The 71,221-nt window shown below is 42.5% G+C and overlaps 2 protein-coding genes across 5 annotated transcripts in view; one reads left to right on the top strand and one right to left on the bottom strand.

Annotated features, from left to right (window-relative positions):
* Positions 1-3,310: 3,310 nt before the first annotated feature.
* On the top strand, positions 3,311-52,227 carry FAM3C (FAM3 metabolism regulating signaling molecule C). 3 transcript variants are annotated; one of them, XM_084787702.1, is made up of 11 exons: positions 3,314-3,483; positions 15,867-15,998; positions 17,802-17,854; positions 21,835-21,939; positions 29,688-29,717; positions 30,900-31,023; positions 37,727-37,785; positions 38,864-38,914; positions 41,144-41,228; positions 49,963-50,089; positions 50,649-52,227. In XM_084787702.1, exons 3-11 carry the CDS (start codon positions 17,842-17,844, stop codon positions 50,736-50,738), a joined length of 684 nt encoding a protein of 227 aa, XP_084643828.1. In that variant the 5' UTR covers positions 3,314-3,483; positions 15,867-15,998; positions 17,802-17,841; the 3' UTR covers positions 50,739-52,227. The 3 variants fall into 3 exon arrangements, with proteins under 3 accessions (XP_084643829.1, XP_084643828.1, XP_084643827.1); XM_084787701.1 differs by lacking the exon at positions 15,867-15,998 and having other exon boundaries at positions 3,315-3,483; XM_084787703.1 differs by lacking the exons at positions 15,867-15,998; positions 38,864-38,914 and having other exon boundaries at positions 3,311-3,483.
* Positions 52,228-58,062: 5,835 nt separating this feature from the next.
* Positions 58,063-71,221, bottom strand: part of WNT16 (Wnt family member 16) — a 13,302-nt gene continuing 143 nt past the window's right edge. For both annotated transcript variants that reach the window (XM_084785410.1, XM_084785411.1), the window contains exons 2-5: positions 70,919-71,126; positions 70,495-70,742; positions 68,416-68,702; positions 58,063-61,774 (exon numbers count right to left, since the gene is read on the bottom strand). In XM_084785410.1, coding sequence (XP_084641536.1) covers positions 61,310-61,774; positions 68,416-68,702; positions 70,495-70,742; positions 70,919-71,013 — 1,095 coding nt within the window. In that variant the 5' untranslated portion in view covers positions 71,014-71,126 and the 3' untranslated portion in view covers positions 58,063-61,309. The remainder of the gene's footprint in view (positions 61,775-68,415; positions 68,703-70,494; positions 70,743-70,918; positions 71,127-71,221) is intronic.

Raw genomic sequence — 71,221 nt, forward strand, 5'->3', positions numbered from 1 at the left:
GACCCTTAGTAACCTTACTTCTTCTCCTAGATCTTACTTCTTACAGAGCCAGCAGTATGACACGTTGGCAACCAAGACGTCATCACATGGCTGGGGACACGCACACAAACCATAACAGGTTGGGCCATGCAGCACGCCCACACCAGTCCCTTCCTGTGGGCTACCGGTATGATTTGGAGACACTTCTCCCCTCCTACATGGTACCCTCCCCATCACTCGGTATCCTGGTCTGAGTTCCTTCACATTTAAAATAATGTGATGGACTCTGCAGTTACAGACTGTAGTTTTGTCTCAAAACCCACAAGCATTGAAGAGAGGATGAATCTTCCGCCTCTTCTTCCTTCTCCTCTTCTTGTTCTTCTCCTCCTTGTTGTTCTTCTTCATTAGGTTTGTTTGTTTGTTTGTTTGTGTTTTGTCTTTTGAGACATAATCTCTCTAGGCAGTCTTGGCTGTCCTGGAGCTCACTATGCCCTCTGCTTCCTCCCTCAGGGCGTTCAGGCGCCACTATATGTCTGCCTGAGAAAGATAAGGAGTAAGTGAGTCCACGGCATCCGGTCTGGAGGAGAGTGCTGTGGGGAGAAGTCCTTTCCGGTAGTTTTCAGTGTTAACAGCTGTTGTGGGCAGCAGTAACCAGGGGTCGCTTCCTCTCTTCCGAATGTCCAGTCACCAGAGGAAGAAATAAAGTCTAGTCGGGCAGCGGGTCCAAGGGTCCGGGTCTAGCCGTGAATGCCTGGAGCGAGAAAGCCCTCTCTGAGGCAGCTCTCCAAGAGTTGCAGCCTTTTAGCCCCCATCGCAGCAACTCTTAGATGATAGTAGCTCAAACAGCATGTGCCAGTTTATTGGGGGTGAACAAGGTTCATGTAAACCTTGGGGAACTGGAAAGAAAGTCCAGGGTTGGCACATACTATTGGTCGGGACTGGAATGCCGACAATGCTTTATTTGCATAGAGAGGAATTCCAGGTGACAGGCTCCACTACTCCGGGAATTGCAAACATGGGGTTGAGACTACTTTCTCAGGGGCATGCTGGCACAAAACAGAGAGCGAGATCCTTACTCCTGCCGACCTCCAGGAGATTTCCAGGATTAGGCTACAGCTGCCCCTTGCTCTAGCTTCATGCCAGATTCCCTGGTGGTACATACAGTCCACGGGCCCCACAAACCAGGCTGGCCTTGAACTCACAGAAATCCCCCTCGCTCTTCTTCTCATGTGCTGAGACTAAAAGCATGTGCCACCGTGCCTCGCCCGTGAATATAGTTTGCAACTTGGCTCTGTGAGGTCCCAGCAGTTTGACTCTGGGTGTGGTTTCCTTGCACTCCTTCCTTTCCTCCTTTGTATTTACAGGATTAAATGAGAAAGCTGAAGTGTCAGTCTTAGACATGCGCGCTGGCACACAGTGAGTATACAAGCAATGCTAGCTTTAGACCTAAGAGATCATGGCCTGTCATTAGAACACACAGTAACACCAGGTTGGTTAGTACCTCCCCAGTGGTAAAGATATAAATATATATATATATTATATATATATATATATATTCATTCTACAGTTTAACAAAAACCTACTACATAGGCACACAGATTCTTACACACTGCATGCAGAACATGTTTTCGGAATGGTTTAGCTCTATTCTAATGAATCAAAACTAAACAATGTTGGTTGTGAATCATTTATTAATGTCATTGTTGACCCTTTACCCCTCACCCCTGCCCAAAAAAAAAAAAAAAAAGAATTCTGAGCTGTATGTATCTTATTGTATGATAGGAATAGGAGATAAAACAGGCTTTAGGAACAGGATTGCTGCAGGGGTGATGTTGTCAGAATGTGACAAATAGAGTTTCCTTACTAGTCTACTAAGTTAAAGAGGGAAAAGGTCTTTTCTAAACAGGAACTTATCTTCCTTTCCAAGAGGATATAAGAGTCAGAGGGGAGGCTCATGTACATTAAGTGTTATGGCTTTTTGGTACTGTAAAAACCAAATGCTTTCTTGTTTGCATCAGATGAAAGCCCATATTCAGAACTTAAGTTTTCAGCAAGCGATTTAAAAATAATTTTTAAGTCTTGGTTCATCGATTCATTAGAGTAATATATAGACTCCTGCTTTGGGTACACAGGAGAGCATATACATTAAGAATGTGGTAGTTTGAATGAAAATGCCCCTCTCCCTCATGGCCTTTTTTATTTTTCTTATTTTTTAAGTGTTTAGTTACTAGTTAGTGGAACTGTTTACGATGGATTGGGGGTTTGGTTTTCTTGGAGGAGACAAGTCACTCGAGGTGGGCTTTGAAGTTTTAAAAGCCAAAGCCAGGCCTGTTTTCTGTCTGTTGCCTGTGGATCAGGATGTAAAGCTCTCAGCACCATGCCTGTCTGCTTCCCACTATGAAGATAATGGACTGACCCTCTGATACTGTAAAAAAGGCCTCAATTAAATGGCCCCTTAAAACAACAACAAAAAGAGTTGCCTTGGTCATAGTGTTTCTTCACAGTGTCAACCAAGTAACTAAGACAAAAGCCTAGAAAAGTGTTGGACACTGAGAAGGTGCTCAGCTGTTTGCTCTTTCTTTCCCTTTCCTGGGTCACAAACATCAGAATTCATAGTTCTTTTTTAGGTTGTGTGTTTTATGTTTTTTGAGGAAAGCTGAAATTTGGTAACATAATTGCTATAGTCATACCCTATTACTTTGTTGTAATTTAATTTTTCCTACCATTAATTATCCCGATTTCTAAAGAAATAAGTTAATGGCTGCTAATTATGCAGGTTTGGACTTGAAACTAGAAATAATATTGCATTCTTAGATTGTGTATACTACAATTTGTGTCATTTTCCCAGTTACCCCTTACAGTCTTGCAAAAGGTGAGAAAAATATTTGTCATACTGCTAGTAATTTGAGAAAAGAACTGCACGCAGCAGCATGAAAACAGCAATCTTCTCCTTGAATAGATCATTTAGTTTCCAGGAGTCAAGTGAAGATTTTCTATGGTCCAAGTGTGATCCAAGCCTCTAAGGTTGGAGGGGTTCTCTCTCTCTCTCTCTCTCTCTCTCTCTCTCTCTCTCTCTCTCTCTCTCTCTCTCTCTCTCTCTCTCTCTCTCTCTCTCTCTCTGTCTGAACGGCGGAGGCGCTGACACATTTTTTCCTCCTCCCCGGGGTGCCACTCAGCTGAGGACGCGGTTAGCTCCCACGTGGCAAGTCCAGATTGAGCGACTCGACGCGGGGCTGGAGTCACAGACCCTGGAGGTGGGAGGCTGAGGTCCTTCTTCCCGGAGCCCCCGCGTCTGCTCGGTCCTCCACCGCCAGGGGGCGTGCGCGGCTCCGCGGCGGCCCGGCCCATTGGCCGCGGCGGGAAGCGTGGGGAGGAGGCCTGGGGCGAGCTGGCTTCCTCCACGGCGCGGACCGGCGGGTGGACCGGCGCGATCGGCGCGATCGGGAGGTGGCGGCGGCTCCCGTCGGCCTCCGGCAGGACTGACCGCGGAGGCGCCGCAGACGGGTGAGGCTCGGGCGAGCGGGCGGCGGGGCTGGGCGCGGCTGGGCGCGCGGAGGCGGGAGCGGAGCACCGCGCATGCCGGCTGCCTGCATGCCCACAGCAGCGGTCGCGCCTGCAGAGGGGCCGAGTGGTGCGGGGCAGCATCGCCGCCAGCTGGGTCGGTGGCGTCTGCACCTGGCGCTGGGTCGCGGCCGTCACCGGGCTCCAGCTGCACTGGAAGCCGGGGTTCGCCCCTAGCGGTCGGAATCCCGCAGCTTGAGCGTTCCCCGAGAACTGGGTGGCGTGGACTTGCGTACTGGACTTGAACTCCGTGCACGGCCGTCTTGACTCACCCGTAAAGTTTCCGTCTCCGCCAGACTGGAGCTGCTTTCTCCTGTGGTTTAACACAGGTGGCCTGTGTCTTGGATGAGCGCTGTTAATCTTATTTTGTTTTTTATTTTCTGCTGTGTTCACAGCTGTCATATGAATGATGGTCAATGCTCTTATACCTAAATCATGAGTGACAGATGGACGATTCGAGATCTATGTGTCTAGCTGTATCTTGCCGGAAGCCATCAGCTTCAATTTACATAATTACTTCTTCCTATAATATAGAACTGTTTTCTCTCTTAGAAGTTTTGCCTTGTTTCTTCTTAGGAAGAAATACATGGATACAAAGTCACTAATTTGCATCTTTACTATCTTAGATACAGTTAATATTTTCAAGTGCTTATTTTTCACAACTCCTCACACGGATTCTATAACTGTTCTCATATTTTACGGATTAGAATGCGAATTTTGTGAGAGATTAAGTTAAACTGGATGGTAATGGCAGGATCCTGGGCCTTGTGCGACAGTGATAGGCTGTTGTATTTTCCAAGTCTTTGGAAACATTGTTTCGCATACATCTTTGGGAGTACAGAAAGATTTCCATTTAATGCAAAAAATTCAGTTACTAACTTCGCCCATGCCACTAAACAGGAAAGTGGCAAAATGTTAGCCTCGCTTTCCCAGCTTCTCTCTCTTTCTCTCTCTCTCTCTCTCCCCCTCCTTTTCTTTTTTCGAGACAAAGTTTCTCTGTGTAGCCTTGGCTGTCCTGAACTCACTTTGTAGACCAGGCTGGCCTCGAACTCACAGAGATCCTCCTACCTCTGCCTCCCTGAGTGCTGGGATTTGAGGCGTGCGCCACCATCGCCCGGCCTGCCCAGCTTTTCTTGACTCTTGTCTAGTCGGATGGGTCACCACCGTCCAGCAGTTTCATAGATTCTTAAAATGTGTTCCTTTACTTATTAAAAACAAGCAGCTGATGACTTCCCTCAAGTTACAGCTAGACACATCGATCCCAAATCGTCCATATGTCACTCATGATTGAGGTATAAGAGCACTGACTACCATGCAGACGCAACTGTGAAACTACAGCAGGAAAAAACAAGAACAAAAAAAATTTCTTCTTTTTTTTTTGTAGGAAGAAATAATATAAAAGGTCAGGATAAAATTCCTCAAGTCCATGGCGATCTGTGTCTCCGTGGCTGTGGAGAAGGAAGCCCCATAGAGAGGAGATGATGTAGATCAGAGTGCAGGGCGCAGACTCTCAGAGTCACATTCTGTTTTGGTCCCTCCCTTGGTCGGGCAGGCTGTTGAGCATCTAGTTAGACTGTTGCAGGAGCATGCTCAGCACTGAGTTCCTCCAGGCTTGTTAAGGCAGTGCTGTGGGGATCAGCTGTGCTAACTATTGGCACCAAGTGTTACCTGCAATTAGTGGTCTTGGAATGAGTTTTGAAGGGCACTAGAATAAATAAAAAATAGGAGCTTGGAAAATGGTTTCATTAGATAAAACTTTAGTGGCTTCTTTCTATTCTGTGCCTCAGGCTACTGACCAGCCTTCCCGTTTGGGCGGATGGACTCACTCTGTTCAGGGACTTTTTCTCAGGGGTGGTTTGGCTGCTGGATTCTGTGACCCTTGGTGTGCTTCAGTTTTACATTTGTCTAAAGCATAAATGAAATGCCTGCAGGTGCAGGAGAAACCTGCAACATGAGGTGAAGAAGCTATAAATCCTTATCAAGTGTAATGTAGTTATGGGAAAGGAAGAGCCCACCGCACTGGGTGTAGGTTTATGCCTTACTTTCTTCCTTGTTTTCTTTTTTTCAAAACAAAACCCCAACAGTGCATAAGCTGAAATGTGAGTGCTCTCCTTTGTTCCTTATTTAGTTAAAATATGTATTTTTTAAATTTTTGTTATTCTTTTAAAAAGAAGTTTATTTTTATTTTTCTTATGTAGGAGATGGGGCTAATGTCCATTCTATAGCTCATGTGTGGAAATCAGTCAACAACTTGTAGGACTTTCTTTCGGGACTTGAACCCAGGATGTTAGGCTTGTCAGCACACTTACCTGTTGCGCCATCGTGTTGCCCTTTGCCATTTTACTTGATAGTATTTGTCTATCTGTCCGTCTTTCCCCTAATGGCATAGGGTAGGATCAAGATATTTATAAACAGCTGTAGAATTCTAAAAAAGCAAGCAAAACTAAATGCTATTTTGTAGGTCTCTGCACTGTTTTTGTTTGTGTTTTGGGTTCCAGAAAGCTAATCATCGTTTCAGTTTTTCAGGTGGCTATCCAGTTTTTAAATGGGATTCTGCTTTGTGGAAGAGAAGAACTGTGAGAAGGCTTGTGGACAGTTTGGGTTAGAGGAGTCTGTTTTCACCATTGCAGGCAGGAGCTCTTTCTTCCTTTCCTCACCCAGTCCCGCCTGCCTCTCCCTCTTCCACCTGGCAGAGGCGGCCTGGGACAGCCAGCCCTGTTTCGATTGTTGTTCAGAAAGAAGGAAAATTTCCATCATATGAATTATACTTTGGGATTTTTGTCTTAGCTCTGCCCAGGTTTTCATTTTCATTTTATTTTTTTCCTTTCTTAACTTTTTCTCTGTGTGAGTTGATGTGCCGCAATCCTGGAGCTCTCAGCTCTAAGCCTAAGAGAGTGTCACCCCTCCCTGCCCCCCAGAGCTTGTGTGTCACCCCCCAGAGCTTGTGAGGCATGCAGGGTTTTAATGCTCGGATCTCACAGGTTTGCAGTAGCAGGGAGATTTGTTTGTTAAAAGGTACATTATTGATTCTGACCTCCTTGGTGTGGTTAACACTTCCGCGAGGCCTTCAGAGAACTTGATAGGACATGCCACTGAATCCTTGGTCCTATTTTACTAAAATACATGTGTTTGGAAGCCTCTCTATTTAGACTGTTAATGAGAATTAATAATACAGGTTTTTAGGTGTCTAGAGTTTTAGGGCTTCTCTTGTACTGTAACTTGGGGTTATTGTACGGGATGTGATTTAAAAAAAAACAGTTATATTGAAGGCTGGGGAGGTCACTCAGTCAGTGAAGTGCTTGCCAGAGGATCTCTCAGGACTCCCTGCCTGGTCAATCAAGCCTAATGAGTAATCTCCGGTTACCATGAGAGACCACCTAGAGAGTAACTGAAGAAGCCACCTGACAGTGATGTCTGGTTACACACACACACACACACACACACACACACACACACACACACACACACACACACACACGCATACCCTCCTACACAACATATGCACATGCCCACACAAACATGTACACACATAAGCACCACACACACAGAATAATTCTATTTATTTCTTCAGATGTGCCACCATGTAAGCAGTCTGTTTGTACTGAAGATTGTATTGGTGGCTGAGGCTTTTTAAGCGTGCCTCTGGCATGTCTTGAGGTACCATGCACTCTAGTGTGGCTACTCCTTTCTATTTCTGCGTCAGTGACTTAATAGGAAGTCTTGTAGTTCGCTGAGACCTTTACGTCATGTAGTATTTGCAGTAGCTGTGGCAGGTCCATGTGACCTACAGCTTTTCAGTCCATTCCTTTTGGTTCTTTTGTAGCCCTCACTCACTCCTGCTCACCGACCAAGCACCTCCTGTGTCGGATGGTTTTTAGGTGTAGGTAATTAGGTTAACAGTAGTCTGTGTCAGGAGAGACCTGAACTCTGCCTGTCAGCCCGGAGAATGAAAAGGTGGGATGGCATGTGGGGCCCTGGTGGCGTGTCTGTAGGTTAGGATCCTTCTTTCTGGACTGCTGAGAGGTCAGTGGATAATACCCCGCCTGCTGACCTTTATAGACGAGAAAGTAGCTTAGCTATGTTATTAGGTTAAAGGAAGAACACAAGGCTTTTTTTTTTTAAATCCTTTTAAGTGTTTTCTTGGAAAACATTGCTAAATGTATGCGGGTCCACTGCCATATTTCGGTCACTCACATGGCTGGACAGGAAGAAAGAATTCTAGGTTTCTCTCTGGTTTCTCCAGTCTCCAGCATTCTGCTATGACATTGCCCTGAGCTGTCTGGTGTGACAGTGCTGCTCTCAGAATGTCTGTGAGGCTTGATCATCTGCTGTTCCATTAAGTCTTTGGGGCAAAGTTTGTAATAAAGGCTGGGCACCTTCCCTAACCTGTTTTGAGCAGAGACAGTGGGGATTAGCGCTGCGTTGGCCAGTGTGGGAGAATGGAGCTTTAATCCGGCTGCTGTGGGTCAGCTAACAGGTTTCTGAAGTCTCTCCTGTTGCCAACCAGGAAGAACAGTTGAGAAGTAAGAAAAGGACAGTTTATGGTGGACCATGGAGGCAGCTGAAGTTTCACTCCTGCAATCCTGTTCTGCCTCATCTTTTCCATTGCGTAGGGCAAAGTAAGGAACACTCTGGATTTGAGTGGTACCACCTTCCCACATTTAGATGTCAATCTTCCTTTAAATGAATCTCCACTTTGTGCTACCAAAGGCAAACAAGAAAAGCCATAAGATGTTGATTCAGATAACTGAACAATTCAGAGACAGGCGTGGTGGCGTATGCTAGTGATGGAGAGTGGGAACTGAGGCAGGAACCAAAATTTTGACTCAGACAAATAAGAGTATCCAGGCGTAGGTCATCTGTATCCCACTATTCCCAAGATTTTTCAGTAGAACAGCATTCTGAAAGAATTATTCTACTAACTCATTATGTAGAGTTTTTGGTCCATCCGTGGCTTTGTGTTCTCCCATTTGGAGTACCACTTTACAGGAGTCGGATTTTTTTCTTGTTGTTGTGCTTATTTTTTTAAATATATTTTATATATTTATATATTTTATATTTTTTTTCTCCCTCTACTTAAAATACAAGATAGGTTTCTTTCCTTAAAACTTGTAAGACTTTTTAATTGTTAGGTAACGATTTTTCCTTCTTTTTGTAGGGCTTTGTTTTGTGTTTTGGAAGAGTCCCATATAACCCTGTCTGTCCTTGAGCTCACTGAGCAAGGATAACTTTGAACTCTGTCCTTCTCCTTCTTTACAACCTTAGCAGTGCTAGGATTCAGAAGTGTGTGCTTTACAGTTATTTTTCTTTTCCTCCCTCCCATTCACAACCTCCTCACAATAGATTATATTTTAAAAACCTGTATCTTCTAGTGTTCAGTACCAAAATGTCCCACCAATATTAAATCCGTTTTTCAAGTTAGTATTTCTAGTAAGCATTTGGTGTTAAAAATCTTTAAAATCACTTGATGTTAAAGTCTTTAAAAATAATTTATTTTATTTACATTGGTTTTTATTTTTTTATTTTTTGCCTGCATGTATGTCTGTGAGAGGGTGTCAGGTCCTCTGGAGCTGGAGTTAAAGAGAGTTGTGAGCTGCCATGTGGGTGTCGGGAATTGAACTCAAGACCTCTGAAAGAGCAGCCCGTGTTCTTAGCTGCTGAACCATCTCTAGCTCCTTGATGTTAAAATCTGTTAAATTTACAGTAACACAGTAGTAGCAGCTTATGTTGCATGTGGAGTTATTGTTTGTTCTTGGTTTGCAGTGTTGGGGAGCCAACTCAAGGCCTTTTCATGTACTGCTGACCTAAAGCCCTTTGCTCTGTTGTTTTGTTTCGTACAGGGTTTTAGGTAGCCCAGGCTGGCCCCCTACTCATTTTGTAGAGAAGGATGATTTTTGAAATTTTGACCTTCTCATCTGTCTTAGTCACTATTCTGTTGCTGTGAAGAGACACCATGACCCTGGCAACTTTTAGAAAGGCAAATGTTTAATTGGGCTGGCTCTCAGTTTCAGAGGTCTAGTCCGTTGTCATCATGGCAGGGAGCGTGGTGACTCGCAGGCACTAGAGCAGTGGCCCAGAGCTGCATCCTAGTCCTCACGCTGAGAAAGAGTGTGAGCCTAGCGTGGGCTTTTGACACCTCAAAGCCCACCTCCAGTAACACTGCCTCCAGCAAGGCCTCCAAATCCTCCTCGTACAGTGCTGGTGACCTATCATTCACACATATGAGCCTGTGGGGGCCATTCCTGTTCAACCCTCAGCCCACGACTCCATCTCTACCATGTATCAGGACATCTGATTTTTATGGTACTTGTATTTCTTCTTCTTCTTCTTCTTCTTCTTCTTCTTCTTCTTCTTCTTCTTCTTCCTCCTCCTCCTCCTCCTCCTCCTCCTCCTCCTCCTCCTCCTCCTCCTCTTCTTCGTCGTCGTCTTCTTCTTCTTCTTTTTCTTCTTCTTCTTCTTCTTCTTCTTCTTCTTCTTCTTCTTCTTCTTCTTCTTCTTCTTCTTCTTCTTCTTCTTCTCTTCCTCCTCCTCCTCCTCTTCTTCTTCTTCTTCTTTTGGAGAGGGTTTCTCTGTGTAACTTTGGCTGTCCTGGTCTGGCTTTGTCGACCATGCTGACCTCAGAGCTCACAGTGATCCAACTGCCTTTGCCTCCCCGAGTGCTGGGATTACAGGTCTGCACTACCATGCCTGCTTTCCTACTGGATTTTTAAATGTTAATGTTCTTTTTCATGGATGCAGCCTTCTTACCTGCCTTTTGTTTGTTTGTTTGTTTGTTTCAAAAATGTGTCTGGCCTGGCAGAGTTCAGTCTGGCTGTCTGTCCTTGGGTCCTGGGATCCAGACTCTGGCTGCATGCCTGTGCAGCAAGTTCTTTATCTGCCGACCCATCTCCCCAGCCTAGGAAATAGATTCAAGAGCTGAATCATTAAAGTTGGTCAAGCATCAGGTATATGGGTAGCTATTCTTTTAAAAATCCTGTCCCAGCCGCAATCCCGTGACATCACCCACGGAAGAAGAGTGCTGCCCCCTTCTTCCTGTGAGCACGATCTTGTCATCCGTGAAGCAGAGCTTAGGGACTACTCGTGTTTGTGACTGTCTGTCTCCAGGTGTGGGTTTGGAAACAGGACCGAGTCCAGCCTCACTCCTGCCTTCGCTGCGAGCAAGCTGCTCCAGCGCTAGGAAGGGAAAGGAGTTTCTGATAGAATTAGATCCATTCTGCTCCTCACGGAGTACAGGCTGCTTTCCACGGACAGTACGTGCTGATGAAATGCCTGACCAAGCACAGAACTTGCGTGTTTGGTCAACACTCTTTCTGCAGCAGTGCCTACCTTCTAAGATGGCCCACAGAAGCCATCTGCAGTCTCCAAATAACCCATCAGAAATGTTCAAATACTAAGGTGTCATCAGGGAAGTCTTCAGTCTTTTTTTTTCTAGTTAAAAACAAAACAAACAAACAACCTTTTCCTTGAAGCTCAGCTCATTCTGTATTGAAGCCTGTACAGTTTTGAGGCAGAATCATTTTTCAGAGTAGGCTGGCAAATAAAAATTGAATTTGTGAAACATGAAAATGGTATGAAACCCATTTGTTCTCCATAAATAAAGCTTTATTAAAAGGTGGCGCGTACCTTTACTTCCAGCACTCAGGAGGCAGAGGCAGGCAGATTTCTGAGTTCGAGGCCAGCCTGGTCTATGAAGTGGGTTCCAGGACAACCAAGGCTACACAAAAAAACCTGTCTCAAAAAACCCAAAAGGGTGAAGAAAAAAACCCCAAACCAAAACAAAACCCACAGTTGAGCCAGACCTGGTGGTGCAGTTGGGAGGTACTTGGAAGATAGAGATAGGCAGATCTCTTGAATTCCAGGCCAGCCTGGTCTGTTTAGTGAGTTTTAGACCAGCTAGGACTTACCTGGTAAGACCCTGTCCCAACAGCAACAGGAACAAAATCTAAAAACCGCCGTGTTGTTGGACTGTCCATCTTTGTTCCATCCAGCTGTGGGTGTGCAGCTGGGGCAGAAACTGTGGTCCTTGAAGCTAGAGCATATTTTTGGTTTGGCCGTTTTATACAGAAAGTTTCTGGGCCTTTGCCCAGCAGTAGTCACATGTACAGTGGTGTATGGCATTATAGCTTGGCTTTTTGTGTTTTTTCTCCCTGTTTGTCTTTCTTTTACTCTTTTTGAGACATGATCTCACTATTTAGCCCTAGCTGTCCTGAAACTATGGAGACCAGGCTGACCTTGAATTCAGAGAGCTGCCTGCTTCTGCCTTCCCAGCATTGGGCTCAAAAGCGTGCACCACCGCACCTGCTGCTTACGGCTTGTGTTCAGCCCTGCACTTTTGTTTGCAGATCTGGCAGAGTAGATTCTTCTAGATTTAACTTCTTTTGTTCTCAGTGCCAACTCATTTTCCTCTTTTACATTAAATGCCCAGAGAATGAAGATTCATTTTACCTTCTAACTTTGACAATACTTTTATCAGTCCAAGTTTGCCTGAAAAAAATAAATGATGTGTGTGTGTGTGTGTGTGTGTGTGTGTGTGTGTGTGTGAGAGAGAGAGAGAGAGAGAGAGAGAGAGAGAGAGAGAGAGAGAGAGAGAGAGAGAGAGATACAGAGATACAGAGACAGAGAGGTTCTGTGTAATAAGCTATATACATTTCTGTAGTTATATATATATTTGATATATATTGCAGTTTATTGGAAGAAATGGGCTTACACAGCTGGAGGCTAAGAGATCCAGGATTTGCCGCTCAGCACTCTCCCAGCCTAAAGACAGCCAGAACAGAGTCTCTCTATTAAAAAAGCCAGTGTTTCCTCCTCTTCTCAGACACCTGGATAAATGCTAAAGATGTGTCCTCGAAGGGTGATGGGAATTCTCCCAACCAGAAAACCACAGCCTTTAGCAGCAGATTCCAGATGGGCATCCTCTGATCTGCTTGGAGACAGTGTTGGTGGGTTGAGACTACCTCTCTCACTTTAGATGCCCCTCACAAGTCCAGGCTGCTTTTGATGTGGATGGAGTCTACTGGATGAGCTATGTACAGGGTGGGCGTGGGGGGGGGGGGGTGGGGCACACAGAAGCTCCCCCTGAGGCTCAAGCAATTTGAGTGGTTTATGCTTAATGTTTGCTCACTGCATTCTAATCACAAAGATGTTGAGTGCGCATATGGATGCAGAGGTTGTGGGGTGGGAAGGGGGACAGAGCCCCCCTGCCCTTCCTAGGTGTGGACCACTCCCTAGGAACCTTAGCTTTCTGGCCCTGGAAGCCTTCTGGGGCCTGTCCTCTGGGCCTTTATGAGACTTCGCTACATAGGCATGACTGAGGCATGGGCAGCTGTGTTGAAATGTGGTTGGACAAAAAGGAAATGAACTAATGCTAGCAGACTGAGTGTGGGGGGGAACCCCAGCAATTCATCCTGCCTCTGCAGCAGTCCTCCAGGAGGAGAGTCTTGTGACCCGTCAGGCAAAGCCACACCGGAAGGTTATTCATGGCTGACAGCAACACAGCAAGGTAGAGTCAGTTTCTATGTGGTATGCAAGCAGGAAGAGGAATTGTCACCTAGAAGAATAGATAACAAGGTCATTCGTACATCCGGCCTTGTGGGAAGGAACTGTGGGTGGGAACTCACGTGTGTGAGGGGGAGACTTATGTCAGCGCACCGTACTCCCTTACGCAGCCTTGTTGTGAGGTCGGGATTGGTGCCCCATTCAGGAAGACACTTTGCTTCCGTCAGTCTAGAGTCATAGGCTTATCACCCGGAAATGTCCTTCCAGGCACACCCAGAACGGCGAGCAGTTATAGATGGCTGGTGACCCTGGCTGGTTTGCATATGGAATTCCCTGTCGCCGAGAGAGCTTAAGTGCAGTCCGCGTCTAGTGTTTTGTAGTTAACACATTCTAAAGTGGTGTCTTGAAAATCTCTAGGTCCCTGGGGGCTGGAAGGATGGGCCAGAGGTTAAGAGCACTTGTTCTTGTAGGGGACCCGGGTTCAATTCCCAGCACCCACATGGCAGCCTCACAGTCTTCGGGAGCTCCTGTTCCAAGGCATCTCGTGCCCTCTTCTGAACTCCTTGGGCCCTGTATGCACCAGGTGCGCAGATGCACTCACAGAGCATCCGTACACATAAAATAAGAAGGAAGTAACAAAAGCCCCCACCCACTTGAATATTGGAGTTGTCTGAATTTAGTTATTTGGTTAAAATTATTTGGCCAGTGCTGGATTAAAATGAATGGTGGTTCTCTGGCTTGTGAAATATAATTCATAATATTTTTCTTTTGGCTGGCTTCATTTTTTCTCCTAGTATTACGTTACTGTATTTATTTGTATGCACATTTTCTTGCGTCATTTTGCCATGAGGTGGTAGTGGGGTTTCTAACACTCAAGCTTACATCCGTTTGACAACTGTCATATCTGTGGAGTGGCTGGTTTGCAGCAGAGATTAGCAGTTCCCCGAGCAGTTGGCAAAGGGCAAATTGATTGGCATGGTATGTTGCCAACAAGATCTTATACTTGAGAACATCAGTGTGAATGGGGGGGGGGATGGAGCAGCGTTTGCTTGTGTGGCCATCCTCCCTGCTCTTCCCAGGACTCCCTTGTCCTCATCTGTAAGGCCATCACACCACCCAGGACAGACAGCTAGAGGGCTGGTGGGATGATTACCTGGCAAGACAGCACTCTCCTGGGTCTTGTTTTTATGGCTTATTTCTTTGATACAGAACTGTGTTGTAATTTGGACTTGAGTTCTCCAGGAGGGAGTAGAGTCCATCGGACCTGTGCTTTTATTACTGTTGCTCCTTAATACATTCTAGGCAGGTCCTCCTGTAGTGCAGCCTAATTCTGAGTAACAAAATTGTATTAAACGGGACCAGTCTAGGTAGTTGGGCTAAAGGAAATGTTTAAGTTAAAACATCCAGAAAACTGGGCTTGGTCCCTCTGAGGTCTTGCTTTAGGCTCCCTACTGTATCCTAGGTCACAGACTGAGTGTGCATACAATCCAGGCCAGAGCCCCTTCACCCAGCGGGCAGCGCCCTTCCTGCTTTTACTTTCATGTGGCGTTGGCTCTTCCTTTAGCTTTCTTACTATAGAAGACAGCGTGCTTTGGTCTGTCCCTTCACTGTTGGACTAGTGAATTCCTTAAGTAACCTGTCTCGAATATTTACTTTTTTTTTTTTTTCTCTTTAGGGAGGGCATGCTTTTTGAGAGACAGGGTTTCTCTGGGTAGCATTGGCTGTCCTGGAACTTGCTACAGACCAGGCTGACCTCGAACTCAGAGATCCGCCTGACTACACACTGGGGAATATTTGCATTTTTATCTGTTCAAAGGGTACTACTGTCTTAATTGCTAAAGTTCTGGGTTTGGAAACTAGTTCTAATTTCTGTATCTCTACTTTTCACTGAGAACATAGAAACTTTATGTACTTTGACTTGCTGCCTGGAGTTTTAGCCAGGGCCTTTTCATTGTGTCAGAGCCCTGCTAACTGTCTCTGGACCTACCTCTCCTTGATGGCCTGAAGGCTTCACGAGCTGTTTCTTCCACTACCTCAGATTGTTATGTGCCTTCCAATGCTCTTTAAAGAGCCAGGCATGGCTTGGAGTTAGCACATCATAAACACTCGCCATACTTTGCTCTTAAATCTATTTCAATACTCCTGTGGATTTACACTCGTGCATCATTAAAGATGCAAGAAAGTTAATTAAGGAAATTAATTAAAGATGTGTTAATGGCTGAGGCACTTTGATGAGATCTTAATATAGAAATTCTTCTAAATGTCAGTTCCCTAAGATATTTTAATGGAAAACAATTGTATTCACAAATGTAGTTGCTTACAGAGCAGCTTGTGGCAAGTTTAGAAGCAGAATTGCCAGAGCAAGCCAGAGGCTGGTGGTGTTATTACACAGACGGTCTCATGGTCCCCTGTCCCTCCCTGATGGCAAGGGAAGCCGAAATACAACAGCCCGATGTCTGGTACCCAGCCACTTAGCACATTTTCAAGGAAAATTTTCTAGGCCACACTCGAGTGAAATTATTTTGGCATGTGAGAGGGGAGGTAAGGCCATGTGTGTTGGAATGCAGAGTTCAGTTTCACTGGAGGCCAAAAGGGTATTTATCACCTGTTGGAGTTCTCTTTTGATACGGCTTTTTTTTTTTTAAATGTAAAGTCTTGTGGCTACTCCAGTATCCTCTTCTTTCCTTCTAGAATTCTGGCTGTTGGCTAAGGACTTCAGATAGCATTGACTTTGGCTATTGTGTAGGAGGTATTCACATAGATAACAAAGGAAAAAAAATACCAACAGTCCACAACTCAGTTAAGTGTTGATTTTTTTTTTCCTTCAGGTTAGATTTGCAGAAGAAAGGGAGCCCGCTGACAACCTGCAGGCTGGGAGCCAGGCAGGGTTCCACCCTGTTGCTTTTTCCAGTGAATAAGAAAAACTGGATAATATTCTTCTCAGTGTCCTTCAGGAAAAGGTCTTTGTGTGTGTGTGTGTGTGTGTGTGTGTGTGTGTGTGTGTGTGTGTGTGTGTGTGTTTGTGTGAATTATTAAATCAGTTTTGTGTGCACGCTTGCGCTTGGGGACCTGTGTGCCACAGTGCATGTGCGAGGGATCAGAGATATTATATTTCTGATGTTCCGATCCACTACTCAAAGCTTCCCTTTTGAATTCTGCTCCTTTTCAAAATTCTGCTTCAGCTGTCTGGCCGAATGTGGGTGTGCCTTCGGCATAAAAATCTTATTTGCAGTTCCATTTAAAATAAAAGTTTCATGTACTTTGTGTCATTTTATAGGAAGGAGAAGTGTGTAAACATATGTGCATGCACACACTTTTTTTTCAATATTTGCTGCCCGTTCATAAAATAATATCTAATAGTTTCTTTGTTTGATGTATATCATTCTGTCAGTAATGATAATTGCTGGGGTACTTAAAATGATAATTTTAAACCTCTGGATATATTATTTTGCCTATGGGAATTGAAAAGCGCGAAGTAGATCACACATTAAATCCAGTGTTTGCTGTGAATGCTGACATCAGTGATACCCAAAATATGTCATGAAAAATGAAGTAGCTTCTATTAGTCTCACTGGTGAGGATAAGACCACTACCACAATTTTGAGGCAGATTTGAAGCAAGGTTTATTAAATACTGGCCAGCAGGGTAGGTCCACTCCTGGGCTCCCAGAAAATGGCCACATTTTCCAGATGCTTAAAAAGGTGAAACTAGCCAGGTGGTCATGGCGCAGGCCTTGCATCTCAGCACTAGGGAGGCAGAGGCAGGTGGATCTCTGTGATTTCAAGGCCAGCCTGGTCGACAAAGCAAGTCCAGGACAGCCAAGGCTACACAGAGAAATCTTGTCTGGGGACGGGGGGAGGGGGCAGAAGAAAAAGAAAAAGAAAAAAAGAAAGTCAGAACTACAAGGCCACCATATTTCCTATCAGGTCGAATCAAGGGCAAACATGCATCCTGTCGTTTCCTGTCTGTGTTGCCATCCGCCCTGCCCCCCACCATCCAATCAAGCATATCCAGTGCAAACAAATTTGTTTAGGGGTGCAAAAACATGTGGCTTATTATTTCCCAAGAGCCCCATAGCCCACAGCATTTCAGGAAATTATCTGTCCTTGTACAAGTGGGGCTGCCAGGGTAAACTTGGCTCTTACGCATCCTGTACTGGCATGAACTGGTCTATCTAAACCCCATTTCCTTTTTCTTTATTCCTGTTTCTTTTTTCCTTTTTCCTTTTTTTTGGGGGGGGGACTCTTGTTTTGTTTTTGTTTTTTCTTTTGAAATAGGGTTTCTCTGTGTAACAGAGCCCTGGGTTTCTTGGACTTACTATGTGGACCAGGCTGGCTTCGAACTCACAGAGATCCACCTGCCTCTGTCTCTTGCGTGCTGGGAATAAAGGCGAGCGCCACCATGCTGAGCTCTCTAACCTCCATTTCTACAAATGGCGTCCCTAATGGATGCTTAATCACGGGGGTGATGGGGATAGTCATTCTCTGTAGGCACAGGTGTGATCGCACATGACCTTGCTTATTTATGTGAAGGAACCAAGGACACAGCCAGTGGCAGACACATGGAGGGCAACTGTTGACTTTTGTCTTTTTTTTTTTTTAATGGCCCAGTGGAAAGAGTGGACAGTGATAAAAAGTTTTCATTAACCATTGCTATCCATAGAAAACTCAATTGGTCTTATGTATATATTCTGAAATAAATTCAATCCAAGGAGGAATATTAATTGTATAATTTGTGGTTGTTCGTCTTTCTTTTGATTTTAGGACCTTGTTTCTGGGAGGTGCCATAGACTGAAAAGCAACAATGAGGGTAGCAGGTAAGATATTTATTTAATCCAGTGAAAATATTTTTTTATTTTGTAATTTATTTTATAACCTGTTTTCTCAATAATAGCTACAGGAAAGGCTGCACAATTAGTTCTTCTTCATCTTCATCTTCCTTCCTCAGCATCCTAGTCCAAGTGGTTTCAAGCTATCTTCTGGCCTCAGAGGTTATATACAGGTGCCATCATACCTGTAATGTTTCTGAAGGTTAAGTACCAGGCTAAAACAAATTAGGAAATACTTAGCCTTTTCATTTTATGTATTTAGCAAATCACCACTTGTTTATTTAGTAAGTACTACACAGGTTTTTATAGATAAACCATAATTGAAGTTATGGCAAATATTAATGTTTATTTCTTATGGCATAATCATATTTGCCTAATAGTACATATACCCAAACAATAATTTGGAAAATGCAGAGACTGGCTTTTTCTTGCTAAGTTCTAGCAGCCAAGTGAAAAGGAATTATAAAATATTGCTTTCTCCTATATGCAGTTCAATGTAACACACATGAAGAATTTACTAAAATGTGGTTTTGCTTTCAATTATTAGTCTAGGTATAAATCCAGACCGTTAGCAGCAATCTGAAGTAGCATGTTACATACATTGGAAATCCTTGCTAGGTGTCCATAGTATTAACATAGGCGTTGGTAAGCGTCATTAAAGGGTAGACTCATGAATACCCAGTTGGCTATTCCCCACGTGAAAGTTAAAATAAATGTGTTTTTGCTATACTGCCTCCAGCCACAGCCTTCCCACACCACCAAAGGCACATTGCTCTGAGGAATTCTAAGTCTGTATGGCAGAGAAAACAAGTTGTTTTTCCAAACTGAAGATAATTAGTCTTATCCTTGCAAGCAAACCAAGTGTTTTCCTAGAGTTGTCGCTCAGAGATGCCAGAAGCTGAGGCGGGCGGACGAGCAACTCTTCTCACTCTGCTTATAGTTGCATAGAATGAAGCAGAGTTGACCAAACACCGGGATTACTAAACCAAGGTAGCGGAAGGCGGCGGCTGCTGCACATGATTCTGTAGAAATCTGAGAAAGTGGGCTCTCTCTGCTGTGAATTTACAAAGCACCATTTTCAAGTCATCATGCACTTTCGGAGGAAAAAAGATTCCAGAAACCAAGAGCTTGTTTGTGCTTTGAAGACATGTAGCACTCTTGTCCTGTGTGGCTTGCTTTGCTGTTTGTTTCTGTATGTTCTCGCGCTCCGCAGGGTGGTCTATAGCTGCAGTCTCCTGAGGGTTTATAAATACGCTGTTCAAGTGTGATGACCAAAGCATGTTCTTGTCTTGCACGTAATTCTAAATTCATTCTCTGTACAGGTAACTTCATCATCTAGTTTTTACGATTGTACTTTTCTTGGCACAGGTCTTGGGGGTCCTGCCTTTGATAGACAAATAGTGATGGTTAGTTCTGCGGACTGCTTTGAACTAATTACCATCTTCTAAATAAAAACAGTATCTGGTCGCTTTGAAATGCTTGTACAGCCTGAACTGTAGCGATCTTTGGTTTATAAGTGTGAGAGCAGACTGAGAACAGTGCTGTCAGTGGCTAGAAGGGAGCGACAATGACTAACCAAGTAGGGAATGACAGTTGTGGGTATTGTAAACCCCTTCCGCGCTCAGCTTTACACTTTGAGACCAATCTTAGAGACCGTGTTCTGTAGCAAGCCCCTGGACTCCACCACTGTGGAGACTGCAAGTGTCCCTGCTACTAACTTTCCTGTCTCTTGGAGCATTTGATTCTTCCTTGTTCCAGACCAGTGTAAGTGAACACGTCTTGGTTTAAGGCTCAGTGCTGAGGCTGAAGAGAGGCCCCAGAGGGTAAGAGCACTTGATGCTCTTTCAGTAGAGGACCAAGGCTCAGTTCCCAGGGCCTACACAGTGTCTTTTAACCATCTGATGCCCACTTCTGCCTTCCATGGGCACCAGGCATACGCATTCACATTTGTACATGCAGGCAAAAACACTTAACATGTAAAGTAAATTAAGTATATCTTTTATTTTTTTTTAATTTTATGTGCACTGGTGTTTTGTCTGCATGCACATCTGTATGAGGGTGTCAGATTTGCTGGAACTGGGGTTACAGACAGTTGTGAGCTGGCATGTAGGTTCTGGGAATTGAACTTGGGTCCTCTGGAAGAGCAGGCAGTGCTCTTAACCACGGAGTGATCTTTCCAGCCCCATTTATAAATCTTAAAAAGGAGAAGAATCTGTGCCACCATTGATGTGAGTCTAAGCAAGTTCAGCCTTGGACACTGCAAGCTCCTTTCACCTGCTTTAGGAGGCAGCCAGGGCTTATCCCCTATTACGTGTGTCCATGATGCTAGAAAATAAAGCAGAAGACTAGCATGTGACCTGTCTGTCACCTTCCTGCCACTGGTCTCACTCTTGATTAAAAACAGTGTGTGCCGCCTGCTGTCATTCACCTATTGAGCATATATGTGCTGCTAGCATGCTTTGCATGAGATCCTGGGAGAAGGCGGTCCAAACCAGATGGAATTTTGCTCTTTAATATGGTAAAATGTAGGCAGCTAGTAGTCTTCCGAGGGGAGAAGGATTAGGCGGTTGGGCTAATAGAATTTTTAAGGCTTTGTTTTTTAGGGAAGTTTTAGATTCACAGCCAAATCAGGAGGAAGGTACATAGATGTTTCCTGTATCCCCCTCATCAGTAGCTATGAATAGAACATCTCTAAATAGCACTGAGGAGGCTCTGGATGTGGCTGGCTTTCAGCATCAGCCCCTTTCCAAACATCTTCAATTCCTTCCTGCCCCTCCCCTCGAAGGACATAGACTATTCATTTGGGTCTGTGAAATTAGAGATTAGATGAACTTTATTTTAAAGTTAGCCCTTACCTATTACGTTGAGTTTGGCAGGAGAAGAAAGTATCTTTTAGTATTAGAGGGGGGTACTGTGCAGATCACTAGGTTTTTTGGGGGGGCAGGAGGAGCATCTTGAGTTCTGGTCACACGCAGCCACTGACTTATCAGTAATCTTAGGGCATTGCTTCATCTCTGGATTTTTCTTTTCCTTTTTTTTTTTTCCTCTTTAATGTTAGATAACCATAGATTCTGTCTACCTCTTTCCAGTCAGTAGAGATTAAACCTGGCAGGTGCAATTGTGTAGACACAAACAAGCTAATACTGTTTTTGAATAAACACACCATGTGTCTGACATCCTGAGGCCCAGGGAGAAGCTGCTGCTCTGCCATTGGCACTCTCCTGTTCTTACCATGCACTTTGTGACATGCTTCCTAGATTGCCGCAGCTAGGAGTAAGAGATGAGTCATACTAAGCAGGTGTGGCAGTGCCAGCTGTTGTAAGGTACCACAAAGATAAAAAATCTAAAGTCTAAAGTTGAGGAGTGTGCCTTCTTGGAGCTTATCACACAGCCAGTGACTGACGTCCAAGCCTGTCGCTAGGGGAAATGCCTGTCTTGAACTAGGGATTAAGCAGGAGGAAAAAGGTAGTGGTTGCAGATCTCTGGGGATTCAGGTAGCTCCAGGTGATGGGTTGCTGTTAGGGCACTAAGCTGACTATATTTCACTTCAACTCCGTACTTCCTAGATGTCCTGGCCTTGACGGCTCCAGAAGGGTATTAGGGTTTTGTATTATCCCTGGAGCGCATTGCCCTTTAGGATCGGAAAGGATCTGAAATATGTAGTCTTGCAGGCAGGGTGGTGCTCCGGGAGCACCACAACACCTGTAGTCAGCCAGCAGATGCTGCCAGGTAACTCCCCAGCCTCCCCAAATCACTCTAGACAAGGGTCTCTCTAATCTGAGAGTTCTTTGATTGTGAAAGCTTCCTTAGCTTCATGGGTGGGCATCAGTGCAGCCATTGCGACTCCAGTGGCATCAGGTCTGGTAGATATTAGTCCTAATGTTTTCGTAAAAGTGCAGTCTCTGGGTAGCAGAAGGTCTGTTGGCTTGTACAGCCATGCTGAGTTACTTCTGCCTCTTTTTTTCCAGGAGCTGCAAAGTTGGTGGTGGCTGTGGCAGTATTTTTACTGACATTCTATGTTATTTCTCAAGTGTTTGAAATTAAAATGGATGCAAGCTTAGGAAATCTATTTGGTAAGTTATATTCCCTATGCACTTTTATAACTTTATCCATTTTGCTGTTTTTTTTTTTTAGTATAAACATTGTGCTTCAAGATTTTGTTTTGCAATGTCACATGTGAAAATGCATTTCGACTGTGTACACTCTGTTATGATCCCTCCCACTCCCACTGTCATTGAGTCCACAACCTCCTAGTTTCATGTCTATTTTTTATTTTATTTATTTATTTATTTATTTATTTATTTAGCAACATATTCAGTTTAGGCTCGCTCATATGAGCATGTGCGTTTGGGGTAGTTTACCAGAGCATGGGCCTTGTCAGTGCCTACACCACTGAAGAAAATGGCTCCTCTCTACACCCCCCCAACACCACCACTCCCTTCCCTCTAAGTTCCAATGGCTGCTCAGGGAGGGCTGTTATCTCACAATTTGCTCCCCAACCATGATGGGACGCTGCCAGGTCCAGTCTCGTGCAGGTGATCACAGTTGATGGGATTTCTTCAGTGCTACAGCCGTGCTACGTCCCAGGACACAGCACTTTCCAGGCCCTGCCATCTTTCCATTCTTTCCCTGAGCATTTAGAGAGGACGGGGCTGGTGGGGCAGGCGTCCTGTAGCGGGCTGAGCGCTCAGCAGCCATATTCTTATAGCACTTTGACTAGTGAGGAGTTCTTTGAATTAGCTGTCACCTACTGTGGAAGAGCTTTGCCATCTCCAAAAATGTTTATTTTGTTATTTTATACATATGGGTATTTTGCCTGCACGCATGTCTGTGCAGCACATACATGCCTGGTCCCCTTAGAGGCCAGAAGAGGTCATACAGTGCCCTTGACCCTAAGTTCCAGACAGTTGTGAGCGTGTGGGTGCTGGGAACTGAACCAGGGTTAACTGAAGGTCGGTGCTTTTAATCACAGAGCCATCTCACCAGCCCCAGAATCCTGCTCTTAACACGGCTGCCCGAAGCCTAAGTTCTCAGCACGGGCCTCACTGCTGCTCTGTCTGTCTAGAAAAACAAATATTATGTGAGCAAATGTCATTCATTACTATATTCTGAAAGAATATAATGTGTGAGAGCAAAGCTGGTATGAAGCAACCGATGTTCTGTTTGACCTTTCAAGCATATTTAATGAATGGTAATGAGAATTGCTCTTAAGTGCTGTTCACTCTAGAAAACACAGCACTAGTTTGCTTAAACTTTGAGTTGGCTGCCAGAAAATGGACCCTAATCTAGTTTGTGTAAGAGTCAGAGAAATGCATTGTAGGTGTTGGTCCTTAATATTTTTCTTTTCTCTCTTGTGACCTTCATTTTTGCTCATTTATTTAGTATTTTTTTTCTGTTGCAAATGGACCTATATAAGGTACTTTACTCAAATGACACTTTCAAGGCTCGGAACCCATCCCCACACCTGTGCATGCTAGGCAAAGGCCCACCATTGTGCTATATTCTTTTTGGGGGGTGAGGATCTCTCTGTGTAGCCTTGGCTGTCCTAGACTCGCTTTGTAGACCAGGCTGGCCTCACAGCGATCCACCTGCCTCTGCCTCCCAAGCGCTGGGATTAAATGCGTGCGCCACCACTGCCCAGCCTGTGCTACATTTTTAACTCAGATGTTAACAAAACCCTCAAGTTAATAAAATGGACCCAGTTATATTTACTATTTTAGATAGTTCCATATCTTCTTGACTTTCAGACATTTCTATTCTAGAAGTGTGCCCTGGGTTTCCTATGATACAGCTGTTTCAGAATTTACTGCGGAGCCTTGATTCTGTCCTTCCACGTGTGATCCCCCACCTCTCCCTACTCCTCAGGTGCCAGGATTACAGCTGTGCACCACTGCAGTGCGCACCCTACAATTTCTCTCTCTTCTGAGACATTATTAGCCAAACCCAGGGCTTTGTGTGTACCATACAAGTGCTAGACCGCTGACCTACCGACATCCACTCTTAACACTTAAGTCACTTCCTCTTGCATCTGAACATGAGATTCTCCTATACCCCAGCATGTAACCTTTTGTGTCAGAATACTCTTCAGAGACCCTTGATGAATCGGTGCCTGGGTTACGGCAGGAGATCCTGCCTTTCCAGGTACTATGAGGCCGTGTCTAGTACTTTAACTAGGTACTATGAAGCCATGTCTAGTACTTTAACTAGGTACTACGAGGCCATGTCTAGTACTTTAACTAGGTACTACGAGGCCATGTCTAGTACTTTAACTAGGTACTATGAGGCCATGTCTAGTACTTTAACTAGGTACTATGAGGCCATGTCTAGTACTTTAACTAGGTACTATGAGGCCATGTCTAGTACTTTAACTAGGTACTATGAGGCCATGTCTAGTACTTTAACTAGAATACTGTCTCTCCTAGTTGCCATTTAGTGGTTCATATTGCTAGAAACCTTTTTACTGTGTGTGTTTTACCTGTTTGGTTTAGGCACCTTTTAGGGCAGGTGTTTTGTTTTAATCTTGTAACTGCATTGCATTTTCTCTATTAAATGTCATTTATTGGATTTCAGTCTGATTGAACTAATGCAAATATTAGTTGTGGGGTTTGTTTTATTTCTTGTTTACAATATGTTAGTTCTTTTACCCATTTATTTAGCATCCAACTTAATTTAGCAAAGGCCGTCAGATTGAATTCACATAGGTTGGTTTCGGGAAACTGGTTTCTAGTTACTCATAGGGTTAACTACAGTTCATTCAATCGTGACTTTACTTTTAATTTTCCTTTGTAAGAATTTTTTAGCTTGGGGGATGGAGCGATAGCTCAGTGATTAAGAGCAGTGACTGCTCTTCCCAAGAACCTGGGTTCAATCTCCAGCACCCACATGGCAGCTCACAACTATCTGTAACTCCAAGATCTGACACCCTCACACAGACAGGAAGGTAAAACACTAATGCACATAAAATAATAATAATAATAATAATAATAATAATAATAATAATAATAATGACAGTAATAATAATAAATTTTGTAGCTTGAACATATAGTTTTTTCCCTTTTTATTGAAAATAGATTCTTTTCGCATACAGTATCTCCTGACTGCAGTGTCTCCGTCCTCTCCTCCTCACCGTTCCTCCCTCCCACTCCTCCTGTCCGATCCTCCCACCCCTTCTGTCTGTCAGTAGAAAAGAACAAGTTTCTAAGAAATAGCAACCAAACATTACAAAATAAAATACAGTAAGATAAAGCAAAAACTGTCACATTGGAGTTAGACAAGACAAACCAAGAGAAGGAAAAGAGCTCAAGAGAAGTCACACAAATCAGAGATCCACTCGTTGGCCAAGGTCATTTTGACTCAGGCTTTTTGTTGTTGTTGTTGTTGTTGTTTGGCATTTTTAAAGACAGGGTTTCTCTTTGTAGTTCTGGCTGTTCTGGAACTCACTCTTATCACCTAGAATCAGAGGTCTGCCTTCGTCTGTCTCCCAGGTGCTGGGATTAAAGGCATGCACCACTAAACAGCTCAGTGACTCAGGCTTTTTACATCGTATTGTTTTAGAAAAATCAAAAAGACATTTCCTGGCAGGAAGGATGAAAAATCTGTCCACAGGTAATACCGGAATTACCAAGATAGGGTGTGATTTAAAAGAATGGAATAAAATTTAAGAGGCAGAAACCAAAGAACTGCAACAGCTAGGCCTAAACCCCTAAACACAGTACCTTGGCGTAAGGATGGAGGAGCTCAGCGGGAGGACGGATGCTGGGCATACCTGGCTTAACGTAAGGATGGAGGAGCTCAGCGGGAGGACGGATGCTGGCTTACCTGGCTTAACGTACCCAGATTCAGAGCCCAGCGCATCCCATTCCCAAACGCACAACGGCAGTTTTTAAAAAGACTCGAAGCTGAAGGAATTATAAGTCACACTCCATTTGTAACAAGTAGGACCCCGGCTACTCTTGGCTTAGTTCCACCCATTTGTAACATCTCAGGAACTATACAGTGGCACAGGCAGGGCATGCTCTTGCACACAGTCTGCCAGCCGGGCTCGTGGCTGTGTCTTTGATGTGTTGTCTAAAAGAAATTAAATATTAGGGTTATTAAGTAGAGTCAGAAGCAAAACCTGAGGTGAGGAGGGGACTGTAGTGTTTCCAGGTTGGGCTTGCGCCTGATACTTTGGCAATACCCTGTTTAATGAAAAACAGTTCATCTGCTCGCCGCCAGGTTCTCACGTGTTTGTAATTGCACGCCTAGGGGGAAATCCTTCTGTTTTGATGGGTGTTGGATAAAAATAACATTCCTTTGTTAACAGTGCTTCAAGACAGTTTCTTTACCTTCAAACATCTAACACAAGTCCCATGGAGGTATATTTACCCAAAAGCCTAATGACTAACAAACCGACTTCCATGAAATTTTTTTTTAAATCAAATAGCAGATACAGGTTTGACATCTAAAAGTCAACAAGCCAACTGATTTGACCTTTTCCAATTTTTTTACATTTATTTTTTACTGTTTTATGTATATGAGCATTTTGCCTGCATATGCACATCTGTGCACCACATTTGCGCTTGGTGCCCAAGGAGCAGGTGATCCTCCATGTGCATGCTGGGAGTTGAACCTGGGTCCTTTGTTACAATAACAACTGCTCTTAAACTCTCCAGCCCTGATTTGATCATTTTACAGTCATTCACCCTTTCCTGCTTCTCTGTTCATTACTCCAGGCGCCCAAGTTTCTTCTGCTTTGGTCATCACCACCTAGGTGGTATCCTAGGATTCTGTCCTCTCTGGATGTCCCTATCAGTTCGCTTATTTTCCTGTTTCTATCTTACTCCCAGGTCTTGTTTATCTAGCTAGCTTCCATATTGTTCCTCTTAGGTCGTCAGCGCATATCCTAAAACATGGTGGACAGAACCTATCACACACATACACACACACACACACACACACACACACACACACACACACACTTACATAGTTACATAGGTCTTGAGTGTAGAGAAAATGTTTTGTTTTGTTTTTGTTTTTGTTGTTTTTTTGAGGCAGGATTTCTCTATGTTATCTTGGCTGTCCTGGACTCGCTTTGTAGACCAGGCTGGCCTCTAACTCACAGCGATCTGCCTGCCTCTGCCTCCCGAGTGCTGGGATTTTGATCACTTCCTTGTGTGAATGAAGGCAGAAGCACTTTCAGGGCCAAGCCAGTGTTCCCTCCTTCTTTTTCATCACCCTGGCAGCGGGTCCGTTTCTGAGTCTAAGCCTCTGTTCTTACCTTAGTATCTCCGAGTCTGTCTACTTTAAAAACAAAACCAAAACAAAACACCTCTCATATTTTCTTCCCCCAGAACTGGCTTTTTTTTTTTCCTTTTCTTTTTAACCTATATTCTGTCAGCAGGGTCTTTGTAAATCGTCTTAGACTGGGGCCATCTATAGTTATTCTAAGAGGTCCCTAGCGTGACTTTCGGCTCCAGGAGTGACTGGTGCTTTTGGTTTACATAGTCACCCTTTAGAAGGGGTACATGGGCCTGGGTGCTGCCTGAGATGGCTTTAAGAGCCAGCTCTGGACTGGCAGTATGGCTCAGCAGGTAAAGCTGCTTGTCACCAAGCCTGGCTACCCGAGTTCAGTCTCTAGGACCCACATGGTAGAAGGAGAGAGCTGAGTTCTGTAAGCTGTCCTCTGAGATCTCTACGTGTGTCTCTTGGCATGCGTGTACCCGCACATGCACACACAGAAAAAACGAAAGATTAAAAATAAACTGAAAAAAGCTAGCTCCGCTAAATACAATTATGACCTAAAACAAATACACCAGTTACAGGCTCTGTCCTTATCTCTGAAACAGTGATGAACTTGTTGGTAACCATGCAGAAGTACTTACAAGGCCAGCATGTAGGAGTGAATTCAACTCCTACTGTTTCCCCACAGCTCACTACCATAGCTCAGATAACTTGCCATCTAATCAGACGGCACAGGTCAGGGAGACTAGAATTCCTCATTTTAACAGTGTTCCTTTCTAGAAATTTTAACACCTGAGTCTGATGAGACACTCGTTTCTTTAATTAATTAATTAATTAATTAATTCTGGTTTTTTTGTTTTCCAAGAGAAGGTCTCTGGGTGTAGCCCTGGCTATGCTGGAACTTGATCTGTAGATCAGGCTGGCCTCAAACTCAGAGGTCTGCCTGTTTCTACCTCTTGAGTGCTGGGATTAAAGATGCGTGCCACCATCAAGTAAATAATTGTTGTTTCTTTCTTTCTTTCTTTCTTTTTTTTTGGTTTTACTAGACAGGGTTTCTCTGTGTAGCTTTGGTTGACCTGGACTCACTTTTTAGACCAGGCTGGCTTCAAACTCACAGAGATCCTCCTGACTCTGCCTCCCCTAGTACTGGGATTATAGGCATGTACCACCACGCCTGGCTAATTGTTTCTTAATGCATTTATTAATGTGTGTGTGTGCTGTATATGTATTCGTATATGAGTGTATGTACACATGTGCGTGGCACATGAATGGAGGTCAGAGGACAACCTGTGAGGGTCAGCTCTTTCCTTGCAGCTTATGAATCCTGAGAATCACCAGCCTTGATGCTAAGTCCCCTACCCACTGTGCTATCTTGTTGAAGTTGAGAATTCCTAGTCTTCATATTGCTGATTCTTCTCGGGGCTTTATTTTTCTCATTTAAAAAAAGTGAAAGCTTTGGATGAAATCTCTGTAATTATATAAGGAAAGGGGAAGAGCGAGCTGAGGAAGCCCCAGCTCTTGAACTTAACCTCTGCTGCTCCTTGCTCCCCTCTCCCTTTCTGTTTTGTTATTGGTTCACATCTGTCCTTCCATAGAAACCGTCTCTGTGTTTAGGTCCTGGAGCGGGGGAGGCTGTTCTGCTGTGCCCTCTGCATTACTCTTTCGCTGCATTACAGCTGCGTGACTTTAATGGGGTATAATAACATTCTACTGAGTGTTCCGCCGAGTGCCGAAACTGCTCACTTGGTCTCTTCTCTTTAAACAGTTACATGCTCTCTCTCATTTACTTTCTGTTCCATAATTTGAATAGTGGTCTTACAGGAAATTCACTGTTAGCAAAAAATAGTACAGAAATAAAAACCGAGCGACTATTTATAGTTAGACAGCTGGGCAACACTTATCATACTGTGTACTTATTAGCCAAATCAGGAACCGGCTGTCCACAATACTTTGATGATCTGTGTTAAGATTTCTTGGCCTGGGATCAGACACTGGGCGCTTTACAGAGTACCAAGTGTAATTGTGATGGAGGACATTTGAGACCCACTGTGGGGTTAAGAGTTGACCTTTGCCCTTCCTTGAACTGATGAAATAAGACTCAGCAGCAGAATTCATTTGATTATGCCTAATACACCTCTGTTCTGGAGAAATTAAGGTTTCCCCAACACTCACCCTCCCCTTCTTCTTCTACTCCCAATCCTCCCAATCCCCTCCCCCGCCCCCAGACAGTCCTGTGCCTTCTGCAGGACTGCGTGGTTACCCAGCACTGCCCAGCAGCAGGAGCAGCATTTAAATTCACCAACATGCACCATCAAATGTCTGTAGACTTTGAAAGGGATCTTTGTAGACTGACTTTCTGGGTAGGATTTACATTTGTGGTAACTAATTAAACAAAATATAAAGTTTAAAATGATGTTTCAGGAATAAAACATCACTCCCCGTGATTTCAGCTTCTCAGCAATGGTATTGCTGTTTATTGTATGTGAGCAGTCACCAAAACACACATTTCCTGGGCTCCTTGGAAGTTTTAATCTGTTTAAAGTCGGCAGTTGCCAGTAGGCCTGTGCTTTCTAGTAACGTTAGCTGTTTGTCTCCTTAGCTCGATCAGCGCTGGACTCAGCCACTCGTGGTAAGATCCTCTGCTTAATGTTTTATAAGTGCTTGAGCCTGTGTGTGGCCTTGTGAGAGCTTATATCCAAGCAGTGTGAGCAGTTGTGAACAGACCCAGGAGGAGAGAAGTTGGGTTGGACGGGCTAGTCTCAGAGGCTCTTCCTTCTCAGTGGGCATTCGCACCACTTTTGGGTTTCGGCCCGTGGTGTAAGCACAGACAGGCGAATAGGGGAGTCGGCTGCAGCCTCTGCCTGGGTGGATGGGAGGACCAAGCATTTACTGACTAGTCATGACTGGACATGCAAAGGAACAGTTAAAAAGCCTCAGGTGCCCTGAACCATAAAGATAATTTTAAGAATAATTAAGTAACATTAGCCTTGCTTGGCAAGATCCTATGGCTGACCCATTTCTGTCAGTGGTTAGCTGTTTTACCCGGATGGTTTGACTTATGTTCTGGAGCCTTTTTATTTTGGGGGGCTTTGCCTGCCTTCTTTACTTCCTCAGCTCTTTGATACCCTTAGAGAAAAAAGTTCTGGCAGATTTTAAAAGGTTTTATTATATATATTATATTTTATTTATTTTATAAATATATAAATTTATAATATATATATAAAATTTTAAAAGCTTTTTTCGAGATAGGGTTTCTCTGTGTAGCCTTGGCTGTCCTGGACTCATGTTGTAGACCAGGCTGACCTCAAACTCAGAGTCCCGGCTGCCTCTGCCTCCCCGAGTCCACCTGCCTCTGTCTCCCTGAGTGCTGGGATTACAGATGTGCACCACCATACTTGACTTTATGGCATTATTTATATTTTTTAAAGTGTGTGTGTCTTTCCTTTTTAATTAATTTTTTTTATACGTATGATGTTTTGCCTGTATGTATGTTTGTACACCACATGTGTTCCTGGTATCCAAGGAGGCTGGAAGAGGGCATCTGATTCCTTAGAACTAAAGTTACAGATGATTAAGTGGGTGCTGGGAATTGATCCTGGGTCCTCTGGAAAAGCAGCCAGTGCTCCTAATCTCTGAGCTGTCCCTCCAACCCTCAACTAGGTACACCTTAATGGCATATAAATGTGTGTATATGTATACATATATGCATACATTTTTGTGTATATGGTTTGAGATCTAAAATAAACTGATTACCAAAATGTATTAATTTGCTTTCTAAAGAGTCTCAAACCTACTTCTATTTTCCCCAAAGCTACAAAGCCTCCCAGGTACAAATGTGGGATCTCAAAAGCGTGCCCAGAGAAGCATTTTGCTTTTAAAATGGCTAGTGGAGCAGCCAATGTGGTGGGACCCAAGATCTGCCTGGAAGACAATGTGTAAGTATTGGATGGCTTGGAACTTGCAGATAGTCTTATACTGAGTGACAGCTGGTGGGCTGGAGGCTGATGGCGCTTCAGAAATGCTTTTACTAATAGCCTGTAATTTCAGTTAGCACTGCGTGAGTTTTCTTTCCCGTGTATATTAAGACAGTGACCAAGAGACCTGAACTTATTTGGCTTTGTGTAAGGATTCAGGTGGCTGTTCCATTTCATTCATAAATACTAGAAAAAATTAATTCATTTAAATTCACGAAAATAAAAACATTTCTCCAACCATGGTTGGCATATTTCAAGTGCTGAATGTCTCCACAGGGCTCTTGACCACAAATCTCATCTAAAAAGCAACTTTGTCAGAGCAAAGTTCCGCTGACAACTTTTCCCAGAGCAATGAATGCTTCACAGTAGCTCTCATCTTTGATACTTGGGATGCTGCTTGCTGAGTTGTGGAGTGACCTGGTGGTCACGACAGGCCTGTTGCATGCACACTGCTCAGGGCTGAGCTGAGTGGCTCCTGGGTTGCAGTGTTCCACACAGGATGCTTGTAGCTGCCGTCCTGCCTCGTCAGCTGTCACAGGTTCCTGCCTCTGACATTGCAAACTCTGCTTTTAGTTGCTTTTCATCCGATTGCCTAGAAAGCTAGATACATGTGCTCACTTAGAGTTCATGTAAAATAATGGTTAGTTGAACAGCACAGACCGGGCTGTTTCTCCCTGCTCTCTATGAATTTCAGAGAGAGCTTTAAGTTAATTTTTCAGTGAACTAGGAAAGGGTTGGCCTTGTGGGACAGCACTTTGTTGAAAAATTGATGCTTGTTAAGTTCTATTCATTTTCTTTCTTTTCCCTCTAAGTTCTAATGGGCAAGCCACTGTCAACCTTGTGACTTCAGTACCCCAGGTCTGTGTAATGACACAGCCCAGCCCATGGGTTTCAGGAGTCTCTAGGCCTTTAGAGACAGCCCCCTTTGTCTCACTAAAGAGTCCGAGTTTGAGTTTAAATAATAGGATGAAACTTCTTTTGGAATACCTCACGCACGGATAATCTTCTGACGCCTACTCCACCTCTTTGAAGCCTGGAGTTTAGTGCAAGGAAGAGGTTAAGCCCTTTTTCCAAAGCTGCCTTTCCAACCGCAGCTACACAGGTCAGAAGACAAATGTTTGCTGGCAGGAAGCCTTAGGAGAACTATACCGGGCTTGCGGCCAGCTCCTTTGCTTCCACCGTGGTGGGCATGCCGTTTAGGATTTGTGCTGTGTTGTAGACTGTTTGACCAGAAAAAGTTGAGGCCGCCCACCAATCAACTGCATTGCAAGACCCATTCTGCCATTCCCATGAGAAATTAATAATTGATGAAATTTTATAGCTAGGCCTCAGGTCATGAAACTGGTCTCTGCAGAAGAGCTTCGTAATTGGCCAGAGATCTCTAGTGGGGATACTGCAGGGAGCAGTTCCTAGTCTGGAGCTTATCCCTGTATATTTATTTCATGTATTGAAAACTTACGAGGTTTTTAAACAATGCTGACGTTAAGAGACTGCTTGCCTAGGCATCTGTATGTCTAAGCATTTATTGAGTGTGGTTTCCCCTGCCATGGAATGTAGGCCAGTGTCTCTCAGTTTTGATACTTGGATGCTGCTTGCCGAGGTGTGAAGTGATCTGGTAGTCATGGCAGGCCTGTTGCACTCACACTGCTCAGGGCTGAGCTGAACCGCTCCTGGGTTACAGTGTTCCTGTCCTGCCTCGTCAGCTGTCACAGGTTCCTGCCTCTGACATTGCAAACCCTGCTTTTAGTTGCTTTTCACCCAGTTGCCCAGAACACTAGAATGTCATGGAATATGCAGATACCTAAAAAGTAAATGCAAGTAGGTGACCTTCAGACAGGACACCGGCTGTGCAGGCAGTGGGCGTCAGTGAGGCGGAGTCCAGCTCGGGAGTGTAAGTGAGGGGAAGGGGTCTAGCTTTAGACGGAGTGTTGAGGAGCTGAGTGTCCTGTGAGAACCTAGGGATCAGGAGACAACCAGAGGCAGACCAGAAATTTCTGAACATCCCAGACAGGAGGTGTATGCTCACAGGCTATAAGGAAGGAAAATTCTGGAAATGAGTGGGCCCAGGTCACACAGGAACTTCTGAGCGATGCAGGTAAAGGACTGAGATAATTTCCTAAGTGTGCTGAGAAAGTTTCCAGACTCTTACTGTGTTATGATCTCATTTGTGTTGAAAAACTAATTTATAGCTATGGAAATGACTCACGCAGTAGGATAAAGAATAACGGGAAAGCCAGGGTTAATTGAATCAGCTGTTTGACATGGTGCCTTTACTCAACAGTTTTTTTTTTTTTTTGCCTGTCTACCCTACAAAATGAGCATGTACATAGTAAAAATACATATATCCATGCATCTGCTCTGAGTACCAGGAACTCACTGTTGAGACGGCTACTCTGGATTTCTATGTCTGGGCAGAGCTTAGTTCGCCCTACTGTATATATGCTATCTGTCACAGCTGTAGAGGTTCCACCCACAGAACCAGAGCTATTGAACATTTGTAGTGCTCAGGCAAGCTCCCTCTAAGATGCTGAAAGTAGCCAGAGCTGGTGGCAGGTATGTGAAGCAAAACTGTTTTCGGAAGGGTATAGTATTTATGGCATTTCTTTTAGGGGTTTTCGTTTGTTTGTTTGAATGTATGTGGGCCAGAGGCCTCTACAGTCATGAAGAATAATGTAAATTTTTAACTGCTGTGACCACTCTTTCTGCGTTTAGTATCTCTGGGTTTTGTTTTTGTTTTTTTCCCATTGATTGCAGGTTTTCCTGTACTCATAACACAGTAGGAGAAACTTTCTCAATACACCTAGGAAATAATCTCAAATTTTAATTCTATTTACAGCTTGATAGGCTGCTGCCCCCTGGTGGGAAGCCTGTAGCACTGTGCATCTCCCTGTGTCCTTTGTTCTGTGGTGGACTTAAGTTTATTGGAATATAGGGCATGTTCCAAGAGAATGTGAAAAGTCACTGGAGTTTGACTATTAAGTGACACATTAGTTGTAACCAGGTCTCTTTGGTACCATCTAATGTGCTTCCCAGGGTCTAGAGCGCATGCTCTGAAGCACCCTCCTCTGACAGAACCCAGCCAGCTGCCCTGTGGTGAAGCTTGTGCACACACATTTATTTTTTAAAAAAATACAACTAAAAAGGTACTATTTTTTGCAAAGCAGCATTAAAATTCGAGATTTGACTTTGACATGCTAGCTATGATCCTTTTCAATGAGGCCTTGCAACTTTCAACTCAACCATGTGGAGATGGAAAAAAAAGTATGTCCACACCTATCGAGCCAGCCAGGGGCAGAGCCTAGAATCTTCAGATCCGTGGTCAGACAACTTATCCACTGTGCCACTGGCCCAGTGCTGACAGTAGTTTCTTCATGAAGGCTGATCTCCAACTCTGCACACAGTTTCAACAGGCTTGCTGCCTCAAGTTCCCAGCACCTTTCCTTGTGCTCCCGCCCCCCTCATCCCAGACAGGGTTTCTCTTTGTAGCCCTGGCTGTCCTGGAACTCACTCTGTAGACCAGGCTGGCCTTGAACTCACAAGAGATCCACTTGCCTCTACCTCCCGAGTGCTGGAATTAAAGGCATGCACCATCACAGCATCACAATTTATGCTCATCTTATGTGTGTGCTGAAGACAGACTCTTTTGTGTCAACAGCTTGGAGATGGAGTTTATATACCTATACTTTACTTGTTTGTAGTACAAGTCACTGGTTTGTGGTGTGATTTCATCATCTTGTACAATCTCTGCCATGTTATCTTAGGCTTTTTCTCCCCTTCTTCCTTCCTTCCTTTTATTTATTTATTTATTTATTTATTTATTTATTTTTCTTCTTCAGCCTCTGCCTTCAGAATGCTGAGATTGCAGGCCCAGCTTAGAACATTTTCGTACTTCCAAAAGAAAGTGTCCTTCAACTTGTCCCTTTTTCATTTTAATTCTATTCTACCCGGTGCACCCAAGTCCTAAATAACCTTGTTTGCTTTTGTCTGTATAAATTGCCTTGTTCTTGATGTTTCATGTAGGCGTGTCATCTGTGGTCTTTGGTAGCTGTCTTCTTCACTTGGTTTAATGTTTTCACGGTTCATCCACCTTGTAGCTCGGATTTGTTCATTCTTTTCATGACTGAATGCTTTCCTTTATAGATATGCCTCATTTGCGTAGCCCTTCATCGGGTTGACAGGTGTATGAATTATTTCCACTTTCTGACTATCAAGAACAGGGTTTCTGAGACATTTCCATACAGGCTTTGTGTGGATGCGTTTTCACTCTCTGTGCTTGTTGTATCGCAGACTTCTGGTTCAGAGAGTTGTTGGGCTCTTGAGGGAACTCTCAGATTGTTTTCCAAAGTGACCCTCCACCAATTGTCCTTTGTACCAGTAGTGTGTGGTGCTCCATATGCCTAGAGATTACAGCATCTAGAAGGCGTGAAGTTGTAGCTCATCAAGGTCTTGATATGTGTCTCCCTACTTCTTAATAATGTCTTGCACTTTTTAAAAATTCACCATAGAGAAGTGTCCATTTTGTTTGTTTTTAAAAAATGGATTTATAATTATCGATATTTCATTTTTTGGTTTTTGCATGATGTCATTCTTACCCTTTTACTTTCTTTTACCTGCATCCTTACATTTCAGATTAATTTATTGTCATCATTATGTAGTCTGGCTCTTATTCTGTCTCTATTTGCTATGATTGAACTACCGACAGTTACTGTACTTGCTGGCAGGTGCATCTGTCATTCTAGTCCCCCCCCCTGCCCCCCCCCCCCGCCGCCGCCATTTTCAGATTGCTTTATTTTGAGTTTTATGATCCTTTTTAAAGTTCTATCAGAGAGGACAAGTTGGGAAGAGGCGGCAGGACGAGCCGGAATGGTGGTTGGGGAGAGGGACAGGGATGGGACATATGGTGAAAATACTTCCTAAACACATACAAAATTATTTGAATTAGTGAAATCCATTACTATTTATAATATATGGTAATAAAAGCATTTTAAGGAGTTTTTTTTTTAAAAATTACTCATTGTTTTTTAGCATATTCCTTTATAGAGACTTTATAGTGACTACTATCTGTCCTTTGACAGGGAGGTTTTGGAATTAAGATCTAGACTTAAGAAAAAGAGGAGAAAACGTTAATTAGGTAGGTGAGACCTAGATGTACATCATAACATCATGTATGATGTGCAGTTATAAGACTGCAGCAAGCAGAATGAGGAAGTGACTGGCTAGCACTGAAAACTGATTTGACTTAGTAGAGACATTCTCATCACCAAATAAATGAAGCATGAACATCATTTTGGTTTTTATTTACTTTGTTTTAGTAATTTACATAAATGCGAATGTCACTCAGTATGTATTAGAATAATAGTCCCTGCAACTATAGTCCAGTTACAGATAAATCCTGTGGAAGCCACTTGACACCTCCTGTGAGAATCAGTTGACTATGAGGAATGTGTGGTAAAATATTATAGATTTCATTGGCAGAATTATGTGCTACACATTCTATCAGGAAAATTTGCAATGTACTACTGTGTGCATGTGCATGCTCACATGTCTGCACAGTGCCCCTTTTCTAGTAACTGCTGGGGAAGTTGCTAATACTATGAAATCTTTTTTTTTTTTTTTTTTTTTTTTTTTGGTTTTTCGAGACAGGGTTTCTCTGTGTAGCCTTGGCTGTCCTGGACTCGCTTTGTAGACGAGGCTGGCCTCGAACTCACAGCGATCCTCCTGCCTCTGCCTCCCGAGTGCTGGGATTAAAGGCATGCACCACCACCGCCCGGCCTAATACTATGGTTTCTTTTAACATTACCTAAAACGTTTGGTTTTGTGTTCAAGAAAAATAAACAGAGAACAGGCCACTGTGCCTTCCCTCTCATGTCATCTGGCATTGTTAACGGTCTGTAAGCTGTGGTAATGTTGGCTATCTCAGGCAGCCAGCCCCCTGCGTGGCTGTGGTGAGATATTAGGAGTACAGCATTCCGAGTGCAGAGAAAGTCATTGATAATGATGAGGAAAACATTCACAGTGAGTTCGCAGTGAGGTGACACGGGCACAACAATACTCCAGTAGCCTCTAGCTTCAGATTTTAAAGCGTTCATATAGCATATGACTCCATTTCGTGTCACGGTGTCACAGCGAGCCTACAGAAGGTGGAGAAGAGATGTCTGTCCTGCAGCTTCTAGAGATGCGTCCTGTGGTCCCCATGAGCTTAAAGGACGCCTCAGATGGCACTGCACAGTTTTATACAGAGTGGTAACAGTGCAGCATTTCAGCCATAAGGCTTTTATTTTAAATAATGTATTTTCATTTGTGTGTGTCTGGGTATGTCCACATAAGTGCAGGTGTTGACGGAGGCCAGAGGCGTCAGATGCCCCCAAGTTGGAGTCAGATGAGGTTGCTGGCCTCATGACATGTGTGTTGGTCCTCTGTATGGGTAGTGCCTGTTCCTAACCACTGAACCATCTCTATAGCACTATTATACCTTTATAGGTATTTTTTAATTTTATGAAGTATTATTTGAGTTGACATTATAGTTGATTCAATATAGCATCATCTTTGATGTAATAAATGTTTTTTAGTTTGCTGAGTTGAGAATTTGATATGTGTATAATACCTTTTGTGCTCTTATTTCTGTGACATATCTGTAAGTTTATCCCATCTTCTTTCCCTTTAGTTTGATGAGTGGTGTGAAGAATAACGTTGGAAGAGGAATAAATGTTGCCTTGGTAAACGGTAAGATTAATTTTGTATTTTATCAATGTAATCAGTGCATAGTGTGTGTGTGTGTGTGTGTGTGTGTGTGTGTGTGTGTGTGTGTGTGTGCCCTACACTAACATTTATCCTTAGGATAGAATAGAAAGCAGCATTCAACACTGAAGCCTTACCAACAAGAGTGCCCTCTTGTCCACACCATGCTGGTGGAGACTTGGAATTTACTTAAGGGGTAGCATGTCTGCTTGGGCACATTTCAGACATGCGCATTGTGGCATGCTTCTTGTGAAATTGCAAACTACCAACCTAATACTAAATTGGTGCCATCTTGCTGTACCTTTCAGATTTCTTATTTAGCATGAAAAAGGAAGAGAGTAATAAGGGTTTGTAAAAATGATAAAGGATGGTGGATTGTTAGCTAAGCAGAGAGAGGAAAGAAGTCATAATTTGTTGTAAGTTTTCAAATCCTTCCACGTTCTTCTCAGAGGCTCATTGGTGGAAATAAGTTCGCTGACTCCTGAATGTAGTGAGTGTTACAGAAGTAAATCTTGAGCATCCAGCCCATGGATGCAGGATGCTACCTATGTACTGCTGCCTCTGTTCAGGCACATGTTCCTGTAACTGCCTGTGTTGAGCAGAAACAGCCAGCAGTTTACCTGGCCCACGGCAGAGAACAGCTCTGTTTGCTTTATTCATGGGTAGGAATTATAGGACTTTGTACTTTCTTTTTCCCAGGTAAAAATTATAATGTCTCTTCATCTATCTAATTGATCTTAAATGTAAAATGAGTATAAATTTTGCTGTAGAATAGCTTAAATATAGATTGCTGCTTTCATTCTGATTTAGGTAGATAATTTCCTTGCTGTAGAGGTTATGTATTGGTGGTAATTCTCCAAGGATGAAGATCTCACATAAAAATGAAACGTAGGTAGAGCTGATCTGAAGTCAGTGATGCACATCTCTCTGTATGATTCAGATTGTAAGTTCTATAATCAGTTCCTTCCGTTAGTGAGTTCATGTCGCTGGTTGGTTGAGACTTTTTTTTTTCCTACACTGATATTTCAGTTGTGTGATTTAATATGTATTCTGTCTCTTTCAGGGAAAACGGGGGAGGTATTAGACACCAAATATTTTGACATGTGGGGAGGAGGTACGTGTGACTTGCACCGTGTTCCTGCTGCTGACACTGAACCCATTCTCCAGAGAGCGAGGCTACTGTTTGGTCTCCCTGGCTCTGCTCTCACTACATGTTCCATCATGCTTAAATGATCTGCCATGGCGCATGCAGTTTAGTTGTGCTAGGAAAGTTGTGTGTAACTGAGATTTGAAGGACACCACTGCTCCACGTTTGCCAGGACAACTGACTCAAAAGCCTCGAGTTTGTCTAGATTTCTGCCTGAAAACTTGAATCCTCGGAAGATCAGGATAACCAGTTCACCCAGTTTTTGAATATGCTTGCGTACAGTGTTTGAATCTCAAAAATTAGTCAAAAGTTGGGAGCCTTCAGTATGTGAGGTAAACTCAGGTCCAAGAAAAGCACTATTCCCACTAATTTGTCCTATTTCTCCCTGTGGACACTGCTGTTACACTAGCAAACATTTGAGAGAGGGTTAGACTTTTCTTTGTAGTTTGCTGGACTCGGAACAAGCCACAGATATTTTTGCCTTCCGTGTTTGGGAGTCCAAGGGACAGGAAGAGGTGGCCATCATGCAGAACAAGCACTGTCTCCTCAAAGAGTGTTACCCCAAAGGGAAGGGCTTCAAAAAAGAAAAGATTTGTTTTTCCTATTTTAATTATGCAGAGGTGTGTTACATGGGTGCAGGTGCCCCCATGTAACAGGGGGCAGAGGCTGGAGTGCCAGGCATTGTGAGCCGCCTGCTGTGGGTACCAGGAACCAAACTCAAGTCCTCTGGAAGAGCAGCAAACGCTCCTAAACTCTGAGCTGTCTTTCCAGGCTGCAGGATTTCTTCATCTTTGAGGAAGGCAGGCCGACCCCACTTCTTGTTTGGTCCCCTGGCCTGCTTACGTATGCCCTACAAGCCGTTGGCTCCCAGGCTTCCAGACGTTTATGTTCGGTTTCAAGACAAGCTAATGTGTCTAATATTTCTTCAGCTTTTAATAAGATGCTGTGTATTATTTATTTAAGCTTTAGAGAACGTTTCATAGCTGTCAGAACTATATTAAATTACACCGCTCCCATCAATTTTAAGTTCTTGGGGGCGTAATTGCTCTCGGTTGATTTATAATGTAGAGAATCTTCCGTGTAGCTGTTGAAGGCAGGCGTGTAAACAGAGCTCTGGGGTTGCTTTCTGTGCCCATCCCCGGAGCTGAACCGCTGCCAAGGACTTCCTGGTTCAGAAATAATAGCAGTTTAGTGTCATCTTCTCATGTCAATGGGAATGACTTGTTGGCATTTATGCTCCCGCGTTGAAAATGCTCCTACTGTAAAATATAATCAATTAGAGAAAAAAAGTCCTTGGAATCCTTGATGTTGAAAAGAAACTGAGAAGACGTGAAGTAATAATATAGTTTTGGAGTAGTTTTAGACTTGTGGTCTATACGGAGAACTAACAAGCAGAGAGCTCACGATGGAAAATGCTTTAGTACCGAACCAGGCTGTCTGGCAGCCCCAGTCTCACTTGGTGAGCTGGATTATAGTGACGTTCCTGTGGACGCGGTGCGTAAGGAGAGCAGTGTTAGCCGTAATTAGTTTGGCTTTTAGTTACTGTCTACATTCCTTCTCCCAGATTGTTATAAAATGATAGACCTAGAAACTTTAAAAATCTGCCTTTTTACAGATTGAAAAAAAATTTTTCTTAACAGCGGTCTATGAGGATTGGATAAATGTGGGCCTGCGTTTCCTGGATAAGCACCCATGTTGATATCAAGGCCCCTGACTCCCAGCTCCCGCTGTTCCCCAGAGCTTCACATGGACCTCAGAATCAGGCTCCCTATGGACGATAGACCCAGCTACATATTTCTTAAAGATCCCTGAGGTCCTCACTTTACAACTGATGCTCTTCTATAAATTTGCTGTCGATTTTTATTGGCTCCAATGATATGACTATGAAAGACACAGGATGGTTCAGAGCTGAGAAATAAATCAGGAAACGGAAGGACCATATTAAGGAATAACGGAAGGACCATATTAAGGAATAAATTTGGTAGTTTTGTTTAGCGAATTTATTTATTTTTATTTATTTTCTATGTGGACTTGAAAAACTTGAGTTTTTAAGCTTTTCCTAGGATTTGTCTGTCTTGCCTGCCCATTACTTTTCATTAGAAACAATTGTTTTGTTTCATATAACATTAATTTTAGAAATTACTGTGATATTAATTCCGTTATTTACAGAGAAAATCCCCACTTCTTTGTCTTTAGATGTGGCACCGTTCATTGAGTTTCTGAAGACCATACAGGACGGGACAGTCGTATTAATGGCAACATATGACGACGGGGCAACCAAGTATGTAAAGTCAAAGCCTCACACAACTTTTGGAGCTATAATTTATCCTTTAAAAAGCAATATCTTTTCAAAAAAAATTTTTAAAAAGCAATATATTTTTATTGAAAAAAACAAAGTTTATTAAGAATATAAGGTTAATTATAGATAATTATAGATAGCTTTTAAAAAGTCTATTTTCTTCCTATCTTTACATGTAAAGGTCCGTCATTCATATGTTATGATGAAGTTTGAATCACACTGTATATAAGTATTTTATACTTTCTTTTATATTATAATGGCATTAACAGTTCTCTCTAACATTCTTCCTTTGTTGTTTGGATTAACGTTCATCAATCGCATTTTTGTGGCTCATAGCAGTTTGTCGTACGCACTCACATTTGTTAAAAGTGCCTCCTTAACGGCCAAGCTTTTCATCTAGTGGGGATCCTGTTAACTTTCTTGTATACAATTTTTTTTTCTTTTTTGTACCTTTGTTTATAACCTTGGTATAAATTTCTGAAAGTGGAATTAATGGGCACACAGATGTGAGGTGTGTGTGTGTGTGTGTGTGTGTGTGTGTGTGTGTGTGTGTGTGGCCTGTTGATACCTGTAGAGGGCAGAAATGTTAGATCCTCAGGAGCTGGAGTTATAGGCAGGTGTTAAACACCTGACATAAGTGCTGGGAATCTAGTTTGGTCCCTTGCAACAACAGAAACACTCTTACTACTGAGCCATCTCTCCAGCCCAGGATATTATATATTTTTTCATAAAGCTTAACAGGGTAGTTTTCTTGTATTGTGTATGCTGGAAAAATTGGAAAACAAGTTAGATAATTTCACTGTATAGGGATGGTGTGTGAAAATATTGTAGTTTCTTCCTGTTTCAGATGACTTAATGACTTAATTTTCTTTGTTTTGGTATATATTTTTCCATATTGAATATTCCTTACAATATAGTTGTTTATGTCTCATTCTTATTAAATGTAAGTTATGATTTTATGACTTTAAATACTCAGTACTACCTCTCTTTCCTTAAAATTTTAAGTGAGATTATTCATTTGTACATTTTTTAGACTTTCTAATTCTAGATTTTTAAAAAATGACTTATTTCATTGTTTTGAGATTAGACCTTTGTGTGTGTTCCCTAGGTGCGTTCCTTCCTTCCTTCCTTCCTTCCTTTTTTTCTATTTAAATATGTTTTAAATTTATTTCTTTATTTGATTTTTGGAGGCAAGGCTTCTCTCTGTAGCCTTGGCTGTCCAGGACTCTGTAGACTAGGCTGGCAGACCATTTGTAGACCAGACTGGCAGACCATTTGTAGACCAGACTCACAGAGATCCGCGTGCCTCTGCCTCCCCGAGTGCTAGGAGTATTTTCTTTTATAAATTACCTTTTCGTGATTCAAGTTGACCCACATTGATTGGCAAAAACCCTTTATATATTAAGGTATTAACCCATTCTCTTATTAAAAATATAGTTATGTAGTCAGCTTGCTTTTTTTAACTTAAGGTACCCTTGACTTTTAACAGGGTAGCATTTACATAGTGGAGCATGTAGGTTTTCCCTTTTAGTTCCTCTGACTCTTCAACTTGAGCAATATTTTTCCATCTCCAAACTGGATAATTAACAGATTCTCACTGGCAGTGATTTTACTCTTTTTCTGTATTTTAAGAACCCATTTCTAGTTTTGAGAGATTTACAGTGTTATGTCAGGTTTTAAGAAGGCTTGGATTTGTCTCTGGCTCTTTTCTGTTAGCCTCTTTCTCTCTGTTCCTAAAGACACTATTTTAGCTGCTCTATAACTGTCTTGCAAAAATGAGTATGTTTTTTCCCCTCTCTGACACTCTTATCTCTTAGGCATTTTATGAGCAACACTGACTCGTTCATTATCACTGGTTCAACTATTGATAATTTTAAATCTATCAATTGAAGCTTAATATCCATGGCAGATTTAGCTATTTTTACATAGCTAAATAGAACACAGAGTCTAATTATTAATTAAGCTCTCTTTATTTAATAGACTGACTGGTGCATGGGCTTGGCTAGAGTATTGGATATTATGTGTATAATGTCAGCTTTTAACATAAAAGCTCCCTTTTTTGCCTAGAGACACACGACCTTTCTTTTCACATGCTGTTATGACTGAGCCTGGTGGGAACCAGAACTCTGATGAGCTGCTGATGTGGTCTTGCGAAGGCGGCCGGAAGCAGCCAGCCAGCATGGGCAAGTCCCTCTCGTGTCAACCCGAGTCCTCGGGCTCCCCATCTGCTGGAGGCCAGTGCTTGCTTCCCTGAGAAGCTGGGGAGATCATGAAAAGACGCTGTCCTCCCAGGATGGCCTCTAAATTCTATTCAACAGTCCTGATTCTGGGTCAGTGGAGCAGCAGAAACAGTAAAAGCGTTCCCTCGTCACCCGATACCGGAATATTTGAGGCTGATGGAAATGTTCCTTTTAGTTTTCCAGGCATCCCTTTTTTAACCTTTTATCATATTAGGTTTCACATCAGTTCCCTTCCTGGCTGTGTTTCATGGGCATTCTTTAGCTCATTATTTCCTCTCTTAAAATGAGTGTCTCAAATTAAGCGCCGTGTTCCAGATGTGGTCTGGCCAGAACTGGCTACAATGGAGATGCTAACTTGCCATGTTTCAGAGATTACATTTCTTTGAATATTCATGCAGACTGGAATTATATTAGTTTTTTTTTTCCCCTAAGCAATCAAATCACATTTTTGGCTCATGAAATTTTGGTCAAGTTAGATTGTTAAATTGTCAGATCTTTTCCTTTCATGTCAGGTTTTTTTCTCCATTCAGAACTTGATTTTGTTTAATGTAAATGAAGAACTTTATATTCATTTATTCCTGTTAGATTTGATTGTGCTGGTTGGGCATGCCTGGTCTTGAGTCTGACGTGTGTCCTAGGAGGGTTCCGTGATCCAGGCTTTGTACTGGCTCCAAAGTCATTCATGTGTCTAAATTTAAGGCCTTGATAAAAATGTTTACCCAGGGCAGTGTGCCACCAAGCTAGAGACCTGGTTCCTTACGGAATTCTTCGTCTGTTAATCCATTGCAGGGATGGCTTTGCAAACAGCTGCCAGTGCACCCCTGGTAAGCGTGCCATCCAGCTGCAGCTCTGTTATTTTATTACAGCGTCTATTTGCTGAGGCCATCACATGCTAGCTTGAAATTCATAGAGGAAACTAGTTTACCGACCTGATCTGCTGCTATGGGGCTTAAGTTCCAGAGATGTCATTTAACTTGGCTTGGCTCACTCCTGTCCCTTCTAGCTCTGCACCTCCCTTGCGTGTCTCCCATTATTTATTTTTTAATTTTTTATTAATTTATTCTTGTTACATCTTAATGATTATCCCATCCCTTGTATCCTCCCATTCTTCCTTCCCTCCCTTGCGTGTCTCCCGTTTTATTGCTGTGCTTACCGTGGCTGTTGTTGCCTTCCAGGCTGGACTCTCGGTAGGAATTGGAATTTGTATGATTGGAGCCAGGGCTGTAGTGTATACTGTCACTTCTGGCTTTTAAGTATGATTCTAGAGTCAAGCTCATGTCCTCTTGTTTGCCCAGCAAACCCTTGACCACTGAGCCGTCATCTCAGCCCTAGATAATCAGCTGGCGTGCCCTTCCTGGGGAAGACTATTTCTCGTGTTTCTTGGTTGCCTGTAGTTGTTTGTCTATGGTTGAGGCCTGGTGAGCACCTCCTCCCAGCCATGTTAGCATGTTTATTGGTTTCTTTCCTTGCTCAGGTCATGTTTAGGCCTGTTTGGTGAGACTTCATGCCTGCAGCTACTGACATTTTTGGAGATTAAAAAAAAAAAAACAACAACAACAAAAAACCACCTCACAGCAAACTTCCTGTTCCTCTGGCTCTTATAATCTTTCTGTCTTACCTTCTGCAATAATACGAACCATGCATGGACAGGGCATGTTGTATTTGTTTAGGAGAACACACACACACACACACACACACACACACACACACACACACACACACACCACTGCCACCGCCGCCGCCACCACCACCACCACCACCAACAACAACAGTTGAAGAATAACCACAGTTATTTTTAAAAATAAAGTACAAGTTTTAAAAAAAGAAAACCATGGAGTGTTAAACTTTTAATGGCTTAGCATCTCCATTTTTCATTTCTAAAACAATTGACACTTGCATTAAGAATTGTGCGTGTGATGTATGTAGATGCAGAGATTTAGATTGACTTTAAAATACAGACCTGGACTCTGTTACAGAGTTATTGTTTCCTTTTTCTGTGCCTCAAGCAATGTTTGCCTCCCTGGGCAGATTGCCTTGATCACTCGGGATTACGTCAGAGTCCCTAAATTATACTCTGTTATTCTGTTTGTCTTTGTAGCAGAAGGTCTTTCTGATTCTGCGTCCTGTTTCATTCTGACAAGGCTGGTCTTTATACAGTGTTACCAAAAGCTTTGTCTTTAGTAATGTGGTTTGTCTCATTCTTTAAAAGCTTTCCTGTTTTCACTTAAGTTCCTCTGACAGCACTGGTTTAGAAACTGACCCCTTCCCCAGATTGTTACATAGTGAAAGTTATTAGTGTTGTTTGTTCGCTTGCTTGTCTTTACATTTATTTGTTTGTTTGTGTGTGTGTGTATGGTGGTGGTGGAGGTCGTGGTGGTGGTGCTGGTGGTGGTGGTGGTGGTGGTGTGGTATATTGCACATGTGCACATGTCAGAGGACAACTTTCAGGAGCTGGTTCTCTTCTGCCATGTGTACCGTAGGGATCAAACTCAGGTCAAGGTGAGCTTTTAAGCACAAAAAAACATGTCCCGGGCTGACACACTCCAGTTAACAAGAACAGTTAGCCAGAATTGGAACTATAGAAGCCAAAAAGCAAGGTAGCAGCACATTTAGAGTGCTTTGACAAATTAGGTCTGTATTTCATTTTCGGCAGGTAGCTCCGTCTACCTACTTACTTTTGCAGACTAAATGGTACTTCCGCCATGGCAACAGTTGTGTTAAAGCCTCGGGGCCTGTTAAGATGGGGGCCTCTCACACCTGTCTCTGTACCAGGTAGACGCTAGACAACAGTAAGCTGTCTTTAGGAAGACATGGATGGCCCCACGCTTTCTTTCTCTTCTGCTGTATTATTGCAAAGTTTCTATTCATCTTAAAGAAACTTCTTCATTAAAAGAACTAATTCAACACAATCATTTTAGATGTATTATACTTTATTGTGGCTGTGTGACTGTGCACACACATTCCCTGGTCCTCATATGGAAGGCAGAGGGCAGCTTGCTGGAGCTGCTTCTTCCACCATGCATGTCTTTGCAATTAAACTCAGATCTTCATGTTGGTGTCAAGAGCTTTTCTCTTCTTGAGAAATCTTGCTGGCCTCCAACATAAATTTTTAAAAATTGTGTGTGTGTGTGTGTGTGTGTGTGTGTGTGTGTGTGTGTGTGTGTGTTACAGGTTTGTATAGGTGTGTGTGCTCCTGAGGACATCAGGTGTTCTCTTCTGGTTTTCTGCTTATTCCCCTGAGACAGAGTCTTTCACCACATCTGGGCCATTGATCAGCAAAGCCTCAGCTTCATCTTGCAGCCTCCATGCTCTCCCTAGTACCAGGGATACAGATGTGTGTGGCCTCACTGGTTTCTTACAGGTGCTGTGACTCAAACCTGGGCCCTCGTGTACTCGTAGCCACCAAGCCCATCTCCTTAACCTTTTTCAACATCACTCCAGGAGAACTCAGTAATACCATTAGTAAGTGCTGAAAACACACAACAGCCTCCCAGTTCCTCGTTCAGAACAAAAAGCTCGCACTTCCCCATTTTATGCTGTTTATTTATTAGATTGGGCTTTACATTTTGACACTTGTGTATGTTACGATGTTTGCACAGGGACTGTTTTGCGTTGATTTAAACTTCCTTCTGAAATGTGAACTTGCCCTTCGCTTAAAACGGAGTACAGTGAAAAGGAACAGGAAACAGCCCATAGCCTGTGCAAAGGAAGACCAGGGCACACTAGATGTCATTGAGAAGAGACACAAGCATCAGGGTTTGATCCTTGGGGCCATGATGTGTTTCAGGGAAAAGGTGGATAGCACTGACCAGCCAGGGCATGAGTCCAGGGGAAACGGCCAGAAGGAATCAGGGCCAGGTTTCCAATAGTCCTTGTATTTGTTTTTTAATTCTTAAAATCTATGTGCGTGCCCATGCCTATGTGTGGTTTATGCACATAAGTGTCTGCCTCTGCATGAGGGGGTCAGAGCAGGATTTTGGATGCTTTTCTACTGCTCTCTGACTTACTGCCTTCTTGCAGACTTTTTCTTTTTTTTAACTGAGCCGAAAGCTAGGTTGAGCTAGGTTGGCCAGCTGATGAGCTCTCGGGATCAGTGTGTCTGACATCCCAGCGCTGGAGTTACAGGCACATGCAGCCATGCATGGGGATTTAGACTGTCAGAGCAGGTCCTTCCCTCGCCCATCTCTCTTCCTGCCCACTAGAATCACTCTCCCTATACAGTCACACAAGGCATGCTGCAGCACATGATCTGGCCATGAATGCAGTCAACTGGCGCAAAGTGCTGCCCCCTGGGGAGGTACAGTACTCAGTGCCCAGCACTGTGATAGAAAGCTGCTCCCGGAAACACCCCACATGTAACCCATCTCCCGGTTGCAGACACCCACACAACAGGTGTTCATCTGTGCAGCACAGCAGTCCTGGAAAGGGTAGGTGCTCTCCTCAGATCCTAGTGTCTAGATGCCAACAGTGCCAGTCTTGCTGGCAGCCCTTTGGGGCGGGTGCAGGAACTCGGGTCTTTTATGTTAATTCCTTTCTGCACAAGAACATCGTAATGTTCCCCTGGAAGATGCAGGAGTTAGTGGAGTCATGTTGATTCTAGCTCTCTGGCTCACTTGGCTTGCTTTATCCATGTGGATCATAATGCAGGAAGATGATTGGCTGCCCCTTCAGTAAATACATTTTAGTTCATATAAATGCTTCGATAGGAAAGATTTTACTACTTATGTTTTTAGATAGGGGAACATACCTGCATTTGGATAACCCAACTATTTTTGGGGGCAGAAGTTACAGTGGTTTGTGACTTTAACTCTCATTATTTCAGTTTATCAAGACTGCAAACTGTAATTTAATTTTGAGGCTTTAATGCAAATGGGAGCCCCATGGCTCTCTAAGGAGGCAGCCACGTTGGCATCCTGTGAGCCTGCTGCCTGCCAGCCACATCGCATCATGCTTTATCCTGCCTCCAGAACCGCAGCTCATCTGGCTGTGTTGACAGAAGCAAAGAATTCTCTAAAAAGTAGCCCGAAATGGAGCACATAGCTAAATTGCATGCATAGAAGAACAGTGACTTTTCGGGAAACAGGGCTCAGCCAGCCCTTTTGGAGCTGCCCTCCAGTGCAGTGGGTGCTCAGCTTTGGAGCTGCCCTCCAGTGCAGCGGGTGCTCAGCAGTGGAGCAAACTCACCACAGGTGATGGATGACAGCTCATTCCATGGGGCCGGGACAGAGGCATGTGGACACCATCCATCTGAAGGCTTTAAACTCTCAGATGGCATGAGCTCTTTGTCTTTTATTTTAATTTGTGTGTGTATGCGTGTATTAGTAGTGAGCCACCCAATGCGTGAGCTGGGAACTAAGCTTGAGTCCTTTGCAAGAGCCGCACAAGCTCTTATCCACTGCTCTGTTTCTGGCCCCTTTAGACATTTAATTATTACTGTTGTTGTTGTTGTTGTTGTTGTTGTTGTTGTTGTTGTTGTTGTTGTTATGGGCTCTTTTTGAACACAGACAATACACTCCTTTTCAGTTTACTTGTTCATATTGCATCGTTGAGGCGGATCTCACCTGCTGTTATTCCAGCGGCTTTTGCTCATGTTCTCACGGATTCTATTGGCCGTGCTGCACAGTGACCAAGAAACTCAGGCTTTGTTTGAAACAGTTCCCCTGCCCTGTGGGTCGGATTCTTTGCATCACGTGTGCCTCATATTTTATAAAGTTCCCTTTTAAAATGCAAAGCACCCCACTTACCTGTGAATGAGTTTAAGTTGTTCCAGTTTTGGTTGTTGTTTTGTCTTCATTAAGGCATTAGAGAGCTGAAGGCTCCCTTCCTGACTCTTGTGTCGCTTCCAGATGGAGGAGCCCTGCCCTTGGTGTTAGCGGGGCAGATCCGTCTCAGTAATCTGTAGAAGTTGGATTTGTTGGTGGTGGTTTTGTTTGTTTGTTTGTTTACATGCCAGAGGGCTTCATTCATCTCAGATAACCTGTGCGCCCGGCCCTTAGTTTCCTTTTTCTAGCTCTCCAGCGACTGCTTATCTGCTTCCTTCCAGCTCTGGGTGAGGTGGAAGGGACTCATTTGATGTGTAAACATCCACACAGATGTTTCTAACAGCACCTTTCAATTGAGGGCTTCTCTGAGGGCTGACTTCTGTCACTGTCTTCCTCATAATTGTTTAACTCTCATGTGGCTCCTACCCTCATTTTTATTAAGTAACTAAAGTAGAACTTACGTACCTAGTCTCAAAAAATTATTTTAAATAAAAGACAGTGCTAAGAAGCCTTCAGCGTCTATCAGCGTTCACTTTTGTTCCATTCACACACCATTCATCACTAAAGAACTCGTCGGAATGTTGTAGAAAATTTCTGTATCCATATTTTTATATTCTTTGATGTAACTTGAAGTGTTTTCAATTTCGTATGCAGGGTGTCTCTTGGTAAGCATTACAGATCTGAGACAGCCTGTGTTTCTGTCTTCTCTTTCAGACTCACGGATGAGGCACGGCGGCTGATTGCTGAGCTGGGGAGCACTTCCATCACCAGCCTCGGTTTCCGAGATAACTGGGTGTTTGGTGGCGGGAAGGGCATTAAGACAAAAAGCCCCTTCGAACAGGTTAGTATCTGGGACATCTGTAACTCATGGACAAGAACGAACCAGTGAAAATTTCTCATATAATACTTTCATACCAGTTATTTGAAAATTAGATTAAGCCAATACTGAAAATGTCCAGATAGTTTTTGTAAGTTCTCTGTAATAATTAAACTAATGATGACTTTTAAAAACATTCAAAATAACTTTAAAAATTGCTTCCCTCTAATACAACAAGGCATTGTCACTCTCAGATCTTTTAAAGTACTCCAGTTATTAAGGATTTCAGTTGGACTGTGATGCTAGAATCAGCTGAATTTGCAAATGTCTCCGAACGCAGATAGAATATACACCTTTTTGGCAAACACACAATCCTTTAAAAACATCTGTAGTGTTTTGAAGGTTTGCCACATCGCACCCTGCCCCTGCGGTCATTCGTTTACTATCTTGAGTCTTAAATTCATGGGACCTCATTGCTGACTGTGTGTGTGTTACCAGAAGGTGAGCCAAGTGGGCCATGCTTCTATAAGTTAACAGATCACACGTGTGTGTTAAACTGTGTGCTGTCTTTGCATTCCCTCAGCACATAAAGAACAATAAGGACACAAACAAGTACGAAGGATGGCCTGAGGTGGTCGAGATGGAAGGATGCATCCCCCAGAAGCAAGACTGAGTGGCCCGGGAAGAGTGGAGGAACGCACTTTGACTTGGAAGGAGACCTGTAGAGCAGCCAACTCCCTGTACCATTTTTTAGTAGCATGCGGCCGTCCAGGGTGTGCATGAGCGAGGCGTCTCTGTTGATTCCAGGATTATTTATTTCTGACATAAATGGTTACCTTTGTAAATAGTCCTCATGTTGAACAAACCATTGACTCATTTGGAAGCACATTTCCCTAAAAGTACAATGTTTAGACGACAAGGCAATAATGTACTTTAATTCTAGAAGCATATTGATTGGGTAACCAGGCAGGTTGTATAGGACACTGATATGTATGTCCTGGTTACCGTGAAACTATCATGGGATTCCGTGGCTTTTAGGGAGGGGATTTTGTTCATATATTTGTCTCTGTATAATAAATATCTGCAATGTGATGACAGTATCCTTTAAATTAAAGAGATTTTTTGGGGGCGGGGCTGGTTGTATTTGTAATGTTACCTTACAATCTGCCTCCTGTTGTACCTCTTCATAGTCTTTATTTTTTCCTTCCAAAGAAATCCAGAAATAAAATGTTTCACATGAAAATTTACATCAGGTTTTTGAAAAGCACAACAATTGTCCTTTTTTTTTTTTTTTTTTTTTTTACAGTGAAAATGAACATTGATGTAGATGTCATTCAGGGCTCATTTCCTAGATTTTGTGTTAGCAGTGTGAAGTCCATGATTCTGTGTAAGCTATTTAGAGTGGGGCTAGAGGTGCGAGTCCACAGAACTGGGGACCAGGTCAAGTCCCTTCCTCAACCAGATGGAGTCATTGAAGACAACTGGGTTAGTACATTTGGAGTAATACAAGCTTTTATCAACTTTGTTACCTTCACTGGCCACATGGTTTTCGAACAGGGATACTTTACTATCATAGCTTTGATTTGTAAACCAAGAAATTCTATTTACTTCTAACATCATAATAGCCACCATGCCTGAAGTTGTAGCAGAAGATTTAAAAAGCCCTACTGACTTTTTTAGGACATAAAGTACCTATTGTATTGTATGTGACATATATCAAATACTCATGTATGGAGTTGCTTAAAATGCAACCTAAACAAATGTAGTGCCCACCTGCCTTTCGTGGGATGGGACAACACTTAAAATTTGAACCTAAAATTTAGGTGGTTTGTATAAAGATCTAAAAGCAGTATTTGCTACTTTGTTAAAAGCTGGAAGCAATTTAGATTATTTCTTGACTCTTACTGACCTTGTGGTACTGTTTCTTTCCACAAACTGAATGTAGTTCATAAGGAGACATATCTTCTAGGTCCAGACAAGTTTTTTAAACTTTTAAGAGTTCTGGTGCTTCTGTACTAACTCCCAGCCAACATGTAAAATGTTTCCCTCGATTCTGTGAAGGAATGGCCGTTTTACAGCTCTAGGCATTGGAAAATAAATGTTGCAGGGTTTTGTTGTTTTTGTTTTGTTTTGTTTTTTAAATAATGAACATAAGCACTCTTTGCCTCTTGTGGTTTTGTTTGTTTGTTTGTTTGTTTGTATTTGGCAAAGCACTATACCTGCAGAACACTCCATGAAATCTTCCCAACCGACTTTAGTATATCTTAACATGTAAACAATTAAGTCTTTGCCATTAAACACAGTAGCATCATATCCTCTGGATATACCTGAACACATGTAGAAGTCAAGTTGCTTGGTAACAGGCTGTCCCTTTGAGAGATGGGTTTTACGGCTGAATACAATGTTAGAAGGGGTAAGATTGGTTATGTAACTGCTGTGCTGCAGTCTTTCGCGTCCAGATTCTGTCTCATGTTGGCTGCACCAGCTTTATCTCTGGAAGCAATAATCAACCATTTTACTTTCACATCAGCCTTAGAAGTGGAACAATGTTCATTTAATGTTAATGGATTTTCCTTATTAAAGTCAAAACTCTTTAACACTGATGTGTAGTAGTTGAAGTGATGTGTGAGAGTCTACAGCTGCAATTCTGTTTCTGATCACAGGTGCTCTCCTAGAACAGATATGGGAGGTGGGTGTTAAATTTGCAAAAGGAAGGTGAAAATAAGTGGCTATCTGGAAAATAAGAAAATTAAAGAAAAACCTTTATATTCCTAATTTTAATTTGGTTAAAGGTAAAATCATTGTTTATCCTGTTTTGTCAACCCTCTCTTGCAGTCTGTTTTAAGTGAAAAGAAGAAAGAATTGTATTGTGCTCAATGCGCAAAGCAGTTTAAGTTGGAAATACATTTGGCGTCTTTTCAAGTCAAGATGAAAGGGGGGAAATGGTTGTTGATCAAGTTAAGGATTTGCCACGCAACCAATTTCTTCCACCTCTTCAAATACATGTGACTGTGGAGCTGTAGAAGCCAGAAATAGATGATTTCCTTTTCTAGAATATGTCTAAGGATTTTTGTCCTTACTAGGATGGCTTTTCTACCATAAACTCGGGTTTTAATTGTCACAATCCAATGCACACTCAACCGTCACCTCTCAAATCCCTTCCTTCTCCTATTACTCCTTCCTTCCTGAAGCTCTTGCCGTTGGTCAGATCAGTGGTTAGATGGGATGAAAACCAGGCAGGCTTAGCCAAGAAGTGGCCGTTGTCTGTTGCCAGGCAGTATAATGGAGCATCCAAGAATGGGATGAAGGCTGGTGAAGGCCCCTGGGGGAGTCTTCCTCCAGAGGAACTACACCCTGAGAACACCTTGAGGAAGCACTTCTGTGGTGGTCAGAGGGAAGAAGGATTGGTCAGCCTTAAGGTTAGGTCACAGTGGTGTTTCTCTTGGCCTTGTTCCATAGCCATGTGATTAGTGTGGGGAGAATTGCAGTCCACTGGGTGGATAGGTATGACTTGTTTCTAGTACTAAACTCTGTCCAGCTGTGCATCAGTTACGGCAGCTGGGAGTGCACTGAATATAGAGAGAAATTAAGGCTGTATTAATAAAGATGTTCCAGTTTATCGGGGAAAATTAATTTGAGCCTGCAAGCCTCTAACATTTCATAGACTTACCTTCTGTTTGCTTGGGAGTCAGAAGAGGGCCTCAGACCTTAAAGGAGGAAATTCTGTAAGAGGGGATCCTGCCTAATGCCACAGATGTGCTTCATGTGTCTACTGGTAATGGTGTAAATGTAGCGAATTTCCTTTCCTGTAATACAGACAGTTCTGTTTATGGTGCCAACCAGAAGTACTTGGGACAAAACACTCATTAAATCCAGTTACTGTGATTAGCCATACCTCTCGCAGACTAGTAGACCTTTAGATACAGAAATGTTACCAAGTATACATCTGTAGCTTGCCAGTTGTAAGCCAGAAAGGGGCCAGTTGATGAATTGGACAGCGACCACCTTAGAGGGTGAAACTCAGCTACGCTTGAGGCCACCCATGATCTCCAAGGCTCTGACTTTCAATCTATCTCGTTCATTACTGAGGGCACCAAAGGCCCAGTCAGATGCAGGACTCGAGATTCTGCGTCTTGTAGGTGGTCAGCATTTCAAAACCAGTTAAAAAGGGCTCTGCTTGCCAGCCTAGCTATGGAAGCCTGTGGGGAACATTGTAGGGAACACAGACATTGGCCCCCCACTCCTACTGCAGGGTAATGTGGGAAGAGCAGAAGGGCCAAGGAGACAGTGGGGCTCAGCTGTAGTCCCGCTAGCATTTGCCCCTTGCTTAGAAAAGCCTGTGAGGAAGGTTCCTGCCGTTGGCAGGAATCTTAAATGGGAATTTAGAAACTTTTATTATTATTATTTCTATTATTGTTTGCTTTAGGGGGATTTCTATGCACGGGCTCCACAGTATGTTGACCACCGTTCAAACGCAGTTCGGCATGGTGCCGGTACCAGTTGGCTACAGCCTGATAGGGACAAACACAACCAGGGACAAGTGAGTTCTCTGCTACGGTCTTCCCTTTCTGCATCACCAGGGGAATCTAATGGCCCATTACGTGTCTACTGCTAAACATAAGTCTTACCTTCACCCCTGGGACTCAGCTTTAAACTAAGACCCCAGTGTGAGTCTCAGTGTCTTAAAACCGGATGTTAAGTTTTGCATTTTTATTTGTTTACGCGTGTTGACATTAACGTGGAAGTCTGAATAATTTTCCATTTCTGCTCTAAAACTACTGTGCTTATGTTTGGTTCTGTCTCCTGGGATAGAGACTTACTTGCATTCTTCGACAAGAATAAAAAATAAGTGACAAGAATGTCTTGTGAGTTCAGCTCTGACCATAGGAAAAATGTCATCATGTTGGACACTGTCAGTTGAACATACTCAGTTCATGGGCAAGCCAGTAAGTGGTGACTAGTGCCTGTACATTGAGAAGTCCAAGAATTCAGAGTGGGCGGTCCCGTTGGGAGGGGAGGGGTAGGACAGGCAACGTGCCCACCTCCAGTGGTTTTCCGCTCCTTACAGGAAGATGTGAGATAAGTGAACGAGCCTGTTCCTAGACGCTTACAGAAATTGGAAACTCTGGGTCGGAATGAAGTGGAAAGCCAGTGGAACTGTCAATTGTGCATCTTCCAAAGCACTGTCAAATCTCTTTATGGAATGCTGGGTGCAGTGGTGCACACCTGCAATCCCAAGACTAGGGGAGGCAGAGGCAGGCGGAATCTCTGTGAGTTCGAGGCCAGCCTGGTCTACAGAATGAGTCTAGGATAGCCAAGCTACACAGAGAAACCCTGTCTCCAAAACACAAACAAAACAAAACAAAACAAAACAAAACAAAACAAAACAAAAAATCTCTTTATGGAAATATTCTGGAGTAGTTTCCCATGGCTCTAAATCCCATGGCATGTCAGATAAGGACACAATGGCAGGTATTGCCACAACTAGTACTTTTGAGATTATTTCTATATTTAGTCAATAAAGTTTAGATGATAGTGACAGTGTCTTGGGAAATAATAAGTTGTTTATTTTAAGAGAGAACAATTCTTCAAGTTGTCAAAAGAAAGAATTTCTCAAAATAGTGAAATCCATCTCTTTGAAGTCAAGTACTCATGGATGTGTCTCTCCCGTTGACTTCAGTTTTCCCATTTTGCTGTTTTATTGTACGTTATGTTTATCCCAAAGAGCTTTAGAGGAGCAAATACTAGGTTCCTGAGGAACTTAGGATACAGGATAGATAGTAGTGAGTGCATGAAACCAGGGAAGAGTGGAGATTATGTGCTGGGAAAAGGGAGAGCTTTGATTTAGTTTTTGTATCCCCTTTGCTTGCCTTAGAATTTGGATTGGATTGAAATATGCAGCAAAAACAAAGGACTCAACAGGGGCACAGGTTTACTGTTGCTTACTTTTGGATACCAGCACTATGCAGACACAGATTATGACCACAGCTGTTAGGATGCTACTAAGATGTTTCTTGGCAGCTGTGGAGGCTACTCATGCCCAGTCCTGGACCAGCCATTTAGCAGGGAATAGGCAGCCTTCACCCCACCACATTTTCTTCCAATTCTTACAACTCAGATGAAAGTATCCACTTTCTCTGCTCATTAGAAAAGCACATTAGAACATTTAGTTTTTGTTGACTCAGTCTACATTTGCCACTCTCCTCTCTTTGTAACACTAAGAAAGCTACTTAGAGGGTTTCTTTTCAAAGCTTTAACCTGGTGCAAATACCCTGTGGTAGTTTTTCTTTGTATGTGAAAGTAAGCCATTACAAAGAATAAATATTACCCATCTTTATAAGAGAATACCTTGTGTAGCAGTTGACCATAAGCATTTCAATGGGTGTGTCTATTTTTTATGCTGACTTAAATTATTTTATATACTCAGATAATTTCTTATTGGAAAATTGATAGATTCTTGGGTGATCCAACTGTTAGCGCTGTTGGGATCTCAAATAGAGGCTAGTTTCAGTCACTTTGAGCTCCTTAACCAAGTTAATATAAGCAAACTATGAAGAAAAATCTGTAATTTCACTATACTTACAGATCCCTCAAAGCCTTTACATGTTGTAAACCAGGGCCAGGTGGTGGTAGTGCACAATTTTTAATCCCAGCCCTTGCGAGGCAGAGGCAGGCGGATCTCTGTGAGGTCGAGAGCAGGCTGGTCTACAAAGTGAGTTCACGACATCAAGGGCTAGAAGAGAAACTCAGTCCCAAACAAAGCAAAGGAAAGCAAAAACAAACAAACAAACAACAACAACAACAAAAATACATATTGTAAGCCTACTCATGATGATTTGGATGCCGTGAGGTGCACAGCAGGAGTGGCTATAGAGAACACAGATGTGGCAGCTGGTCCGTCCTGTTAGCACGGAGTGGAGGCTTCACTGGCAGTTACTATATTTACTTCCATCATCTGAGAAGTGGAGCCATTATAATGGTGCCTAATTTGTGGGACTGTGAAGATTATTCATATATGTATCTATAATTGGTATATATATTCATGCACACAGACATATGAATAAATCTTATTTTGGCCCATGCCAACTATACAGCGAATGATATCAAGATGTTTCCTAAAGTTACATTTGCCTTCAAAGGAATGTGTCTCTCCCGCGTATCTCTGGCATGCCACCTGTCCCTATTCACGCTGTGACACAGCCTTGCTCTTTATGTAAGACATGTTACACTCTTGCATATGGAAACTGAAAGTAAAGCATGGATCACTACAACTTATCTTTTTTTAGAAAGGTTTTCTTGGGAACTATTTGTGATTCTTGCAGAAAAAAAAAACTTGAACTTTTCTTTCCTCAAGTCAGCTTAGTACATCACAGTGCTCCAAGTGAGGACCTAACTAACTGGCGGCTTATTTTCCAGTCTTTGAGGACTTAACAGGAGGTAATAGAAAAAATTCCAGCAACTCACGAAGGGCCGGCACTTCTGGCTCCACCTTGTTGAATTTTAAGAGTCACAGGTAAAAGTTCAGTACTGATCCTCACTATAACTGTTTGTATCAGTACTAACGATGCTTCAGAAAAAAGTGTGTTTCAAAATTATGCGCTGTGAATAGCACATGATTCTAAAGCTGCAAGGACATGTAAAGTCATAGCAAGTAAACATATATAATGAGAACAGTGTGTAGTTCCAGAAACTCTAGAACAAGGCGAATACCATCCAAACTGGGACTAGGGAACACTGTGGCTGTAATATTCAAAAGTTTGGAAAGGTTCTGTAGCGTACTGTAACCAGAGAAATGCTTTCCACACTCTTAGTCCAGAGGTTACAGATGATGCTATTGTTTAATACACATTTTATTATTATTAATTATTATTATTATTATTACTATTACTATTTTATGATAGAGTCTCACTATGTAGCCATGGCTAGATTGGAATAGACTTTATAGAGCAGACCAGCCTGGAACTTACAGAGATCTGTGTGACTTCCTCTCCCGAGTGTTGGCATTAAAGGTGTGTGTTAACATACCTGGCTTATTTTTTCTTAATTTCATTTTAAGACGATCCATTCTCTCTTATTAGTTCCAAATCAGGAAGAAAAAAAAATCAAGAAAACTTAAACTCTTAGGTTGAAAAACTAATACATTAGTGGCCCTGTTCACATACACATAATCCATATGATTTGGGCTTGATTCGTCTGGCTGTGAGTTCTATGTGATGCCAGACACTGCACACACACCTCTAGAACTAAGCCATGTAATGCTTTGTTGGCGGCAGGCATTCGACTACCCTTTCCTGGCAAATTAAGGCCCTGGTTTTCCTCTCCTCCCCATCCTCAAACGGCTTAAATTAGTTGGAGCTAAAACCTGCTGCTGGTGCCCAGCGAGGGACCAGATTGGTATTTCACAGATAAGAATATCTGTTGACAACCCTCGACTCCAAATTGTCATTGTGATTGGCTCAACTATGAGCACATTTAACCAGTCCATGCTCACGTCAACTCAGATCTTTGCCAGACCTTCTGGGAAGGAAACTCTCGTCCGGCTTCGAAATAAACAACTAGAAAATGACCTCTGTTTTTCCTTAGAAGGCGAGGTCTGTAGATGTGGTGGCCATGTGACCGAGGCAAGCAGACGGAGCTGCCAGGGGTGCAAGAATTTCAGGCACACAGCCTTCAGGACAATGCAGAACCCAGAAGAGGGTGATGGCGAGAGCTGAGCCTAAGGACGATGTGGGCACTATTGAGAACACTTCCCCCGGGCCAGTTAACAGTTGAAGTTTTCAATCCCTGAGTCAGTGTGCTTTCTTTAATGTGTAAGTCAGTCAACTCTTGGTTTGCTGTTATTTGCAGCATTATGACAGACGGCAAAATCCTCAAGGATGACTTCAGGGCCTGTGCCAAAGATAAGAAGGAAAAGGCCCCAGAGACAACCTGGGAGTGAGACATTCTTCCTTGGCCTCCTAGACAGGACAGCCAAACAGGCATTGGAATTTTCAAGCAATGGCTGAAGGGTCACCCGCTATTAGTGAATCAGAGGCTGACTGACTTTCAGCCAGTTGGTAGAAGAATATGCAGTTTTCTAATTAGTAGAGTTAAAGGCTAATGTTTGCTATCGTCTTAAAAGGGTCGTTATTTTCCCGGCAGATAAAATGAAGTTGCTTTGCAAAAAGAACATGAGGGTGCCCCAACCCCACATCACTCTAGTCAGAGAATAGCAAGGAACGGAAAACAATTGTTTCAGATTAGCATTGTATTTGTTCATTTGCCATGTCCATATTTTTAATTTATCAAATAGTAACTGTTAGACTTTAAGGGTCACAATTAAGTGTTCAGTCCTGATCTTTAACATCAGAATTGAGAAATCTTTTGCTCAGCGTTGGTTAAAAAAATTGATAGGAAATAGATTCAAATATTTGATAAACATTTATCTTATTAATAAGGAAAAGAATATTCTTTTGAATCCATTCTGAACTTAGAAAAACTATTTTCCATATAATTCTAAATTATTTAGCAAAGTATGAAAGCATAAACATTTACATTAAAATACAATCTTAAATACAGGCCTGTGACATTTGACTGGGTACTTTGTGAATATGAACATATATGTGTATAGATCAAAACAAGAGAGGTTGGGGATTTAACTCAATGGTAGAGCACTTGCTTAGCAAACACAAGACCCTGGGTCCTGTCCTTAGATCTGCACCGTGCCCCGCCCCCACAAAAAATAAAAATAAAAATAAAAAGAGAAAAGAAAAAGAAAAAAAGAAAAGAAAAGGAAGAAAATCAGCAGTCAACATTAAAATGGAAAGGCAACATTGCATAAAATATAATAAATATCCAGGGTATCAAATTCAACATTATTCTGGCTTAGATTCCACTTCCCACCTAGACTATTTATGGTGAAATATGTTATAATAAAGCAGAGCTAAGGTTGAAAAAGGAATTCAATTTCTCTGGCTACTGAAATAACACGATCTTCAGTATTTTGTAACATATTTTAATCTGTAGTATAGAAAACTGTCATTTTCAAGACAGTAGGTCTACACAGAGAAACCCTGTCTCAAAAAACCAGAAATAGAATTTTTTTTTTAAAAAAAGAAAACTGTCATTTTTGGCAAGAAATACACACCTAGGTAACTGCCTCAATTAACTTATTTTTCAATGTTTTAAAAAATAATTAGTAGTATGAAAAAGACACAAAGGCTATGTTATTTCTTGACATAACATTATTCTAGTGCTCTCAGACTTTAACAATAAATGTCTTTAAGTCTTAATATATGTTATATAAGTTAAGTACTATATTTACAAAATATAAAACTTTAAAGTAAAATACTATACAAAATACTGTCTTTATACAATTAAGGGTGCTTTAGCTTTTTACTTCCATTTTTTTTCTCAGCACTTTCTAAGGGTCCCACCCCCTAGTATGTCACAAGTGAGTTTTTAATGGTAGGAACTGGTCTACAATAAAAGGACAAATCCGAAGATTAAAAGTGATATAAATTTTGCAGAGTTATTTTTTAACTCTCTAGGCAAATCTTCTTGGCTAAAGACACTTAAGAATCCAAATCATGTTTCACTTTTTATGTTTTGCTTCTTTTTTATTGCTTAACAAGTTTTAAAAGACTTTGAAAGGGATATTGTATCTCTTAACGAGGATACTTCTCAGTGGCCCTTCTTTTGAAGTGTATGAAAGTAGAAAGTAAGCACCTCCTCCTCAGTTAATTTTCAGCATCTTTTGTCTATGCACAAACAGTATAATTGCTTCTATTAAAAATACCAATAAAAATGCAATTCATGTGTACTGCTCCTTACTCCTATAAGAGATGTCTTTAAATAAATGGTCGATGTGCACCCACCATGACTGATTTCTGTAACTGAGACCCCAGTCTAAGATCTTATCTTGAGTCTGAACCAGTTCTCTGACATAAGGGCTCTCCCCCCCCACTTTTTCCTTTTCTTCCTTCTTTGTATCACTTTGGAAACATGTTGAAGTTCCCTATGTGTCAATGTATATTCCCCAAACCATCCAAAGGGGAGTGCCATCCTTTTTAACTTTAGAATCCTAAGCAATCCTCATGATCGCCTTGTGGTTGAATACCTATCAGAAAGAAGAAATTGCGAGTTGGCTCTGGGGTCTGGGAAAACAATTACAGGCAGCAACTTCCACAGCCGTGCACAGTAGGGCGCGCTCTCAAGATTCCAACACCCTTGCCTGCTCCTGAGTCTCAGGCTAGGATGGAGAGATTACTTACAAGTGTGAACATCGGTCATGCTTTCACACCTCCTGCAGCGGACGTAGCAGCACCAGATAAACTTACACTCACACCTCTCCACGTGCCTGACCACGTGGGTGTTGTAGCCTCTGCCGCAGCAGAGGAGGTTGCAGCCATCGGCGCCTCCTGAAGTGCGGTTGCACTCTCTGCCCTGTGTCCCAGGAATGCCCAGTTTCTTGTTCTCCACACAGTAGTTGGGAGACTTATGAACGTATAGCAGGTCGTCCTTGAGAATGGGGGTCTGCCTTTGATCTTTTTCTCTCCTGCGCATTTTCCTCTTGGTTTTGTCTGAAATCTGGATGCTGTTTTCATATTTATCCTTTAAAAAATGCCCAATCTTTTCAAAAGAAGACATAGTTTTCCAGCAGGTTTTCACAGCACAGGAGCCGGAAACTCCATGGCAGCGGCAGTCCACAGACATTAACTTGGCGACAGCCTAAAACCAACAATGATTGTGTTCAAATGTCATTGGTGCAATGTTTCACTCAACAGCAGAAACAGTTAAACTAGCCACTCAAGTTTCTTGTGCTTTCTCTACAAAAATGATGGTTTGAACATAAACCATCCTTAAGCTTGTTTAGAGCTCAGAAATTTTGTCATTTACTTCTGTCTAAATGTTCTGGGTTCTATATAGAAAATCTTGCCTCACTTCCTTTAAAACAGTAAGGGGTAGGGTGGGACAGCGAGGTGTTCACTGAATGCTGCCTAGCCTGCAGGTCTAAGCTGGATTCCTGGGAAACCACACGGTAGTAGGAGGAAAAACCAATCCCGGGAAGGTGTATTTTGACTTCCCCATGTGCACCACGGCATGTTCATACCATGCAGCAAATAGCTATATAAAATGTGTAAAATAAATTAGTGTCAGGCCACCTACTTTTACTACTCACCAAAGACAGCTGGAAATCTTATGGGGAAAGTACTCTTATGTCTAGTACCTCACTCCTGTGGGGGTGAGAAAGGATGCTTGTGCTTGCCTGCGTGTTTCTGATGCCATTTAAAGTCTTGCCATTCTAGGATGGCCCATGGACCACCAGCTCCGGCATCCCTTGTAAGAGATGTAGACAAGCCTGGTCATAAGCCAGACATATAGAATGAAAGGCTACATTTTTTCAACCAAATTACTTTCACAGTGCACACAGGGAAACGGCGACAGAACTTTCCAAGTACCAATTCCCAAACCCTTGAAATCTGATGGAATGGGGTGAGCTCCTTAACCAATAGAGCGGTACCTGTGGCTATTGAGCCGTCCTGGGTTTGGTCACTATGGAATCCTCACCAGGGCATAAAGGGGGACTGAGAGTGTGCCGTGCGCTGGCCACGGGCCACACGAGCAACCTTGCCCCACGTTAGGTTTTCTAAGGCAGAAGGAGCTAGGGCGTGGTGGCTGATGACGAGTTCTTCTGCTATTCTGGAAAGCCAATTGAAAACACAGCTTCTATTCTTGATGGATAAACAGGACTATATCTTAACACAGAATAAAAATAGAATAATGTGCCCGGGGTCACACGCTCTTGGGAAGCTGAGGCAGAAAGGCTGTGAATTTGAGGCTAGCCTGGGGAATGTAGTGAGAGCTCAGGCCTACCTAGGCTGCAGAGTGGGACCTTGTCTGAAGACCAGGGAAAGAGGATCATGTTTATATAATTTAAAATTCATTTCTAAGTGCGGAAACTCAGTTTATTGAGCCTGGGGCACAAAATACGGTTATGAACATTTCTAATAGCCCGTTGCTTGATGTGTGTTAAGGTCTAAATGCTCCTGTCTTTGATGATGTCAGAGTAAGAAGTAAGATGAATTTTCCAATGAGCCTAATTAACAAATAAGAGAGTTCTAAAGTTTTAGGGCTCTAACCTCTTACATATCAACATTGCTTCCTGCAGTCCCCAGACGATGGCAGAGCACATTAATAAATCGTCGGGACGAGTTGTAGAGTTGACATTCTGTCAACATGCTGGGCAAAATGAAAAATGAACCCATGCAACTCAATGACTTAAAAAACTATGCATATAACCTCCCAATAGAAGTCTGAATTCCACTTAAGGTGCTTATCAAAACTACAAAGTGACCAAGACTCCATTAGTACTGAGATGTCTGCAAGACAGCATTTTCTAACATTTTCTGAACAGTCCAACCATACAGAATATTTCAAACAAGTGATATTGCATTGCAGTCTTAAATGAGAACATATGATATTGATTTGTACAATGTATAATGCTTCCCAGTAGCACTTAAAACAATCAGAAAAATAATATTCAAACCATGTCCTTCCTAGAACATAGGACATAGTAACTTTTATTCATAAAAATTCAAAGCTAATAAATGCATCTGCTACTTAATATATATAGCAAAACACCCCATGGTGATAAAAAAGTAACTTACTGCATAAAGTATGTCACACAGATAATCTGACTTATGGCATTTGGTATTCACAAAATACTTGCTTTTTTAAGAGGTCTGTATGCAGATAAATGTTTAAAAGTAATGCAATCAGGCACTTTGTTCATATTTTAAGTGATAAGGAATATGAGAAAAATTAAAAAAGCTCCACCGATGTAGGTAGTAAAACAAATTGTCCGAGAAGCCCCAGGCCTGAGAGTGAGTTTATGTTTAAACCGGATCAGCGTTCCAGATAGTCATCACCTGGTGATTTAAAGCTGCTTTCCCTTCAGATCACGACTGGGAGCCCAACCTCCTTTTATTAACCAGTTCAGACATGGTGTTGTTGGTTTGCAAAGTATGGGAGACGGAGTAGATGGCTCATCAAATGACTTTTGAACTGCTCGCCCACACAAGCAGCTTTAACACATCTTGGGAGGCTAATCTGCCTGGGAAGAGGTAACAAAAATCACCTTCATTAGGAGAAGCTGCCGCTGGCAGGCAGGTCAGTGGTCCTGGGAGGCTTTGAGCCAGCAGGCTTCTCTTCATGAGTCCACCCGAACTACTTCATAGTTTGGACGAATGAAAAGAGACTTGCATATTCAATTTTGTCATCTATTAGGCTTAGCTTAGGATTTTGCTGGATTTTCCTACTCTAGAAAACAACGCTTTTTAAATACCAGGTGTTCATAATTTTCTGCTACTATGTTTGAAAAAGTTTAGTTCTATGAACTTGTGATCAAAATTGACCCTAACACAAGTAGAAGAAATAGTATTATCATAGGTATGACCATATTAGTTTTCTACCCTAGAATTTACATATATAAATGAACTTAAAGGAGAAGAACCCCAAGAATTTCACATAGGAACTGGGTCCCTATAATATCCCAAAGCTAGAACTCAGAATTAAGGTAAAGCAATATAGTCAATGCTTGGAGAAGCCTGTGAAACAGGGAATTTCCGAGTAGAAACTCACATGGTTTAGCTTTGCCGGCATTAGTGTTTCTTGGAGCACATTTTTATAAATTATGTACTTGATCTGGTTTTCTAGCAAGAAATTCTTTTCATTTAATATGCAGTTAATGAACAGGTACTTAGTTGTGATTCCAATTTTATAGAAAAATAAACAGTGTGGTTAAGACACTTGTCGTACGTAAATTGATGATATATGATATAAGGTTTTTATAACTCGGCAAGATAATGTTAGAAAAACAGAAAAACGAAAGTGGAAAATAGAAGGATATTTAAGGATATTGCAGAGCCTCTGTAAAATGTGTATCCTGTATCTTTTCTGCTGCGGTTCTTAATTAATGTGAAAAAGCTCATGTGAGCTGCAGTGGTTGCTCTGATGTTTTCTGGTAACGGGAAAAGAGAATAGCAACCGAGTGGATTGTGTGTGGTTATGGGAAAATTCCTTTCTCTCCCCTAGTTGAGTTGTTAAGGTTTATAACGATGCTAACAAAGGAATGTTTTGTTAACTATTGCAAACAGATGTGCGCATTTTGGTGGAGTAGTGTAAAACTATAGGAGAGCAATTAGGAAAGTGGCATTCAATTTACGGGGTTCCTCGTGGAAGTTTTGGGTTGGTTAAGTCTCTAATGAAGTGAAATAGGACAGATGTATCGCTGCAACTAAGCGCAAAGGCAGACACCAACGAGGAGATGGTCCCAGGACTAACTGCTTCCCAGTTCTGAGTTGAAGGTAATGCTGTGGATGGAGACTGTTTTCCACATGCTTCTCTACCCAACCTTAACTAGGAATGGCCAGAAACTGGTGTGGAGCATTCTGTAAGCAACATTTCATTGTGTCAGCCATCAGAGGATCTGTTTAATTTGAGAACTCTGCGAGTTAAGATCGGATGGGTGTGCTAAGGATTCCTAGTCCTCTGACCCACTTTCTATCCCTTTCTATCCCAAAATACATTTGACCCTGCTGAAAAGCAAGGCACAGTTGTGTTGCTCGACTGCTTATAAATATTCTTGAAGCAGGTCAATGAAAATTTGGGGGTCTGTCCTTCCCGCTTTGTTGAGTTACTCATAATAAAGCAAATTATGGGGTAGGAAAACTTAAAAGTTTATGAGGTAGACATGGTAAGAATGGAAATATTTTAAGCACACCAAAAGAAATACCCATAAATATTCCAAGTCACATTATTCCCAGAAGTTCTGCCCCTGGAAGACATCACATCATCCTCACAGCCAATCACCGCCCAGCAACATTATTCTTGGAGTCATAACTTTAGGAATGGTGTCAGAAACCAATTGGGAATCAGAGTATTTAAGGTCAGCGGTTAGGAAATCATCCTGCTCACAGCACTACTCAGCGCCAGTACCCACACTTCTCTGAACGCTTTCCTACGTGTTGAGTTTGGGATTTTGAGACTAGAAAAACCAACCCAGTTGAATACAGACCTTAAACTTTACTCAGACAAATATGCCTGACAGATCAAAATCATAATAGCCAATATTAAAAATTGAGTCAATTTCTCATCCATGTTAGAGAAATCTGTTTTTTGTTTATTTAGACTTTTTTTTTTAAAGCTGCCAGTGGAAAGAAAAATACAAAAATATTTTGAATTATAATACCTCCTGAGAAAAGACCAACATAAACATTCATGTATTACTCTTAAAATAACCAGGTAAATGTTTTGTGAAATTTTAGGATTCCATCTAGAACAGCATGAGGAAAAAAAAGGTTCAGTAAGGAAAAGTGAAGTTTGCACAAAATGTGTGCCTCTGAGTGTGATGAATTGTTCTTTGCCAATACAGAAAACCAGCAAAAATCTGTGTAATACAAGAAATTGAAAATTTCCCCCTAGCCAATAATGTATTGTATTAAAGTTGATCTTGAGCAAAACAAAAATGTGAGTAACAATTTAAGACCAATATTAACAACAATGATAGAGTCAAATGTGGCTTCCTAATTTGCAATTCTTAACACACAAGATGAAATAAAACTGCTTGTTATTAGTAAAACTAATTTTATTTAATTCAAAGGCTTTAGGGTCTTCCATAGGTTCAGACGCAACTTTATTTATTTGTTAATCAGAAGATGAGCTTCTTAGTTTTGCTTTTTTTCGGTTAAATGTTTAAATCACTATCAAACTGTTTAAAGAACAACTAATAATAACATTTATGTAATCATTTGCTTAACCTTTAAACATAGTAATTTGATGTACCCTACTGTTTTTCTTGAACATAATGTTAGAGCTTAGAAGAAAATAAATTAATTGCATTTAACTTCTTTCATATTAATATGTTAGAAGTAATAAATATTCCTTTACTTAAATTCAATCAACATCTCATTCTTATTTCCACGGGGAAAAGGGCATATGTCTAAGAGCAGTGCTCAACAAGGACAATTGTTAGCTACATAAAATATCCTTTCTGAAGCTCTTAAATGAACTATGGAAAACTTGGAAAACTTATTTATTGATTTCCTCATTTTCTATTTTGCCTTTTTGAATTGCATAGTCAAATGAAACGGAAACTGTAAATATAATAAACATTAGGACTTACGGAATACTCTAGAATTTTGTATTTTAAATGAAGGCAGCTAAATAAAGAAAACTGGCTGGAACTCCCAAGTATTGTGAATGAGCCCCATTATTCACTTACCAAAAATCTAAAAAACAAATGCAACATATACTTTAACTATTCCTAAGAGATGCTGCAATTTGTCTGAATTCACTTCAGGAGGATGTGGCAGATTGCAGTAACTACATTTGGGACCTTGACAGGTAATTAGAAATTCAAAATAATGTACAATAAATGCCGATATGTCTGTCTTGAAAAGTTTATTGTGACATAGAAAATATGTATTCATAAAAATGTTACAGTCTTTTAGGAAAGTTACAGTGAATTGCCAAACAATTCAACAGTGTTGTAGACCAAGCTTTCTTGTATGAATAGGCAGTAATGTAAATATATAAAAGCTAAGTAAGCTACACACATACTTCTTTTTAAGAAAACACTTACTAAAACCAGAATTTATAAAGGAGCTCACTAGGTGCTAGGTCCTGACTTTCAACTGTCTCAACCTATCATCAATATAGCTATATTTTAAAAGTGCCTTTCTTTGCATTTAATATAGTCATAGCTTTATATTTAATATTCTTTTATGAGCTTTAATCAAACCTAAATTACTTTATACAATTAACAATTTTCCATAAAAAGTTTGCTTTACAAAAAAAGTAGTAGTTGTATATTTCCTAAGAAAACTTACTGGAGAAAATAAGATAAACCTGACTGCATAGTAACATGTTTTAGAATTGTTGCCTACTAAACAGCAGATTTAAAACAATAATCACAATTCAAGTGGAAGGGATGGGGATAACACTGGATTCAGCCCAATAAGTGATGGACAGACACTATAAATCCCATTCTGGAAATGCCAGAAAGCAGGTTAGTGAGTAACTAATGAGACAACAGGAACTTGCATATCTTATAATTAATAACGTTCCAATATACAAAGTGCACCAATGTCCAATACACTCTGTTGTAGAACTTAACTCATATCAGTGGTATCTGCCTAAACTAAACCAACATAATCAAATATGCGCTCATGAAGGGATATATGCCTATTTATTTCTTACACTGCTAGTGTTTGGCTTTTAAATTGTTGGTATAGATTCACCCAGAAGCATTAACGCCAGCATTATTTACCCAACGATACTAAAGTCTTAGCCAATTCTGCAGTGCGTACCTGCCGTCCAGCTTCGTTGTTGTGTAGATTCATGGCCAGCAGCACTTTGCTCTCTTTTGCTGTGGTGTTTCTGATGGGGAAATCTAGAAACTTTCTGCTGAACCACATGCCGTATTGTACATCATCAGAACATCCTCCCCAGTGCCAGCCTTCACTGGCTGAGCCACCGTTCTGCAAGGTGGTGTCACAGGAACATTCTGTCATGTTTCCTGCGCTGCACGACCTGGTGACAGAGTGCACCAGGCCTGCAGCCATGATGGCATAGATGAATGCTGTCTCTTTGGTGCCTAGGAAGAAAACATTGAGAAATTACAAAGTCATCATTTTCTGTTGAAATTCTGCCCTAAGTCTCTTCCTTATTGTCATTATGAGGCTATCAGTTTCTCAGGTGTTCACAATGGATGCTGTAATTTATGAATTTTTTTGGAAAGGAAGCCTACTATTCTAAACCTTAAAAGAAAAAGCAGTATTATTTTTCAAGATTTGATGCCACATTTCAAATTGTCACCCACTTTGTTCATATATTATAATTCACGCTTGCTCTTAAATTTGTAACCCTCACCTGCCTTAGTGCTTCATGGATAGGAGGAGCTCATTAGTACCCGTCTTTTGAATGGACAGCATAAATGGCAACTTAAAAGGAAACAGTTTCCTTAACTTTTACAAAGTGTGCTGCATTCTTTGTAACGAGTGGAAAATTTTGGTGAGGTTCTTCTTTGAATAGATAATATGTGTCAGAATGCAAACTAAAATTAGCAAAACCCAAGACAACTGATAGAAAAATATTCTTTTTCTTTCACATCAAAAATAAGATTTTAAAAGGGGAGAATATAATGAATAACAATCACTGACATTACGTGGTTAGCATTTTACAAAGTACAGCTGGCCTTATAGTCATAAAACTAATGAAAACAAGATAATTGAAAACTTGCAAAAAATTTTGAGTTGTTGTGGAAAAGTACACTATTTTGAAACAGTTGCATTTTACACTCCTTCAGTAGAGTTAGAGTTAAAAATCTTTGAAATCCAGATTCCATAAAGACATTTATGAAATAGACTAGAAAGGACTCAGCAGGCAACTCTTTTTCTTTCCAGATGTTTAGATTGGAATAGAAACAGCTTCACACCCGTTGTCCAATAAACCTTTTCGGCAGCGAATGCTTCTGCATCTTAGCAACTGTTTAGGACACATCATTCTTCTCTTGCTTTTCTTTCTTACTCCTCCAGGATCTTACTAACCTCCCCCTCTTCCGCCCCCAATCCCTAGACCAGGGATCTTTCAGCAGCACTTGCCAGCCAAAACTCAGAACTGGGTACTTATCACTCTGGGGAGGCACGTGGAGAAACTGAGTGGGGAAGGGTCAAAGGTGCAGAAACGAACTTTAAAAAAACGACAGCGCATCTTTAATGCCTCCGGCCTAAAACTCTCTGACTCGGCTGAAATTCCAGGAAGCATCCTAGCTCTGAGCACCATTATCCTTGCTAAGTCACCACGCACGTGGAAGAACTTTTTCCACACCCTGTACCGCGGAAAGCGAGCCTAGTCAAGGAAATATGGAAAGAATAGAAACCGGGGGACGCAAAAGAAGTCACTTTCAAGTGACAGTCCTTTAAAAAACAAAAACAATAAAACCCACCATTGTGCACTAAACCTGGCGTTCCCAGGAGTCAATAAAACGTGAGGCTGTGCTTCAATTAGCCACTTGTCCACAGTGCTGTGCGCTACAGAGCTGCTTAAATCAAAGCAGATGCGGCAGCAACATTCCCGGCCGTAGACCTAATGTTTGTCCAACTGGTCACCCACCGAGCTGGCGGCACGAGGTCCTACGGGTCGACAGGGTGGGGACTCAGTTTTCCTGCAACTTTGGCAGGGAACATGAGAAGGAAGGAGAACTGCAGCCCTTCTAAACGTCCCTCTCTAGGGCCACACCTGCACGCGGGGGTCTGGCCCGTGCCGCCCCAGTTTCCCTGCACCAAAAGTTCTATTTAAAGATTTGGCGAGCACCAAATGGTGCAGGCACTGGCAGAAAAGTGGTCGCCTTGTATGTCCCGCCATCCCCAGGGGTCTTGGTGACTCACCGCTACTCAGCTCATAGCCAAAGAGCGGGCCGGTGGCGAGCGGAGCAGTTGTGGCGGTGGCGACCACACAGTTCCACCTCTCGTGTCGGAATTGGCTCCTGCACTCCTGAATGCCCAGCCGGGCGCCCTCGCGGATGCTAGGCAGCAGGTACGGTTTCCTCTTGCACAGCTCCTTCTGGCGGCTGTTCAGTGGCAAGCCGGTGCAGCCCAGCTTCTCGGGTACCCCGAAGGAGGCGATGCCCAACCACCTGTAAGACGCGGCGCCCCTGCGGTAAGTCGCTCCCCTGCCCTCCCCTCCCCTCCGCTACTTCAGACGCATTAGCGTCCTAGGCTCCCCGGCCCTCCTCCCGGGGCCTCCATTTGAAAGGCACGCGTCATCCCTTTGACCACCTACCCTAAAAGCCTCCGCAGCTCCCATACTCACATCCAGTTGCCCTCGGTTCCGCAAGGGAGCAGCGAGAGCACCGCTGCCCACAGTGCGCACAAGCTGGGCAGGGCCAGAAGCGCTGCTCTGTCCATGGCCCACGCATGGAGTCCCCCAATCCCTGCACTCCGCTCCTGTCCCCTCTCCAGAGGCCCGCAGGACCCGTGGTCAGTTTCCTAGCACCCAGTTGTTCCTTGCTCTCTTTCTCCTGGAAGGTAACATTAAAAAGGGCAGCAAGGGTCAGAGACTATCAGCAGTCCCCCAGGCCCCAGCAAGATGAGGTGGAGAAAGTAGCCCAAAGTC

The sequence above is a fragment of the Acomys minous genome (genome assembly GCF_964271855.1).
Source record: "Acomys minous genome assembly, chromosome: 6".
Lineage (NCBI taxonomy): Eukaryota > Metazoa > Chordata > Mammalia > Rodentia > Muridae > Acomys > Acomys minous.

Coding starts and splice junctions, on each gene's coding strand:
- FAM3C (XM_084787702.1), top strand. Junction 31,024..37,726: donor ATCTGCCTGGAAGACAATGT/GTAAGTATTGGA, acceptor CTTTCCCTTTAG/TTTGATGAGTGGTGTGAAGA. Junction 50,090..50,648: donor CAAAAAGCCCCTTCGAACAG/GTTAGTATCTGG, acceptor GCATTCCCTCAG/CACATAAAGAACAATAAGGA.